This window comes from Trifolium pratense, linkage group LG5, assembly GCF_020283565.1.
Source record: "Trifolium pratense cultivar HEN17-A07 linkage group LG5, ARS_RC_1.1, whole genome shotgun sequence".
In the NCBI taxonomy this organism is placed as follows: Eukaryota; Viridiplantae; Streptophyta; class Magnoliopsida; order Fabales; family Fabaceae; genus Trifolium; species Trifolium pratense.
Window position 1 is genome coordinate 18500569 of NC_060063.1, and position 70306 is coordinate 18570874.

At 34.3% G+C, this 70306-nt stretch overlaps 2 protein-coding genes and 1 pseudogene across 2 annotated transcripts; all 3 read left to right on the forward strand.

Annotated features, from left to right (window-relative positions):
- The first annotated feature begins 1621 nt into the window (after window positions 1–1621).
- Window positions 1622–32257, forward strand: LOC123883683 (annotated as a pseudogene).
- An 809-nt stretch (window positions 32258–33066) lies between these two features.
- Window positions 33067–38848, forward strand: LOC123883684 (ankyrin repeat domain-containing protein EMB506, chloroplastic). Its single transcript, XM_045932590.1, has 8 exons — window positions 33067–33172; window positions 34162–34580; window positions 36838–36917; window positions 36998–37096; window positions 37196–37294; window positions 37385–37483; window positions 37578–37676; window positions 38203–38848. Exons 2-8 carry the CDS (start codon window positions 34172–34174, stop codon window positions 38305–38307), a joined length of 990 nt encoding a protein of 329 aa, XP_045788546.1. The 5' UTR covers window positions 33067–33172; window positions 34162–34171; the 3' UTR covers window positions 38308–38848.
- Window positions 38849–40275: 1427 nt separating this feature from the next.
- On the forward strand, window positions 40276–42551 carry LOC123883685 (protein IQ-DOMAIN 11-like). Its single transcript, XM_045932591.1, has 5 exons — window positions 40276–40455; window positions 40623–40931; window positions 41356–41574; window positions 41823–41936; window positions 42016–42551. The coding sequence occupies exons 1-5, from the start codon at window positions 40384–40386 to the stop codon at window positions 42385–42387; spliced, it is 1086 nt and encodes a 361-aa protein (XP_045788547.1). The 5' UTR covers window positions 40276–40383; the 3' UTR covers window positions 42388–42551.
- The last annotated feature ends 27755 nt before the right edge of the window (window positions 42552–70306 follow it).

The window sequence follows — 70306 nt, forward strand, 5'->3', positions numbered from 1 at the left end:
ATTATTTAAAAATTAAATTAAATAAAGAAATGAATAGAGATTAGAGGCATTACGGTTATTATATTGTTGAAGCTTTTGTTTTTGTTTTTCTGGAAAGGAAAATTAAATTGATACAGGCATACACATGTCTGAAGATACAAATTATAACCAGACAAAAACACAGATAGCTGCATTTCCAGCGACCGAATCTCTAGTACCATATGTTCCAACCATACATGCAAACGGATTGAAAATCCACTCGTTAATGGAAAAAATAAAACTTGTTTTAAATATGAATTTTAAATACTTTTTGGTAAATGAACTAGAAGTATATAATAACCATAATGCTTTTGGTTTAAAGAAAAAAAAAATTATATTTGTGAATTCACGAGAAAATTGCATCGCAACATATAATATCGCTGTATTAAAAATTGAAGAGAGAGGTAAAAATTTATTCGTGTAAATTTTGGAAGGAGTTGCAATAAATTAGGAGTATATGTAGGAAGATTTTTTCAATCTTCAGAAATATAATTACATGAGATTTTAAGTGAATAAAAAGATTTTAATCCGATGATTATTATGAATAGTTCTCATTTCTCACATAATTATCAGTTCTTACTTGATACACTCCCATATGAGAATCATTTCTCACATTCTCACTGATCTAGGGTCTTGGATCCGCCACTGAGTATCGAAATCGTGCACACTATTTATATAACATACTTTGAACATATTTGTTTATTGATATATAAAACAAATGTTAGCATATAAAATATTGTTCAATTTGTCTCGATAAATATTTTCAAAATATAAAATTTTCATAATTTTTTGTAATATATAATTGAACATATTAATGATCAAAATTGTGCATTGATATGCATACCAATGGTCAACTAAAGAAACGGATGTTGTAATATTAACAAGATCTCTAAGACCATGAGCAATGGTTGTGTTGAACCATTCTCAACATGAAATAAGTAGGGCAATGGTTGTTTAAATTGGTGTTGAAGATGAGATGGAGGAGAGAGATGTTGAGAAAACTCAACACAGTTAAAGCACTGAGCAAGGGGACACGCGACCTGCGTTTTGTGGCTCAAATGAGGCGCATGTAACACACGCGCGCAGGAGGCGAGTGAGGAAGCTTTCACGCGGAGAGAGAATGTGGTGGTGATAAGATTCAGCCACGTGGCTGGCCGGATTTTTATCTATTTAATACTTTGAACTCAATTATTTCGTTGCAAATTAATTTTTTATTTTTTCACCAAAATTCATGATTTTTTTTTTGTCTATAAATAGAGACTTGGTTCATTTGATTTGGATACAGAAAAAAAATCGATTTTTTCACTATATTAATCTTATTGTTATCTTTCTATTAGTGTTAACCTTGAAGTATTAGTCTTTTTTTTTTTTTTGTGAAATGGATTCCAATAATCATTTCAACCGCCAAAATTCTTCTAATTATCCCAACAATTATCAAAATCCCAACAATTTTCAAAATCTCAACAATTATCAAAATCCCAACAATTTTCAAAATCCAAATCAATTTTCCAACCAACATCCTCAAAACATACCTAATTTTGGTTTTGCACCAAATTTCAACCAGTCATCCTCTGTTCCAAACTTTAATCCATATTATGGATCTATGATGAGAAATCCATCTCAAGCACTCCCATTTAATGGTTATATCCCAATGGTGAATGAAAATGTTCCGAGTGGTGATGCACCTGAATTCCCGAATTTTCAACACAAATAACTATTGCTAATGAGGATTCAACTCCTAAGAGCAAGAAAAACCAGCAACCAGCATGGAACACTGAACAAAATTTGGTGCTAATTAGTGGGTGGATCAAATTTGGAACAACCAGTGTTGTCGGGAGAAACCAGAAAGGTGAAACATATTGGGGTCAAATTGCTGACTATTGTAATGAGCATTGCTCATTCGATCCTCCGCGTGATGGAGTTGCATGCCGAAACCGTTTTAATTATATGAACAAAATACTGGGTAAATGGATTGGCGCTAAGCGTTTCTAAGGAAGCGGTTGGTCCGAGAATGATGTTTTGGCAAAAGCGCAGGAAATATATGCATGTGGGAAGAATGTTCGATTCACTTTAATGGAAGAATGGAATGCTCTCCGTGATCAACCACGTTATAGTAGTCAAGTAGGATCTGGAAGTAGTGGATCTAATAGATCTCACGAGAGTGATGCATGTGGCTCAAACTCTGTAGGATCTAGTGCTCGTCCTATGGGTAGGGAGACAGCTAAAAAAAAGGGTAAAAAAAAAAGCAAGGAAACCTCGGAGTTGGTGGAAAAAGAATGGTCTGAATTCAAACAATTAAGGGAGAAAAAACTTGAACAAATGGAGAAAATGACATTGATGCAACAAGAGGCTAACCAAGTGGATAAAATGAAATTGTATCTACAGTTAAGTTCCGACGACCATCCCGATGACCGGAAGAAAAAAATGTTGGAAAAGTTGGCCCAAGAACTGTTTGATGATTAATTTCAAGCAAGTATATGTCAGTTTTATTGTGTTTGAATATGTCAGTGTAGTGTTTGCTTTAATTTTATTGCGTTGATTTATGTCAGTGTAGTGTTTGTGACATTTAAATTATTGTATGTTATCATTATTGTATGCTATCATTTTGGCAGTGTAGTACCAATCCCACATTATTGTCTGCTATCTTTATCCGATAATTAACTCTATACAATATTTATTTCAAATCCGTCGGTGGTCTACCACCCAAATCGAATCTAATCTTTATCCGATAATTAACTCTATACAATATTTATTTCAAATCCGTCGGTGGTCTACCACCCAAATCGAATCTAATCTTTATCCGATAATTAACTCTATACAATATTTATTTCAAATCCGTCAGTAGTCTACCACCCAAATCGAATCTAATCTTTATCCGATAATTAACTCTATACAATATTTATTTCAAATCCGTCAGTAGTCTATCATTTATATATAAGGACCCATACAACCATTTATGTACCAATCTACCTCCAATATCCCAAATCTCATCCAACTACTTCCAATATCCCAAATCTCATCTAATCTACTTCCAATATCACAAAAAATGGATCCATCAAAATTTCATTTTGATATCGCAGCCTACAAACAAAGACGTGAAATTGATGACGCTTATATACTCAATCGATTTAGAGAGCGTCGACAGCAAATATTGGAAGATAATGCACCTCGTTCTAGAAAACATCTCAATAGAGATCATGCAGCGGCAAACCAAAGACTAATTTACGACTACTTTGCCGATGAACCTACATATGACGATGCAATGTTTCGTCGTCGCTACCAGATGCAAAAACATGTTTTCCTTCAAATTGTTGGGGACCTTTCAAGTAGTGATAACTACTTCACCCAGCGAGTTGATGCAACCAATAAAGAAGGTATATCACCTTTAGCAAAATGTACCACAGCTATGCGTATGTTAGCATTGAAGGGATTTTAATCCTCTTAGCGGAACAATCCCGATGAACGGATCTTGATTAAACCATTAATCACAAATCAAAGAACACAAAACCACAAGTTTATGTGTTTACCTCTTGAAGTGCAGAACCTTTGAAGTAGAAATTGTTTCTGATCACGAGCAAAGCAAAGTAGCGATGCATCTACTCAGTCCACACGAACAGACCTTTTCCTATGTTGGTACCTGATACATCTTCCAATTTACTTTTTTGATCTTCTATCAAAAAGAAATAAAGTGTCAAAACTTGTATTTGAATCGTTGGTGAGATCTGGTTTTCCGTTGCTTGCAAGATTAAACCATTACCATCTTTAATGAGGTCAAGGGAATCTGCAACGTAAGGAAAACAATTTTCTGCCTCATCTTATGAGACAAACGATTCAAATCATATATTTTGACCTTTGTAATAGATATTTCAATCTTCTGAAGCTTGTAAGCTTACAGAGTTGACATCCGAGCATAAAGTTTATTCCAGACTACAATCTGGGTATACTGTTCTTCGATTTGGAAAATCAGTATCATTGTAACTCATTTACAATGATCCTTTCCAGATCCAATCAAGAAGCCATCCTTAGTCCTTTTAAGATATCCATGGATATTCTTGATGGTGATCTAATGACAATCACTAGAAATAATTTGGTACATGTTGTTTATGCTAATAACATATAGTACATCTGGTCTAGTACATATCTGTTGAGGCAAAATCCATTTTAGTGTTTTAATGACAACAAACCTTATGGAATAAATGTTAAGTTTTATGAATGGTGATCTACTGATGTTTGCACTTGAGTTTTTGTTGAAAGATAGATATTAGCAAATGGATGAGCTAGAGGCCACTCACATCAACAAGTGCATTTATATACTCAAACAATGAAAGAATTGGAGTATCATCAGATAATTACAACAGTAGATCACACGCATCAAGAAGATTTTTAAAGACTGTTGTTTTGAATCATAAAAAGATTCATCGAAGGATCAAGCAAGGAAGTGAGCTTCATGTTTAATTGTCTTCCTCATCACTACAAGGTTCACAACAAGTATTGAATAATCAAGGAAGAATTTGAGGATCATAGTTGAAGAATCAGGATGGAAAAACCTGCATCACAAGCTACTCAAGAATATATTGATATTATGTGACAAGGCTTACAATGAGTTTTTGAGTTATAAGCCTTAAGGATTTACTACTACAATTAACATCAATGGAAATGATGCATTCATTGAGGATCTTCAAAACCTACTCAAAGTATCATTTTACTAAAGCTTCTCAAGATGACAACGTTTGAGAATGATGGTCCATGAGTTTTTCAAAGAAGCTTATGCACAAGGAATAAAAGTTTTAATCATTCTCAATGATGAGTACTCTCATGCCTCCACTAAAGAATCTTAAAGATCATCAATGAGCAAGCAACCATGTGTGCAAGATCGCGTGTCTCACTCCTTGAAGAAAATCTTGAATGCTGGTTCAAGAATGCTCTGAGAACATTCTACAGTTCATGCTTCATTTTCTCCAAGAACGAGCTTCATAGCAAAAGTACCTATTTCTTTAAGTCAACTCTGTTCAAGACAAAGAAGCACTTTTATCTTGGTTTTAACTCACAAGATCACAACAGTTTATGATCAATTAAGGCAAGGGATATTTGGGAGAAAAGTGACTTTCCCCTTTGGCCATAGTTAAGGATCAAGCATGTGCAACATGATAAATTCTCAAGGCAAGATCTCATCAGGTGTCTCAAGTGTGTTTAGACAAAGTTTACATAGACCAATGAGAATGGGACAACACATCTTCAACTCATAGTTGTCATGTACTTTCAATTTCATTATTAAATGAACATTCTCCAAAGAGATTAATTTTTAATCAAGAAAGAAAGTACTTGGAAAGGACATCATGAACAGTTCCAAGAAGGACAATACAACTGCTTCCTCTATATATTAGAGCTGGTTTCTGTCATGCATCAAATCTGCTCCAAAAGAACAAAGTCATATGTTACCCAGTCTGAAGAACACTCTGAGAACGATGCTGAGAATGACTGTCCTTTACATTTGAAGATGCAAACTCATCTACAGCTGGCCAAAACGTGTTTAAATGATTTGCAACGGCTATACTTGGTGGAAAAGCAATGGACAACTATCTACAACTCACTGCAAGCTGTCAATACTGGCTCTTTTATTTGAAAAGTTGAAGAACTGCCTGGAGAACATTCTGAGAAAGAATAGTCAGCACTTATCTCTTCAACAAATCATCATGAGCTGTCTTATTTGAAGAAACTAGCCGTTAGAGACTTCCTTTGGGACCAAGGAACTGAAGACACAACCTCAACTATAAATAGAAGACATTGGTGCCTTTGAAGAGCAAGAGTTGAAGCTACAAATCATCAATCACTTGTTTTTGTCTACAAGTCATAAAACTCTTCTTTTATCACTCACACTCAAGATCTACATTCTCATCATACTTCTGAGTTTAGAGTGTTTTTATTTGCTTCTCAAACTAACCTTTGAGTTTCTAAAAGCAAATAACTCAAGAGACCATTTTTCAACATAACCCATTTTTAAGTGGTTACATCTTGGTCTCTTTATTTAAATCTCTCTCACTCCAAACATTGTAATCTCAATACTTGGATCAGTATATCATTTGAGTGAACTGAGAGTTTTTTCCATTGTAACAAACTTCTCAATTGTTTGAGTTTTTGTAAAAGCTTGAAGATCCAAACTATCATCATTTGTAAAAGATTGGCTCAAGTCAATACGTAACTATTGATTGAGTGACACCTTATAAAGTCTGGAGGACTTAGGTAGATCAAGCGAGTGAAGCTTGGAAGATTATGATCTTGGACTAGATCAAGGAAGAAGTGTAATTTGAGATCGGTAGTATCTCATAGTGGATAATCTCACAGGAGCGTGAGGACTGGAGTAGCCCATACTATTAGGGGGTGAACCAGGATAATTGTTTGTGTGTTGTTTCTCTTCCTTATTCTCTTTTATTTACCGTAAACACACATCACACAAAGCACTTCATTATATTTAATTTGAATTCTTACGCAGTAGAGAACGTTCTCGGAACAATCTATTTTATAGTAAAGAACGTTCTCAGACCAAGCTGTTCTATAATTCACTAACATTTATCCAAGTATACACTTGAGATCAATTTTGTAGAATGCAGGATTAATTTTTTAAAAGAGTCACAATTCAAACCCCCTTTCTTGTGACTATTTCTTCCACTTCCATTGGCATCAGAGCTCTGCCTCTAAGGTTTGAGCACTTAACAGTGTAAGAGGAAAAGATTCAGGAAGGAAGTGATGTCGAAACCTGCAAATCAAAGTTCGAGCCATAAATGCAAAAAGAAGGGACATTCCAAAACTAAATGTCATAAGAACAAGAAAGTGCAAAGAAAGCTTGCTTCAAAGATGAAATCTACGATGGCAGCTAAAGATGACTCTGATGGCTCAAAAATAGAAGAAAAAGTCAACTCATGTTCAATGGTAGATAAAGAGGTAACAACTTTTGAATCTTGTCCTGCATGTAAAGTAATGGAAGTTGGATTTGATAATCTTCTAAAAAGCTCAAACATTATATCTCAAAAGTATACAATTATGGAAAATCGACTATTTGAGATTGAGAAAGAAAATGAGAAATTGCAAATCTTAAATGATAAATATTTTAAAATGATTCAAGAATTGCAATACTCTCATTTGGAAATGTTTGAACAAACAAAGATTCTCAACGAGGAAAAAATCAATAATCATCTTCCAGAATGCTCTATGAATCATGAAGAGAATGATGTTTTGAAAGGAAATGTTTTAGAATTGAAAAACGACATTACAAGTTCTGCAAAATCTAGAGAAACTTTTCAAAACATAAAGGAATCACAAGTAGTAATTTTTGACAAAACTTATTTAGGTTGTGGAAATTTTCAAAAACAAAAGTCTTATGAGAATTTTTTTGTTCCTCATAAAGATAAAAAATTACAGAGATACAAATGTTCATATTGTTACAAATATGGACATATTGAATCCTTTTGTTTTAAGAAAAAATTCAAAAGAAAAGAACATTCTCATCAGAAACAAGAACATTCTCAGAAGGTTCTCAAAATGCATTCTTATTCCAAAACTTCCTATAAGAGATCAACTTATCATCATAAGAACCCACTTGGGTTGGTGCTTTGGTATTGGCTTGGGACCTGGGAGTGTGCTCCTCTTGAGGTCTGAGGTTCGATTCTCTCTGACGCCAATTTGGGTGGGCTAATTTAGTTTCTTCAAAAAAAAACTTATCATCATAAGAAGAAATCTTATAAGAGGAATGACACTAACCTTCAAGGACCCAGATCACTATGGGTACCAAAATCATTACTAACTTGTGTTGCAGGAACATCTTTAAGCAGTCAAGTAAAAGCCTTAAGACTTGGAAAATTGATACTCAAGGAATATGACTTGAGAAAGACAATATTTCCTCATATTTAAAAAAGGATGAATGTGATCTGCAACCTTTGGAATCATTGACAAAAATCAAACCAAAGGTATTTGTATCATTAGTAAAATGATTTTGCATAAATTAAGGATGATGATATGTTAAAGGTGTAACACATAACTTCTCTAATTTGGTAACATTGGAACTGAAGTTATTTCATATTCATCCTCATGATCATGATTTTTCATTTAAAAATCTTTATGTTAATACATAGATGAATTTTAGACCATATCATACTTTAAATGTTTTTGGCATAAAAGAGTTTTGTCAAATATGACAACTATTGCAAATTTATCCAAATTTGGTCTGATAAGATATTTTTCAAAATTGGTTGTGAAAATGATATAATTTGTAAACTTATATTTATTGTATCAAGAAGTTGTCTTCTTTTCAAAAATACAATTTCAACCAAAAAACTCTTGAACCACTTCATATTGGTTTATTTGTTCTTGTCAAAACTACAAGTCTTATGACTTCTTTATTCTTAATGATTTATTCAATGATCCACTTGGACATTATTTTTAAGAGCATAAGAGTGGTGCCTTTTAACCCTTTTTAAGTTCTTTGAAAAAGGGTTCATTTGTTAGAAGCTCAAAAATAATTTTCTATAAGTAGTGATCATGTGGAGATTATGAAAAACTTTCTTTCACAACTTTCTTTAAAGAAAATGGTATTTAAGTTGATTTTTCTTGATTTAGAATTTCAACAAAAATAGAGTTGTTTTAATGGCTAGAATATTTTTAAATGTTGAAAAATACTCTTGAAAGAAACCATAGATATTACATATTATGTTTTTGAATCATGTTTGTATCTTGAGTAAAACTTCATGCCATTTTGAAAGTATAAAAATTCAATCATATCATGATTTTATATTTTTGATGTTATTACTATTTTTGGCATAGTAAAGAAAACAATTTTTGGGATACTCTCTTTATGCATTTTACTTTTAATGAGTTTGATATGAAGAGAAGATATAATAGTGGTGTTGATGTTAATGAACAACAACGACAAAAAATCATGGATCAATAGATTGAAATTATTCGAACATCATCTTTACAAATACATCCAAAGAGTTGAGAGTAGACTTTCCATCATCCTCAAGATGGAACCTTTAAAAGCTCCATTGATATAACAATAACATTCTCCATTAGAATGAACAATGGTATTGGTACACCGTTTTGAAATTGCGAAGAAATAATTTAGTCATAGAAATGTTCAATTTGCAATTGGTGTTAAGATGAATGAATCTCCATCATCAACTCTCGAGAAGGAATTCAAGTTGTTTCACAATATATGTCAACATTGTGTATTTCCTAGAAAAGGAAGCAAAGAAAAGGTTTTGGAGAATGACATGTTTGTCATGTATCACCTTACTAAGTGGTTGAAGCTGAATCTCTAACACATCATCTTGCAACATACGATCAATGCAGAAGAGTCTGTAACAAGGAAAGTTACTCTCCCTTATGGGATGATCTTCACCAAGATTATTCATATCTACAAGATTGAATTCAAGAAGAAGAAAACAGTCAACTTTTGCACTACCTTTGACTTCAAATGTTCATCAAATGAAAAAGGAGTTTGTTAATCTTGAGGACTCTACTACTGAGGTTGGGAACAAAAAGGGAGATAGGAATTTGGAAAAGAAAATAACTTGGACGAGTTACTTAAATTATGCGTTTCATCCAGCAGATCAATCTGAGAAGGTTCTCTCTGCAAAGGCAACAAGTGCCAAAGGCAAATAAGTTCTACTTGAAGATAACCAATCTCAGTCCTACTTTTATTATCTTGACACCTCATTGAATTTTAGTTCAAGCATTGACATTGGTCTTGGATTAACCTCTTCTCAAATTGCTGCAATGATATTTGAAGGTTTTACTCTCACAACCAAACCGGTTAATCAATCACTCTTTTCACCATTGATGAATTCTACCCAAGGATCTCTAGAATCCTTTTTCAGTTCTGAATTCTCAAGTAATTTGTTAAAATCACCATTGATGGAATGACAACTAAATTTTCTTTTGAAGAAAATGAAAAATGAATTAGCATGTGGATCTCATTCTTGAATGATCATAAAGTTCTAAGAACGATCTCAAGGAAAATCAAATGATGAAATCCCAATGTTTCTGATTACAACATTGAGTTATGAGTAATTTGTTCTAAACATGATTTCCTCTTCATCGCTATTACCTAAAGTTACTCTACAAGGATGATATTTCTTAGAGAATATCTAAGAGGGTGAATTTACTCAACATTGGAGAATGCATCAAAGGATAAATCTTTTCTCCTCAACCATCAATCAAGTGTCCTCTATTTACAATGATGAACATATGGTGGAATTATGAAACAATTCAAGATGTTATCATCATTAAAATCTCATGAGAGGGAAGTCATTAAATGAGGTACACAAAATTTTAAATTTGATCACATTTGCATTATAATAAGTTTGAATATCTTTATGAAATGTTATTATGTGATTGATTGAATGATCTTGAAATCAAGAATGCTTTATGAAATGCAAGTATATGAATTTAAAGCTTAACTTGTACATCATTTTTTTTATGAATTGTATATGTTTATGCTTTCAAATAGCTTTAAAGCAATAAGGTTTGCAATCCTTGTTCCTATACTTTTCATGATTTTGGCTCACACATTGCAAAATAATCTCTTTCATATTATCATGTTAAGTGTGAAGTGAATGAACTTCATTTTTGTGCAATATCATCTTTTTACACCCTTGTAAGCATTTCTTTTTCAAATATGCTACTCATATTGCTATTAAAATTTTGTTAAGGGTTGTTTAATTTGATCAAGTCATATTTTCTCTATTTTCACAATGATCGAGTTTTAATTTAACATGCCAAAAATCGATTGAATTAACATTTGTCTTAATTCAATTTTTTTATGGTCTTGTGGCATATGTTTTAAAAAGTATATTGATTACAGTGTTAATCAATTTTTTTTTTTATATGCAAGCTATGTTATGTGCTTAATGAAAAATTATCCTTGATGATCAATGAATAATTTTTGGACTTAGTCTCTTAATTATTCTTCATGATAGACCAAAACATTTAGAACAAAAATGACAAAAACTCATAATTTTGATAATCAATATATGTCATATTTTGGTCTTCCATAAGCTTGACTTATAGTACTTTTTCATGAAAAACAATTTTTTCAATAAGTCTTTTATATGTGCACCTTTCTCAATATAAAACTTTGGATGAATCCAATTTGTTGCACATCTTGATTAACCTATAGTTTGCTTAATTGATGATTAAGTAGAACTTTTTGAACATGGCTTCTCAAAAAATTGAGATTTTGTTATGGCTTATGTAAAAGATCATCCTTCAAAGGTTTTAAATGAATATCCATTTTTTGTTGGATTTATTATTTGAAGGCTTATGTAAAAGATCCTCCTTCAAAGGTTTTAAATGAATATCCATTTTTTGTTGGATTTATTATTTGAAGGATTTTAACAAGATAACATATGATTGGTCTTCATGAGAATAATTTGTGTGTCATAAAATTAGAATTTGGTCTAAGAATAATAGTTCTTGCACATTATATTCTTAAACTCATATTTGACTTTTTATTAACATAAAAGTGTTGTTTCTACACTTGCGTGTTATGTTGTCAAAATAGAATTGTGATCAAATATTTTTTTTGCAATGGAGTATTCTTTGAATATTTTGCTTTGAAACATAATCATCTTCTTTATGAGAATATTCAAAAAAAAAAGAGAATTTGTTTTTGACAAGATGTCAATTAACTCTGATTTCGCAGCTTCCTCATATGCGCAATTTTCTCTCTAGTTTTAAAAATCATTGGAAGATTTTTAAAAGATATTTTAGTCTTGCCTATCATTTCCTTATTTTAAGAATGATCATGTTTTAAAAGAATGTCCATCTCATAAGACTTAGGGGGAGTTCTCTAAATTTGAGAATGTTTGACTTGCATTGTCATTCATTGAGGTCAAAATCACCTTTTCTAAAAATTGAGTGTTTAGCATCAATTTTTAAAACCAAATGATTACAAGTGTTTACGTGTGATTTAATCATTATTCATGTTATGATTGCAATATTAATGGAATGATTATTGATCGTCATACATGATTTGTGCTTTAATGTTTGATATATGAATGAACTTCTTAATTGCATGATTTCTATACGCAATACATTTCTTCTCTTGATTCCTATCATTGCACTTCATATTTCATATTTTCTCAATACTTTTTGATAGATGACAAAAGGGGGAGAGATATATATGATGGGAGAGAATTGTTATAAGTAATGAAGAATGTTATGAATAAACTCTTGAATGTATTTAGGGAGAGTTTAATTAGAATGATATAAATTAAACTCTTGCATGTGTTTAGGGGGAGCTTAATTGTATATCTATGAACATTCTTGCATTTATTATAATTTCCATCAATAAAACATAAAATTTATTCAAAAGGTTTGTCATCATCAAAAAGGGGGAGATTGTTGAGGCAAAATCCATTTTAGTGTTTTAATGACAACAAACCTTATGGAATAAATGTTAAGTTTTATGAATGGTGATCTACTGATGTTTGCACTTGAGTTTTTGTTGAAAGATAGATATTAGCAAATGGATGAGCTAGAGGCCACTCACATCAACAAGTGCATTTATATACTCAAACAATGAAAGAATTGGAGTATCATCAGATAATTACAACAGTAGATCACACGCATCAAGAAGATTTTTAAAGACTGTTGTTTTGAATCATAAAAAGATTCATCGAAGGATCAAGCAAGGAAGTGAGCTTCATGTTTAATTGTCTTCCTCATCACTACAAGGTTCACAACAAGTATTGAATAATCAAGGAAGAATTTGAGGATCATAGTTGAAGAATCAGGATGGAAAAACCTGCATCACAAGCTACTCAAGAATATATTGATATTATGTGACAAGGCTTACAATGAGTTTTTGAGTTATAAGCCTTAAGGATTTACTACTACAATTAACATCAATGGAAATGATGCATTCATTGAGGATCTTCAAAACCTACTCAAAGTATCATTTTACTAAAGCTTCTCAAGATGACAACGTTTGAGAATGATGGTCCATGAGTTTTTCAAAGAAGCTTATGCACAAGGAATAAAAGTTTTAATCATTCTCAATGATGAGTACTCTCATGCCTCCACTAAAGAATCTTAAAGATCATCAATGAGCAAGCAACCATGTGTGCAAGATCGCGTGTCTCACTCCTTGAAGAAAATCTTGAATGCTGGTTCAAGAATGCTCTGAGAACATTCTACAGTTCATGCTTCATTTTCTCCAAGAACGAGCTTCATAGCAAAAGTACCTATTTCTTTAAGTCAACTCTGTTCAAGACAAAGAAGCACTTTTATCTTGGTTTTAACTCACAAGATCACAACAGTTTATGATCAATTAAGGCAAGGAATATTTGGGAGAAAAGTGACTTTCCCCTTTGGCCATAGTTAAGGATCAAGCATGTGCAACATGATAAATTCTCAAGGCAAGATCTCATTGAAGTGGAAGAAATAGTCACAAGAAAGGGGGAGTTTGAATTATGACCCTTTTAAAATTTTATACTGCAAAATAAATTAAGATAATAACAGCCTACAATACCACGTTTGTTAGATCAACTGGAGAACGTTCTCCTCAGAAATATAAGTGCAAATAATTAAGTGATTAGTGTGTATAGTGTTTGCACAAAATAAAAGAGTAAGGGAGAAGAAAAACACACAAAGAATATATCCTGGTTCACCCCTTAATAGTATGGGCTACTCCAGTCCCCACTTGCGTGAGATTATCCACTATAATCTAGACCAAGATTACAGACACTTCCCTTTGATCTAAGCCCAGATCAAAGACCCTTTGTGACCTAAAACCAAGATCACAAAGTATCCAGCTATAACCAGCTGATCTACCTTTACAAGGTAACCTCAATCAATTATACCCAATTGACTTGAGAGAATCCTAAGGATTTTTCAATGATTTCTTTTGGATCTAAGCTTATAAACCTAACCGGTTGTGAAGCTTACAAATTGATACACTCAAAGTACTTTACAAAATATGATCCTAGATTTCTAGAGAGCTTTAGAGTATGAGTGGAAAAGAAGAGACAAAGATACAACCACTTAAAAGTGAGTTGTGTAGCAAAGTGGTCTCTTGAGATATTTGCTTTGTTGAAACTCAAAGGTTAGTTTGAGAAGCAAATAAAAACACTCAATATACTAGAAGTATAGATAAGAATGAAGATCTTTGAGTGTGAGTGATAAAAGAAGAGTTTTATGACTTGTTGACATAAACAAGTATGATGATTTGTAGCTTGAACTCTTGCTCTTCTTGTACAACCAACCATGCTATTTATAGATGGAGATGTCCCTTTGTAGTTTGAACATCAATTATAACCGTTGAGAGTATAGAAATAACTGTTGTGAGAGAAACAAAATAGTCCATGTGAATCTGTCCTTTAGATGCTTCAGGAGATCATTCTTCCGATGGTCTTTGACTGTCACATTGTACTTGATGGCAGAAATATTCTTTAGCCAACTGTCAATGAGTTGTTTCTGAGCATATATCCGTTGTAAACATATTCCCCATGTGTGGAAATCAGATTGGGATGCCTTTGGATAAGATTGCCACATAAGTGCAAAAATCTGGGAGACCATTCTTCCGATGGTCTCTGACTGTGACATAGTACTAGATGGCAGAGATATTCGTTTTGCCAACTGTAAATGAGTTGTTTCTGACATATATCCGTTGTAAATATACTCCCCATGTGTGTGGAAATAAGATTGGGATGCTTTGGATAAGATTGCCACATAAGTGCAAAAACCTGGGAGATCATTCTCCAGGATGTTGGAGACCTTTCTCTGAAATGGTGTGGATAAGGTCCAACGAATTTATGAGTTGTTGCAAGTTGTCAAACAGTTGTAAACACTCAAGAAAGGCATAGAGTAGTCACTGTTCACTTGTCCTTCAAAGGACACATGAATAGTAAAGGAATTATTCTTTTATGGAAGAATGTAGCCACCCTTGTCATACTCTTGTACTTGGATCAGATGTGAAGCTTCCTTGCAAGCTGTCACCACTTGTTGTTGAGTTCTCATTAGTCTAGATTATCTTCTTTAATGATGTTCTTGGAGAACATAGAGCCTTTGGCAAAAGATGTGTTCATGTAACTCCTTGAATATGACAACAAGAGAATGTTCTCTAGTCATAATTCATTTGTTGCCTTAAATGATTTATTCCACTGTTATGATCCTTGAAATAACTTTCATATAAATGTTCATTCTTGTCTTGTACCAAGTTGACTTATGAAAAGTGATTATCCTTGAACACGCAAACTTGGGAGACCGTTCTGAGAACGTTCTACTGACTTATAATTCAACCTTTGAAATGATTTCTTCTTCAAAGTTGATTCTTGTAATTGTGCTGAACTGATATGAATGCTCTTGAGGAAAATAAACATGTTCATAATGAGAACATTGTTTCATAAGAGTTGATAATATTTCTTTTCTTTATGAGAGGATAATATCTTCTTTGGTTAATCAACTTTGAATTCTTTTGTTGTTGCAAACTTCCCACAATTCCTCTTTGATGTTTTGCACACATTGTTGCTTGTTCAATGAGTATCTTTAAGATTTTTTAGTGGAGGCGTGAGTGTACTCATCATTGAGAATGATTAAACTTTTATGCATTGTGCATAAGCTCTTTTGAAAACCTCGTGGAAGATCATTCTCAAAACATTGTCATCTTGACAAGCTTTGGTAGGATGATACTTTGAGTAGCTTTTGACGATCTTTCGTACATGCATCATTCCTTTTGACATTAATTGCAATTGTAATTCTTCAAAGCATGTAGTACAAAACTCAATGTAAGTTTTATCACACAACATCAAATATATTCTTTTGTAGCTTGTGATGCAGGTTTTTCTATCTTGATTCTTCAACTACGATCCTCTTAATCTTCCTTGAATATTTAATTCCCATTGTAAACCCTGTGGTGAAGATGAAGACTATTAATCATGAAGTTCACTTTCTTGCTTGAACGTTCAATGAATCCTTGTATGATTCAAACAACAGTCTTTAAAAATCTTCATGAAGCTTGTGATACTACTACTGTTGTAATTATCTGATGATACTCCAATTCTTTCATTGTTTGAGTATATATAATGCATTTGTTGATGTGAGCGGCCTCTAGCTCGTCCACTTTTGTCATTATCTGTCTTTGAACAAAAACTCAAGTGCAACCATCAGTAGATCACCATTCATAAAACTTAACATTTATTCCATAAGGTTTGTTGTCATTAAAACACATATCAAAAAGGATTTTGCTTCAACACTCATCAGGTGTCTCAAGTGTGTTTAGACAAAGTTTACATAGACCAATGAGAATGGGACAACACATCTTCAACTCATAGTTGTCATGTACTTTCAATTTCATTATTAAATGAACATTCTCCAAAGAGATTAATTTTTAATCAAGAAAGAAAGTACGTGGAAAGGACATCATGAACAGTTCCAAGAAGGACAATACAGCTGCTTCCTCTACATATTACAGCTGGTTTCTGTCATGCATCAAATCTGCTCCAAAAGAACAAAGTCGTATGTTACCCAGTCTGAAGAATACTCTGAGAACGATGCTGAGAATGACTGTCCTTTACATTTGAAGATGCAAACTCATCTACAGCTGGCCAAAACGTGTTTAAATGATTTGCAACGGCTATACTTGGTGGAAAAGCAATGGACAACTATCTACAACTCACTGCAAGCTGTCAATACTGGCTCTTTTATTTGAAAAGTTGAAGAACTGCCTGGAGAACATTCTGAGAAAGAACAGTCAACACTTATCTCTTCAAGAAATCATCATGAGCTGTCTTATTTGAAGAAACTAGCCGTTAGAGACTTCCTTTGGGACCAACGAACTGAAGACACAACCTCAACTATAAATAGAAGACATTGGTGCCTTTGAAGAGCAAGAGTTAAAGCTACAAATCATCAATCACTTGTTTTTGTCTACAAGTCATAAAACTCTTCTTTTATCACTCACACTCAAGATCTACATTCTCATCATACTTCTTAGTTTAGAGTGTTTTTATTTGCTTCTCAAACTAACCTTTGAGTTTCTAAAAGCAAATAACTCAAGAGACCATTTTTCAACATAACCCATTTTTAAGTGGTTACATCTTTGTCTCTTTATTTAAATCTCTCTCACTCCAAACATTGTAATCTGAATACTAGGATCAGTATATCATTTGAGTGAACTGAGAGTTTTTTCCATTGTAACAAGCTTCTCAATTGTTTGAGTTTTTGTAAAAGCTTGAAGATCCAAACCATCATCATTTGTAAAAGATTGGCTCAAGTCAATACGTAACTATTGATTGAGTGACACCTTATAAAGTCTGGAGGACTTAGGTAGATCAAGCGAGTGAAGCTTGGAAGATTATGATCTTGGACTAGATCAAGGAAGAAGTGTAATTTGAGATCGGTAGTATCTCATAGTGGATAATCTCACAGGAGCGTGAGGACTGGAGTAGCCCATACTATTAGGGGGTGAACCAGGATAATTGTTTGTGTGTTGTTTCTCTTCCTTATTCTCTTTTATTTACCGTAAACACACATCACACAAAGACTTCATTATATTTAATTTGAATTCTTACGCAGTAGAGAACGTTCTCGGAACAATCTATTTTATAGTAAAGAACGTTCTCAGACCAAGCTGTTCTATAATTCACTAACATTTATCCAAGTATACACTTGAGATCAATTTTGTAGAATGCAGGATTAATTTTTAAAAAGAGTCACAATTCAAACCCCCCCTTTCTTGTGACTATTTCTTCCACTTCAATATCATGATACACATGATCAATCCAATTGCCAAAACATTTGGATACTTCTCATGTATCCCTTTCTCATCCAATGAGGTTGGATATTGTCTTCGAGACAAAAAAATACATCATGTGACGTATGCAATAATTTCAATAAAATTAAGCACATGAGGTGTCTGTACACTTCATCAAATTTGTACATAGGCTAAGGTTGAGATATGTCAACAATTTATATCTATAGATCTTGATTCCTATCTTTTAGGAAGTCTCACCTAAGTATTTCATCAAGAAATAATTACCTAATCATGTCTTACATGTGTAGTGTATGAAAAATGTCTTGATGATCAGTATGTCATCCACATATAATACCAGTTTAATTTAAATACTCCCACTGACTTTCTTGTGTGCACAAGAGTTCCTTTATTAATCTTAGTTTTCATAAAACTTGATCAATAAAACTGATAATTCAACTTTGAGAAATTTGAACAAATTCATAAATGAATTTTGTAATTTATATACTTTTCTAGCATCCTTTAGATTAACGAAACCCTATCCATATGTCAAATACATATGTAAGGTCATTCCAATTAAGGAATGCAACCTCGTTATCCATCTGCCAGAACTCGTAGTAAAACATACAATAATTGCAAGTGGAATCAAATGAGTTTAAGCACTATGATTGAAATAAAGGTTTCATCATAATTACATCATGATTTGTGTGAAACCTTTCACATTCAATCACACCTTAAATGTATTCACAATACCATCAATGTGAGTCTTTAAAACAAGACTCATATTTATCCTATGAGTCTTACTCAATTGGATGACAAAACAATATCCATATATGTTTTGTCTACATGTACTCTTTATAAGTCACATTCGCATCTTCCATGAGCATCATATACCACCTTGTCGAGTCATGGTAAAACCGTGACTCTCAACTGTGTGATATGACATATTCGACTTATATAGGTCTTGAGCTACTCGAACTGTTGATCCAACAACTCCTGTTGAACCAATTCATGTTCCATTCTCAAAAACATGTGTTTTGTGGTACTCGAATTTACTCAAGTTCTACATCACTCTCACTATCTCTTCTAGAGACACATTCCTTCTAAAGGAATATTTTAATTCTAGTAACAAATCAACTTTTGTCTTAGAGAGTGTTGTAGAATTAGTATTTCTAAGTTTCTTTAGGATCCCTCCACAAATACACATTAATCCAAATTGGAATTATGTTTATGTTATAAACCTTACAATCCCAAACTACCATAAAGTCAAACTAGGTACTTTTACCTCCATATCAAATATGGTGTCTTTATGATTTCTTTTATTGGAACTTTTGTGGGTAAAGAATAACTCTAATTAAAATAATTTTTCGAAAGAGTCGTCAGAGATAAACGAACTATCTTATTTGTAATCATGTCAAACATGATGTAATATAAATAGTTATTACTATACTCCTTATCCAAGTATTTACCATTACGACTTGTTTGTATGGTCTTAATACTTTTTCAAAATTATTCATTTACTTCATAAATTCTTTGAACAAATTCAAAGAATCATACTTTGTGTCAACCACACATATTCACATCTACTAAGCTAATTAGTAACGTAAATGAAGTAAAAGAAATAAAATTATATCTAGCAAATAATTAGTTTAGTAGTTCATATACATCTCATATGTATATATTTCAAATAGATCAAATGTCACTTTACCTTAGTTGGTAATTGACATACTGAACTATTTTCAAAAGTGGAACTCACATCCTTCAAATGATATAAATCAAATGAGTCCTAAATTCCTATCTATATGGAATCTAGAAATGTGTGACTCACTTATTAATACTAAACAATATTGCTACTAATATGCATAAGGTTCAAATCTTATTTGATTCCTTTTCATGATTGTTATATATAAGGTTATCAAGTTGATGGAACTCAATTCCATTACTTGATTAGAACACTAGAATAGAAAACATTGTTGGAATAATGTAACAACACTTGTCTGTTATTCATGCAAGCAGTCCTTTTCTTGTCAATACAAGGTTTAGGTTCAACGTTTCTATTATTAAAGGAAACTTAATAACAATTATTTGGTTCCGTGTCAAACTCAACTTCTACGATCAATGAAACTATTTCATTCTAATCGTAGGTTGATTTTATCTATAGTCAAATTTTCACTTCTTTAAAACAACTTCATATTTCAACAAATATGAAATTAACAACCGGTATCATATACCTAAGATAAAAAGTGGATAATTTAACTTTCTATAACAAGGTCAATGAAGAAGTCTTACTTCTTTCTTCAACTTTAACTCTTCCAAATCATTAGTAGTTTTTCTCGTATTTGAGAGAACAATTCTCAATACATGTACCAATTCAGAAATTCCTTTCTGAACTATTTATCCTTCGTAAGGACATTTTACAATAAAATATAAAATATATGCCAAATATATCTAACTACGAAAATAAGAATATTTGTATCATGATTAAAACATATTTAACTAGGTCTTTAATTAAATATGCTCCCACTATTTTACTCAAACCAAATGACCCTCGACATTTGATTCGAAAAATCCCGTTGGAAGATTTTCTAGTGGGAATGAGATCCATATTTTACTATGTTCTAAGTCAGCGTTGGACTGATTACACAAAACATAGTTATTTTAGGTAGGAAACTCCTTTCCAATTGTATCTCATACAACTCTCATATCCTTTCCGTTGGGTGAATAACACTTATTCTAATCCATCATATGGAGTAACCCAACACTTGCTTTTAAAATCATATAATCATATTATATTTCTTTTAGTTAAGTTAGACCCAATGAATAGCAATCGGGTAAACTGGTTACCTCACTGCAACTTATCAATATAGACAATGCACTTTACGTTGGCAAAACCTACATTGATCGATATTGATCTTGAAGGGTGCTAAATGTTGGAAAGCTTTCAATTTAATATTTCTTTTAAGGGATTTTAATTAAATTTAATCTCACCGTATTTTGTATCTCATACAAAACGTGTTTCAATTTACATGACACTCATGTAAATATTTGTTTAACAATTATATAAAATATTCAAAACATATATAATTAAAACATTCATCTCATGCATCACATACATAAAATAAACTAAGGTAGTATAGTTATGGCCTCCTAAAACGAAAGAATTAAATAAACTAATTTATTACAATTCTTTGACCCTCGAGCAAACTTCTCAAGTTTCTCCAACGTCATCCTTTGTTTGGTTTTGTCTCCCGTCATCACGAGCAATTACAATTATTTAAAATAAATAAATAAAGTAAATAAATTGTCACGACACGCAGGTCGTATTTAAAAAATAATAACCACGACACGCAGGTCGTATTTAAACCAAACAAAATAAAATCAAACACGCTATGACCATAACTATACACCTCTAATAACTAATTAAAATTAAATAATTAATTAGCGCATCAAAAAATTATTTAACAATAATTATTAAATAACACTTTAATTATTTTCATTAAGTATTAATTCAAAGAAATTACTATAATTGATCATAATTGATTTCCAAGACCAAAATAGGATTCCGGTCATTAAAAACAATGAAACCAATTAATTTTGAATTTGATTTGCTGTTTCAAAACATGGCTAATATAATTTATTGATATATATGGCAGTTCCAAATTTTTCAAAAAGGAAAGAAAAATGGCAGTTCCAAATTTGAACTATTCTTTCTTGGAAAGTTAATATATTATCAATCAATTATATTTAATAAAAAATCACATCTCATGTGATAATGATCCGCATAATGTTTCTTTTAAATAACAATTCTCCAATTATTAAATATATAGATTTATTTGATCAAAACTCTTTTGAATCAAATTATTTCCCAAAATTGGTAATATTATTTTTAAAACAATTTCAAAATATATTTCTTGAATTTTAAAACGATTTCAAAATTAAATTATATTTGTCAAGATCTCTTTCAATTACTAACTAATTGCTGCATCAACACTTGATGCGTTTATACAATAATTATCGTTCCATTCATAGGTAAGCAATTACTTGTTCAATCTGACTGACCGTAGTGACTTACACTTCACCAGAAAAGACGGTTCCGAAGCATAAACACTAATCATTCGAATGAACAATAATTACTTATTCTAGGCTGAATGAGCGAATTAATAAGTATATCATATATACTCGATTAGTGTACCAAATTAAAAGAAATCAATTATGTATCATATACATACTTATATCAATTATATATGACGGACAAAACAAACATATAAACTATATAAACATGCTTGAATCATGTAAACACATTCCGACAATAATTATATCACCATATAATTATTGATATGCATTAGCGGTAATTGGATTAAATGATTTAATCACAATCGATGCTCTGATACCACTGAAGGGATTTAAGAGGAGTTTTTTAAAAAAAAATTAATCCTCTTAGCGGAACAATGCCGATGAACGAATCTTGATTAAACCATTAATCACAAATCAAAGAACACAAAACCACAAGTTTATGTGTTTACCTCTTGAAGTGCAGAACCTTTGAAGTAGAAATTGTTTCTGATCACGAGCAAAGCAAAGTAGCGATGCATCTACTTAGTCCACACGAACAGAACTTCTCCGATGACCGGTGCTAGCCAATTCCACCAGAGATTCAGAGAGAATAGGGTTTAGAGAGCGGCGGCTAGGTTTCACTTTGTGAATTAGGTTAAGCTTACAAAACTTCATCACAAGGGTTCTATTTATAGAACCACTTGTGTGGTCATCAAGCCAAACACTGCACCTTACCTTACGGTGGACCGCATTTCTCTATTTTTCATAAATTAAATAATAAGTCATACTTAATTATTTAATTACTAATAAGTCCTGCTTATTATTTTATAAATAAGTCTTACTTATTTATTTCTCTCATCTATCTGTCCTTTGTGTGTGACCCTATAGGTTCTCGTAACGTTGACAATAATATTAAATCACATATTTAATATTATAAATAGTGAGCAGTATCTAGCAACACATCACTGCTACCCAAGTGACGAGAATGTCATGTGATTTGACGAAACCTTTCCGTGATAACGACCGGGTGTATAATTACCCCTTTGCCCTTATATCTATATTGAACACAAGGCATAGATCGTGTCACCCTTGTATGGTTCAATATCTTATTTCTTGATCCCAGAATATACTGAACAACGAATAAGCTCAATATCTCATATTGACTTAGTTCGGCGTGGCCACGCATTTTATCAGTCATATTCCAAGAGGCCTACAGATATTGCTCCTGTTATGTAGGAGGGGCAAATTCCATCTAGGTCACTCATGTCCCTCAGCATGATTTATGGAGCACCCATCAACCGACTTTATAGTCATCCTGTTACGGACAATGTTTGAACGGCAACTAAGTACTCTACTCCACATCTAGGGTCCATATAGTGGTTTCAGGTCGAAGGGTGGTATACACCATTATCACTATGAGAATAACTTATGACACTTTTCATAACATACTATGTAGCATTCTCATGGCGGGTCAATCCAATATAAATATTACTCCTAATATTTATATCTATGTGAAGACTTGATATCTCATATCCATGACTCGTGAGATGAAGTCATCAGTCTACTCACATAATAGTCTCTATGTTTTACTGTTATCCCACATCACAGTAAAACTTGACTATGGATACTTTAAGAATAGTGTCATTATGTTTAATGGAGTCTCACTATTAAGTCACACTTAATGTTCCATTAATTAGACTAGCTATTCTAGGGACTTTATTAGTTTGAAACAAACATAATAAAGAAATGCCTTATTATATATATTAAAATATATAAATCAAAGTCATCATACAAAAGACGATTCTATCAAAATAGATTGGCTTTTAGGGCTTACTCCAACAAGCATATGGTATGACAGCAGATGCGGTCGATGAGTACATCAAAATAAGAGGTACTACAACATTGGAGTGCTTACGTAGATTCTGTAAAGGAATCATACGATTGTATGAGCAAGTGTATCTGAGAGCACCAACCCAAGATGACCTGCAAAAAATACTACATGTTAGTGAAATGCGGGGGTTCCCAGGGATGATTGGGAGTATTGACTGCATGCATTGGGAGTGGAAAAATTGTCCTAAAGCATTGGAAGGTCAATTTACTAGGGGGGATAAGGGAACCACCACAGTTATTCTTGAAGCAGTTGCATCTCATGATCTATGGATCTGACATGCATTTTTTGGATGTCCGGGAACGTTGAACGATATAAACGTTTTAGATCGGTCACCGGTGTTTGATGACGTGGAACAGGGAAATGCTCCTACTGTTAATTTCTTTGTGAATCAGCGTCCCTATAATATGACATACTATCTAGCTGATGGTATCTACCCTTCTTATCCAACTTTCGTCAAATCGATTAGACTTCCTCAAAGTGAACCCGATAAGTTATTTGCAAAATATCAGGAGGGATATCGGAAGGACATCGAACGTGCATTTTGTAACACCCAAACCCATTATTTATATATTTCTACCTTTAGTAAAATCTTTTTCAAAATACGCAACGGAAAGTAATGTTTGATATTATAAAAGTTGTGGTTCGAGTATTACATTCTTCAATCAAAATAATACTAATGTGGTTAATTAGTAAAAATACTTGTTTATACAAATCTTAAATCAACTAATGTAATTATTAGCTATACAAAACAACCTAGATAAGGGACTCTATATACATATAAAACCCCTTTTTCCCGTGTCACAATCAGAGCGGAGCTTCACCGACGACTCGACATCGAATACCACAAAAACCTGTCAATCTGGACCCCCAACGGTCCATCACATAACACATAAAAGAGAGTTAGATAACATACTCAAAAATACAAGTGCAAGTAAAAGGGTACTTAAACACTTCTTCAATAATCATGCATATATCATACATTCATACATATTCATCAACAATCTACCATTCAATTTTAAGTACATAAACACATATAATCGAATACCCACACAATCAATTATCACTTATCACAATTAGTCAAGTATGTGTCACATATCACTTACCACATAAATGTACACATAACCTAATGCATTCTAATGCGTCAACTTCATGCAATGTCACCCTAGACATATCTAATGCATGTGGTACCGTTTCGTCTTTATTAGAGTATCTCACCTCTAATATTCGTCTTTATCGGATAAATATAATCCGATATCCGTCTTTATTGGAATATCCAATATACAACAACAAAATTCATGAATGCATGTATATGTTTTTCATGAATTCACCAACAATTATTTAGCATAAAGCTCGTCATTTACTATGTGGAACACTATCCAACATACATCATTATTAAGATTAGCAAAACCTTAATATTCGTCATTTACAACTTCATACATAATTAACAATCATTATAAGCATCAACAAGCATCAACAATTGATGACGTTAGTCATTACATGGAAATAAAGACCATTTTCAAGTGTTTTTAGAGGTTTTTGACCTAAATCATGAAGAATAAGACACTGATTTGAAACTACATGCAAAGGAAGATAGCAGATGAAAATTTGTGAAATTTGAAGTATTTTTCGCCTGGGGCGGAAAAACTGCTGAAGAAATTGGTTTGCTCTCTGTTCTGCCGTTTCAGGCGAAATTCTGGCGCCTGGGGCGAGACTGCTTGCGTTTTCTACACCAAATCACCCAAAAATCCCATTTTTCATGTTATAAATCCCAAAAGAGTTTGTATTCAAGCATAACAAACATGGATAAACACAAAAGGACAGTTCATTTCTCAGATCCACATCATAAACATCAAAAAAGTAAAGATTGAACACTTTTTCATCAAAACTCTCAAGAACACAAAGTTCTTGAGTTTAATCTTTCATAAACTCGTTTTTTAACCATTAAATCTGTCCATTAATCATGTTAAAAGCATGTTAAGCATAATGAGAACCTTAGGAACGATTTCCATCAAGAAAATCCATTCCAAGCTAAAACGAAAATGGGGTGGAGGAAGTTCGGGTGAGGAGAAATCGACATTCTCCCCTTCCTCGAGTCACCCACGAATATGAAAATCTACTCTCTTACCTTAATCCGACGAAAGCTCAACGATTGCTCCTCGAATCTCTCCTCCAAGCTCTTGCCCTAGCTCCTTGCTCTCCCTTCTCTCTTCATTTCCCCAAAAACAAGAAAATGAACTCTTTCTCTCTCTAATGGGCTTCATATAGCGCCCCCCTCTCCTTGTGCCAAGGCCCATTGGGCCTCAAGCCTACTAACTTGGCCTAACTCGCGCGTTAACTAAAACTCTCGATAAATAACTTAAAGTTACTATCTTACTTAAAAACCACGTCACCAAATAATTAAACACTTAAATAGTGAATAATAAATTTGGGTCGTTACAACTCTCCCCTACTTAAAAGATTTTCGCCCTCGAAAATTACGCTACTAAAACAACTCCGGATAACTCCTGTATCCGACCCTCCAACGAAACGCTCCAAAACACTACACATTACTAAGTTTGACAAAACTAGTTTATCCCATCCAACACAATTTTTGTCTATTTATCAACAAGAGATCAAGGACGGCCAGTTCCTCAATTTGTCGATAGATAGTCAACAATCATGATATCGACATAAACCATTCTTATTAAACCGCTAAAACGTCAACTTCGCACGAAACATCCACAGACTCACATTCTACGGTATTCACAACTTTGCCCCAAAACAGGTACAACTAATCGAACACTCTCCGAAAGATACTTCCGTGGAATACTTCCACAACTCCATAATTCTCATACATCTTTGATTCCCTCATGAATCACTTAACCGAGCTACATCACCCATTTATATTTGAACCTTATTCCAACTTATCATTCTATAATGCCATCTCAACATTCAATTGATGACCAACATTCTCAAACTTCATTGACACATGCTAAAAACTACCGTCTCTAACCGTCAAATTCTTTTTCTCATATATCTCCAATCATTGAGTCGAATCTTGATACGACTATTCTATTCCCAAGTAATCTCTTAACCAATATTTACATTCTTTAACGCAAACATTTTCCAATACCACTTCTCCTTAATCCCTTGCAATTCACTACTTCAAAATTAGGCTACCGCCTAAAATTAGTTCACCAAACCATCATAACTTCTATCTCATTAGTTTCAAACGACATCTTCAATTCGCCCACAATCCATCTATCCATGTTCCCCATCATCTTGCATTACAACAAGCATACTCTTCTCCTCTGTTTATTCACCCATCGGCTTCTTATTCAATTCTAACCTCTACTAATCATCATCTCTCTATGGATAGCTATCTTTAAACTTCTCCTTAGTACATTCGATACCAAAATCAAACTCTTGAATTTAATCCACAAGCTCCAAATGTTCGCCATACGATCTGACTCTATCCATTAAATTCTAATATAAGGTACAAGGTCTTCCAATATCAACTCTTTGTCTTAGTATTCATACTAATGACTCCTTGTATACTCCCAATATGACATCTCTAGAAAATTCCCAAAATTCTCGTCCAAAAATACATTTTAAGTTATACACCAAATCACTACCGTTCCATCATCCATGATGAAACAATTTAAAATCCTTTACTTCATTGTCACCGATTACGACCATACTACATCAACATCCACGATGCATCTAACAAAACTAGTCTCTACCGACTCTTCCATTCCATGAATTCAAATTTCCTAGTAAATACTTACTCACTCTTATCTTGTGGGCACTACAAAATGCTCTCCGACACTTACCTTAGGCATCGCCTTCAACTTCTTACTATATGTGTTCAAACACAACATCTACTCATGTGTGCGGTAATCCTTTTCGCAACTCTCACCTAACACAAGTCACTTCCAATATGACCTCTTATTACTCATTCTCTGCACGTTCTTCAACGGCTAACTTTCTTATTTCACATCATTCTAAGACGTTACTACTCACTTAGCTTCATCTCAACCTCCAAGAATTTACGATCTCGCTCGACATGCGACACTAATTGTCTGGTCATTATCCAAATCCAATTTCTCTTTCTTCGATAAGCCTCTAACAAAATCTTTCGAATCGTTATCCTACTTCCATCTTCGAATAAACTCGACTACTTATACAATCCTTACTTCCAATGATTCAACAAACATACCAATCCTATTATGATATTTCTCAATTCCATTCTCATCTACTTTAAAACCTACTTCCCTTCCTTGATTAATTAACACCAACGGTTCACTAATCTTCACATCTCTTTCTCTAAGCTTCTTAAACCTCTTCTAGAAATCACCTCGCACACTAGGCTTAGAACTCCGAATTGTTCAACCAATTCAACCTACTACCATATGCACGACTCACGTAAAACTTCTTACTGAAGCATCCGGTACAACATCTGATCCACTTGGATGACAACTTACTTCAAATCATCATCCTCTCAAGAATCCTAATCACTTCTTCTTCCTCATATTCGACTCCTTTCGATCAAACATGTACTTCAACTTTGGTCCACAAAACACGCCTCCATACTTTTAGTGCAACACACGATCTCCAATCATTCTGAATACTCTTCATCTCACTTAACCAATCTCACTAACGCCCCTACTGCGAAACACTTGGTCTGACAACTTCTCTTCTAGTAGTTTCTCATAACTCGTTGCTTCCATTCATTCCACTTCGAACAATGTCACCAACTTCTGAATATTCCGCTTCAAGAACATCTCTACTCATCCAATCTTCTCACGTTCGAAACATCTCGGAGGGATACAATCTTCTCCCCCACTTATCTCAAACCCACCTACACTCTTCCACTAGAACTTCTGGTGCTCACACCTAACGGTTCTATCGTTTCTAAATATATTCTTCCTAAGAAGAAACTATCGACATCGTTTACACGCATGTCACGTACAAGGGACAAAACCCAACCCACTATACCTAAACACTTACACAAAATCATGCAAGCATCCAAGTAACCTATACTTCCCTCACTTCTCAAAGTTAGGAAATCAAAACAACACAAGAAAAATGAACATTGCAACGCAATAATTCATATTCACATTTATTCTAGTCCTAAGAAAAACAAGAAGGCAATAATTTCACATCCAATTAACTTAGGACAAGACATCAACAAAAATAAAATTCTTGTCTGGCTCCCTCGCTTAGCAAAAGCTAGCGAGCTCCCGGCGAGACAAGTCAGAACTTCCTCAAGATTTAGTGAGACTTAGCGAGATTCAGTGAGGTTCGTTCCTCGCCTAGCGAGCACATCCAAAAATCTGGGTGCTCTGCTACGATTTTGAACTTACGCTCACTAAACTCTCGTTTTCTCGACTCACTAATCCACAAAATCCAAAACATCAAGCATATAACATCATTATATACTTGAAAGTACAATTAGAATCATGCATCAACAATCAAAACATAGAATCGTGAGACCTTCACGTTTTTACTCATAAAACACATAGCAATTCAAGTTCCTAGTAATCATCTAGCACATGTTATAAACAAAACATATAACAAACACACACAAGGATTCACTAACATCCTACTCTTCTCACTCTCATGAAAAATTTTAGTTTTCACTTAAAAGAAAATAATTTTATATTTTCACCAAAATCTTCAAGAAATAATATTAGTTTTTAAAATTATTTCAAATCGTCACCACATGCAGTTTTATATCATGCCGGATCGTCACATGCAGTTTTATATCATGCCGGATCATCACATGCAGTTTTATATCATGCCGGATCGTCAACAATTAGCAAATAAGCATCAATCAACCAAGTTTAAACTACACAAAGGTTAAACTCTAAGCATATACAACTATTATAAACATAGAAATATAACACTCACACAACTACTCACTAAAAGAATGGATAATTTAATCCAATTCACATCACTCATAGTTCCTAAATGAACAACAAAAGTGATTTCACAAAACAAACACCACAAAATCGTTAGACAAACACGACTGACACACAATACTCACTTGGTCTGACTGCACAGACCTGCTCTGATCGACACTTAACCCACACAGTCCGAAGACAACGGGGCTCTGATACCAATTGTAACACCCAAACCCATTATTTATATATTTCTACCTTTAGTAAAATCTATTTCAAAATACGCAACGGAAAGTAATGTTTGATATTATAAAAGTTGTCGTTCGAGTATTACATTCTTCAATCAAAATAATACTAATGTGGTTAATTAGTAAAAGGAAAATGCTAAACAGTGCCCCCGAGGCACTAGTTAAGGATACAAATATAGAAGTTTTATCTCGTAAATTGTGCATTCAATGTTTTAATGATGTGAAAAGTTATTCTCTCTCATCATTAACTTTATCATTTGTTTCCTTTTTTAGTATGCATAACTAGTGCCCCAGCGGCACTGTTTAGCATGACCCTTAGTAAAAATACATGTTTATACAAATCTTAAATCAACTAATGTATTTATTAGCTATACAAAACAACCTAGATAAGGGACTCTATATACATATAAAACCCCTTTTTCCCGTGTCACAATCAGAGCGGAGCTTCACCGACGACTCGACATCGAATACCACAAAAACCTGTCAATCTGGACCCCCAACGGTCCAACACATAACACATAAAAGAGAGTTAGATAACATACTCAAAAATACAAGTGCAAGTAAAAGGGTACTTAAACACTTCTTCAATAATCATGCATATATCATACATTCATACATATTCATCAACAATCTACCAATCAATTATAAGTACATAAACACATATAATCGAATACCCACACAATCAATTATCACTTATCACAATTAGTCAAGTATGTGTCACATATCACTTACCACATAAATGTACACATAACCTAATGCATTCCAATGCGTCAACTTCATGCAATGTCACCCTAGACATATCTAATGCATGTGGTACCGTTTCGTCATTATTAGAGTATCTCACCTCTAATATTCGTCTTTATCGGATAAATATAATCCGATATCCGTCTTTATTGGAATATCCAAGATACAACAACAAAATTCATGAATGCATGTATATGTTTTTCATGAATTCACCAACAATTATTTAGCATAAAGCTCGTCATTTACTATGTGGAACACTATCCAACATACGTCATTATTAAGATTAGCAAAACCTTAATATTCGTCATTTACAACTTCATACATGATTAACAATCATTATAAGCATCAACAAGCATCAACAATTGATGACGTTAGTCATTACATGGAAATAAAGACCATTTTCAAGTGTTTTTAGAGGTTTTTGACCTAAATCATGAAGAATAAGACACTGATTTGAAACTACATGCAAAGGAAGATAGCAGATGAAAATTTGTGAAATTTGAAGTATTTTTCGCCTGGGGCGAAATATTTTCGCCTAGGGCGGAAAAATTGCTGAAGAAACTGGTTTGCTCTCTGTTCTGCCGTTTCAGGCGAAATTCTGGCGCCTGGGGCGAAACTGCTTGCGTTTTCTACACCAAATCACCCAAAAATCTCATTTTTCATGTTATAAATCCCAAAAGAGTTTGTATTCAAGCATAACAAACATGGATAAACACAAAAGGACAGTTCATTTCTCAGATCCACATCATAAACATCGAAAAAGTAAAGATTGAACACTTTTTCATCAAAACTCTCAAGAACACAAAGTTCTTGAGTTTAATCTTTCATAAACTAGTTTTTTAACCATTAAATCCGTCCATTAATCATGTTAAAAGCATGTTAAGCATAATGAGAACCTTAGGAACGATTTCCATCAAGAAAATCCATTCCAAGTTAAAACGAAAATGGGGTGGAGGAAGTTCGGGTGTGGAGAAATCGACATTCTCCCCTTCCTCGAGTCACCCACGAATATGAAAATCTACTCTCTTACCTTAATCCGACGAAAGCTCAACGATTGCTCCTCGAATCTCTCCTCCAAGCTCTTGCCCTAGCTCCTTGCTCTCCCTTCTCTCTTCATTCTCCCAAAAACAAGAAAATGAACTCTTTCTCTCTCTAATGGGCTTCATATAGCGCCCCCCTCTCCTTGTGCCAAGGCCCATTGGGCCTCAAGCCCACTAACTTGGCCCAACTCGCGCATTAACTAAAACTCTCGATAAATAACTTAAAGTTACTATCTTACTTAAAAACCACGTCACCAAATAATTAAACACTTATATAGTGAATAATAAATTTGGGTCGTTACACATTTGGAGTTCTTCAAGCTCGATTTAAAATCATCCGTGAATCAGCTCGCTTGTGGGACATAGCCGATTTGGGTATCATAATGAGATCATGCATCATATTACATAATATGATTGTTGAGGATGAACGAGACTCATATGCTCAACGTTGGACCGATTTTGAGCAATCCGAGGAAAGTGGATCTAGTGCACCGCAACCATACTCGACCGAGGTTTTACCTGCTTTTGTAAATCATGTGCGTGCTAGATCCGAGTACCGTGATCCAAAAGATCATCAAGAATTGCAAGCAGATTTAGTGAAGCACATATGGACAAAGTTTGGAATGGGACGTGATTGAAGATGATTTGTATCATATTAATTATTACGTTGCTTGTGTGTTGCATTGTATTTTAAATTATTGGTTTAACTACACATTTGGTCCCTTACGTTTATTTTAGGTTTCAATTTGGTCCCTTACGTTTAAAAAGTATCAATTTGGTCCCTTACGTTTATTTTAAGTTTCAAGTTAGTCCTTTCCGTTAGTTTTGTCACTAACACCGTTTGAATAGTACACGTGTCAGCGTGTCCAAGTGACACGTGTTAGTCCACGTATTCAAATTGACTGCCACATGTGACAAAATTGACGGAAAGGACCAACATGAAACCTAAAATAAACGTAAAGGACCAAATTGATACTTTTTAAACGTAAGAGACCAAATTGAAACATAAAATAAACGTAAGGGACCAAATGTATAGTTAAGCCTAAATTATTTGTATCGTACTAATTATGTTGCTTGTGTGTTGCATTTTAAATTATTTGTATCGCACTAATTACGTTATTTGTTTGTTGTATTTTAAATTAAGTTAAGATGATTTGTATCGTATAAATTATTTAAATAAATTAAGTTAAATGTTAATTATTTTAATTTAATTTTAATCGATAATTGTAATTTTATTTAATCATAAAAACAAAAATATAAATTTAAATAAGAATATGAAATAAAAAGTGGTGGGGTAGAGTGTTGAATGAAAAAACTATTGGAGAAAATAAAAGTTGAATGTGTGTTGAATGATTAGGTGGAAAATGACGTGAAGTGTTGGGAAGTGAAAAAGTGGTGTTGAGAGTGCTTAACCATTGTATATGGTCTAACAAACAGGGGCAAAATCGGGTATTCACTGAAAGAAGAAATAAGAAGAAAGCAAAGCACCTCGCAGAGTAACAGTATTGGATAGGAAAAGAGGCGCGCGAACCATTGAACTTCGATCACCATAAGTAAGTAAATTCTTCTTCTTCTTCTTCTTCTTCTTCTTCTTCTTCTTCTTCTTCTTCTTCTTGTTCATTACATTTCAAATTCAATCATTTTGTTCCGTTATCTTCAATGAAGTTTTAGCAGTAAAATCAACGAAGCTTCAAATATTGGGGACTTTGGGTTTTTTATCTTCTAAACTTAAGTTTATCAAATGCATTGTACATGATATTTTGTAGTATGTAAATTGATTCTATGAATGCTTTTCAGCTTACATGTACATGATGTCTTGTTTCCATTCACTGCTACTGATAATTGTCCGATTGCAGTTTAAGTTGACCTAGTTTTTGTATTTATTTAATTTAGGATTAAGGGCCTGTTTGGAGTCACTTATTTGAGCTTATCTACTCACATTATTTTTGTAAGACTGCTTGAGAGAACTTATGAAAACAGCTTATGACAATTTTCATAAAAAAATTTCAGCTTATTTTCAATATAGCTTATGAAAAAACTTGTACCATATATATAAAAACAATTTTTATTTATTTTATCATTTGCTATAAAAATAGCTTATGTAAGCTTATACATAAGCGCTTATCATGATAAGTGCTAGTGCTATATACTAATTAACATGGAAAATCCCTAATACATTTGTGGCCATAATATTGTGTCTATGCTTTGCCAACTGGAAACGGATCCGATGTAAAGACATGTTGTGGCTTTAGTCTATTCTATACACTTCCTTGTGTATAATTGGATTCCCAAATTATCTCTTGTTACATAAGATCGGTTCTTATCTCCAATAATTTTAGGGTTTTCCCATTTTTTCCCTCCAGAACAATTCCTACTTTTGGTTTCAAACGATTTTATTGAGAAATTTATAATCCACGTGGTTCTGGCTGTTTGTATTATTATCAGTGTGTGCAAACTATACGATAACAGTTCAGTGATAGAATTAATATATGTAACTTGTTGGCTTTTGTTTTAATCTCACTTTCTTGTGTCTCCTTTTCAGGAAATAAAAAATGGGTTGTTTGGCTACATCATCTGTTCTTTCTAATCAATTTATTCCATTTTCTACAACTGTCACTAATTCTACCACAAACTCCAAATTGGGAGCCAGTTTCCACAGAGTATACAGAAATACAACCAAAGAAAAATCATGTTTGTCTTTCGTTAGGGATAACTATGAAGTTAGGATTGGGAGGAATGTTGCAATCAAGTCAAGCAGAGGAGTATCTTCTTTGCAAACCCTACAAGAAAATGGAACTTGGGAAGAACCAGATATTGGTAGTGACAGTGACAACGAGGACGGCGATGAAGAAGGTGAGAGCCTTGGATTTGAAAGTAATAGGGAAGACGAAGAGACAAAGACTTCGGCTATGTCTGGTGTTAATATTACTTCACAGGACGAGTATGAGCGTATTAAGAAAGGTACTTTTGTTTTCCATGTTTCTTTTTCTCTATTGGAGTCGGAATTTCATGGTTTTGAAAACTGGATCCGACGTTGCTGTGTTGACTAACCTAGCATCTGTATCAGATTGGAAAAGAATAATCAGACTTGAGTTGGGTTGGCTATAATCATGACCAATAATCAGTTTATTGAAACATGCTCAGTCTAAATTTTGAACATTGGTCTGAAGTTTAGGATCATAAAAAGCCATTGATGTGACCCTTTTGCTAACTAAAAGCTTTAGTAGGTCCTATACTTAAATTAAAAGGTTTACAGTTTATCATATAGGTTGATACAGTTTTTCTCTTAAAAAGACAACTATATAGTTTTCAATCGCTGTTAGACACTCATTTCTTATCTGAGAGTAATAAGATATGGCAGATAAAACAGGCAACAACTATGGTGCACAAGTGAGTTAGGTTTTGCACCATGCACAAGCTTTTTTGTACCATTAGATGAACTATTTCACCATATTTCATGATACACCCTACACACGAAATCCCCTCTTTTTCCTCTTCCTCACGTTCACTCCACCCTACTACCATTAGGAACATCTCCAGCACTATTTACTTTTCCTAATATCCTCCTTTAACTATATCAAGCCATTAGATTAATGTGATGATTGAAAATTATGGTTCAGAACAGAGAGAGGAAAGCCAATGGGTACAGTTTGACAGTTTAAGGGTGATGGAGCCAGCCTCCCAGTGGCCACCCACAATTTTGGCGGCGGCTTCATGAACGACAGTGATGTGATTGAAGGCAAGCATGTGGATACTATACTTGAGACTGTTGCAAAAGATTAGAAACAAAACTGAAATTTACAGTTTTTAAACAAAAACATCTAAAATTTACCAGGCAAAGAAAATGACAAAAGTAAGGGAAGTGATTTTGAAGCAAAACTCAGATGAGGGAATTAAGAAACACTTGTTTGATCTGTTTGTTTTCCATTTGCCAACAACAAGTCATGTTGCTCGTATATTGATTGTTCGATTTATTATGATTTATTAATGTTGTTTTATGTTGAATCAATGGTGGTGTTTGATGATAAATATCAAATTAGATTATTACAATGTCATGAAGAATAGGGAATGGATTCTCTCAAGTGTAATTTACACTTGAGAGAATAAAGTGTGGTTTATTACCATTGATCAAGAGAGAGAAACATATAAAAATTTAGAGAAAATGAATTTAGATGGTGTTAGATTACACTTTATTCTCTCAAGTGTAAATCACACTTGAGAGAATCCATTCCCTGAAGAATATGTATACAATAGTTTTTTTTTTTTTGTGTGAATGGGAAACAATAGCTTTAGTGAAAAAACCTTGAAGCAATACTTGAATCTCAATCATTAATTGAACAAAAGAGACCCCATTGAATTAGGTTATGCTAACTCTGAAGCTCAATAACTTGCCCTTAAAACCAAATAGAAAATATAAACGGAGAAAGCTTAGCATTAGATGGTTGAGAGGGCGACATACAAACAATGAGATGGTGGTCGTGCGAACAAAACAAATTTGGTCTGGGTGGTGAGTGGAAAGATTTGGTGTGTGTGTGTGTGTGTGTGTGTGTGTGATAGAAACCAACTGATATAGAAGAAAGAAATAGGGAAAATCCCTTTGATTACAAGAATGGTATCGCAGAACTTTGAGGGTCTGCACCTCCCAATGCCAAAGTGGCCCCTTTCCGGTCAAATCCCAAGATACCCTCTTTCTCAACCACCCCTTCTATTTATAGGCCCTCTATATGGCAGTTATTTTTCTATATAAACTACCTATTCTAATCCAACTGCAGTTCCATATGACAGTTATTTTCTATAAAAACTGTCAACTAGTAATAAAAACTGTCTAATAATAATAACTAACACGGCCCCTCCCATATCTAACAGTGTGGTCTATCATGTAATATATGTCTAGTTGATCAAATGGTACATAATGATTGTGCATGGTGCAAGACTGGCACTTTTGCATGTCAGAAAGAGCCAAAAAAACAATCTAAGGTTTACCAATTTGATGGTCAATCCGATTTACAAAATATTGCTTTATGTATTTCTCCTTTTTTGGTTTTGTAATTTCTACTTTCAAATGGTGTTTTAAGCTTTAATTAAGTTCATAATTGCTGTTCTATGTCCAATAAATTAAAAAGAAAGCATCGAAAGATGGTAGGTAAATAAATTGTTGAATGTCTTCTGACATTTTACAATAGTCTGGAACTATAAGTCGATACTTTTATTAATGCAGAGGTTGAACAGCTTTTGGAGCCAGAAGAAAGAGAAATATTGCAACAGAATGTGACTCCTAACTTGGAAAAAATATCATCTGTAAGCCTCTAACTCTGCATTGTCTATCCTACTACCCTGCTTTCTTATCTACACTTAAGCTCTTATTTTCATGTATTCAGGAAAAATGGGGCCTGCTGCACTCCCGTGCCTTATCATTGCAGATTTATAGTATGGACAAGCTTGTTGAAAATGGTTATGATATTGATTTCCTTAATAAGGTAAGGTGCGTTTGTTTATATTATATTTTATTATATTATATGTATGCCAATTTTTACATAGTCTTTGCCTGGTCATAAATAAGATAATTTGATCAACAGGAAGGCCTCACTGCACTTCATAAGGCAATTATAGGTAAAAAAGAAGCTGTTATAAGCCATCTTTTACGAAAAGGTGCAAGTCCTCATGTCAAGGATAAGGTGTGTAGAAATTCCTTATGCAACTGTCATAAACTGTTGGCTGCATCCTTTAAGTGTGGTTAAGTGTTTATATATTTATTGATATGGTAGGATGGAGCTACTCCACTCCATTATGCAGTTCAAGTTGGTGCAAAACAAACTGTGAAATTATTGATCAAATACAATGTTGATGTCAATGTTGCAGATAATGTGAGCATTTTATAAGCACAAGCTTTTTCTACTTGGAAAGAAGTTCTTCAATTTTAGTTATTGTATGGGTTATTTACTGTTAATAATCTTTCAGGAAGGTTGGACCCCATTGCATGTTGCCATTCAAAGCAGAAACAGAGATATTGCGAAAATTTTGATAGCTAATGGCGCAGATAGGTTGATAAAAAATAAGGTAATATTTTGTACATTCTAGTATTCCACCACAGAACTCACTATGGCAATAATTTAAATGCTACATCGTGTACATGTATGATTAATATATTATCATTCTGCTTATTCTTAGCTTTGTTGAAATTGGTAAACTGGCTGCAGGGTGCATTTGGAAGAGCTTATTTACACCTTATTTTATGACATAAACACTTATGTGTTCAAGAGAACTTATCAGTATATTGTATGATATGTTCCTAGGTTGTTTTGAGCTTGTTCCGATATGCCCTGTATGATTGCTAGTTTAAAACTTTTATGGAAATAGTTTAACTGTATTTCCTCTTTGATTCTACAAAGAGCTTATATATAATAAGCTCTTATATAAGAAACACTTGTTCAGAAAGAACTTAGTTAAAAAATGTTTACCCAAACACACCCTAAGTGCTGCTGTTTGTACTAATCAATTCTAAACTAGAGTTGGTTTGCATACTAGTCAATAGGGGAATTTTTCTTTTTTACTTGTACAATTTCATTGATTGATTATGTTTCAGGATGGAAAAACAGCACTGGATCTAAGCTTATGTTATGGGAAAGACTTCATGTCTTATGATCTTGCTAAATTAGTGAAGGTAGCTCGAACCAGCAGAGCTCTATAATGTACAAGGTGTACGTAGTCAAGCTGAACCAGATTTGAAGTTTCAGTTAAATGTTATGTGCTGCTAATTGGTGGTGCTTCAAACGTCTTCCAGACTGATCTTTTTCAAAATGATGAAAGCTTTGATGGAATCTAGAACGTCAATGATTCCTTGGAACGTTACAGGCATAGCTGTTATTGACATCATAGTCTTGTGAAAATCGAAATACACAGTGCAGATCATAGTCTTAATACCGGTTAACTGCAGACAACTAGACAAGTGCTTAGCAAATTAATCAATTATCCTTGACGAAACAGTTCTAGCTGCTGTAATCTCTACATGGGGAATCACTTCAAATATGTACGGATTATCTAACTTGCGTATGTTTTTCTATAAAGAATTGTAAAACTGTAACAAGTAGGCATGGTTCATAAACTTCTGTTTCATGTAAGTGTTCTTGTTGAAAATTTGTTTATAATATTTAAAGGATAGGTATTTTTTGATTAATTTCCTTTTATGTAAATGAAGAACTTCTTTCTACGTTTGGAAGCACAAATAAACATTCCGTATGTTTTTGTTCAAAATTATTCTTTGCTTTATAGCCATTTAAGTGCTTCTTATAATTTATGATATAACCTTGAAAGAATTGTGTTAAAGAAGTCTCACATCGCTTGCAATCGTCACCTTACAAGCTGATTTTATAGGGATGAATTAGGCCCAATACTCAATTCTAAGATGGTATCAGAGCCTATCCACGATTTGCTGGGACACTTCGTCGGGCTGCCTGCAACCAGGTTTTTGATCGAGCCTATCCGCACAACAAGCCCAACAGTGCTGAGCGCGAGGGGCGGAGGGGGTGTGTTAAAGAAGTCCCACATCTCCTCACCTTTACAAGCCGGTTTTGTAGGGATGAGTTAGATCCAATATTCAATTCTAAGAAGAATATTAAATCTTTTTGACTATGCCAAAATGTTTGGTGTATGTATATTTTCGATCTATTGAGATTCACAAAGAATCTTAAATCTACTTAGAATTATGTTACACTTATATAAACTTTGTCAGATAAATTATTTGTCATGATCGATGTTAGAATTTGTCAGGTAGATTATGTTAAATTTCTCTGGATCTATTTGTTACCTAAAAAACTTAAAATCTAATTGTTACAAACATAAAATTTGAAGAGTAAAACATTGACACTTATTTTAAAACGGAAAGGGTCTAAACATCTAGACAAAAAGTAGTAGTAGGATCCATGAAATTATAATTACTTATTCATGTCTTTTAAAATGAAAACAAAGTGGGTCTGTTTCTTTCATTCTTGTGATATGCAGTCTACAACATGCTCCCTAAAGAAAAAAGAGAAAGCTCATGATGCAGTATATGTTGATATATGTGCACATTGTGAAATCTGTCTAGAGTGTTCCACATTCTTGGACATCAGATTCTAAAGAATGTTTGCAAATTTCAATGCTACCCCATCTGATTATTTTATTGATATCATCACTATCACTACTCCTTCTGGTCACTATAATAAGCAAAAAGTTGATATATCTGACCTATATATTATAGACTAGATACATACGTTTTTCAATAAATCTAAAAAGTGGTTTTTTGCTTATAATAATGACTAGAGGGAGTATGTTTTTTTCAAAGTGCACATAGTATTTCTCTTAAAAGTGTTTATGCAAATTTCAATGGATAATAAGTAATCAACTTGGATGATGTTGGATCTCATTCAATCTACATCACATGCATACTTTTTCTTTTTTCTCTTCAACTATCTTGATTTGTGTGTACTAATATCAAAATTAGTGTTAAAAATAAAATTATTACAACGTGCATGTTTTTGGTGTTTGCAATGACTATTTGTGCCTATAAGAAGCTATTTGTATGACAAGTTCTGTAAAATTGTTCCTCCTTTTTCAGACAAGTCTAATGTTTAAGTTTGCATCAAACCAATACTTAAAAGAGTAAGTTAAATGTCTATTTGCAAACCAAATGAGAATGTTTGATATTTATGCTGCAAAAAGAAGATTCTTAATATTTTTTCATATTACAGAAACTGAAGTTGGTCCTTGAGAATTGAGATATTGCTAAATGGGAAAGAAGGGTTGGTTTAGCATTGTAAAGAAGCTCTTTACAAGGGACACACATTCCACACAAGAGAAGGTAAGTGTTCTTCTGCTTCTTTCATTACGTGCATGTTTGATTTGACAGTGAATTTGGCTAAATCATGGTGTCGCTGTGATTTCGTGGAACTCACTGTGTTCCTAAGCATGCACTAAGTTTATAAGTAAGATTGTGGTGTTGATGAGACAATTAAACACTGTTTTCAGAAGGAGAAAAGAAGAAAGTGGGTATTTGGGAGGCTAAAAAACAAGAGATTTCCTTCAATTGAAGCACCACCAGCATTCAAAGGAACAAGTTTATGTGAATCTGAAGAAGAACACAGTAATCATGCTTTAACAGTTGCTACTGCTGCAGCTGAAGCTGCTCTTACTGCTGCTCAGGTTGCAGTTGAGGTTGTTAGGCTCCAATCTGCGCATCAATTTAAGCGAAAACCAGAAGAAGTTAAAACTAACTGCAAGTGGAAGATTGAAGAATCTTCAGCCATCAAAATTCAAACAACATTTAGAGGTTACCTTGTGAGTTTTGTACAAGCAGCTTTCACCCTTCATTTGTATGATATACTCCCTCTGGTGTGATATATAAGCAAGCAAAGATTCATTTTTCAGGTTAATTGAATAACTGATGTATCTGGTTCATATTATGGGTTTAATGAACCTGAAAAAGGAATTTTTTGCTTATATATGCAACCAGAGGGAGTACACAAAAAAACTAATAGTACACAAACTAGTGTGCAATGACTAACTTGAATATTATTCAACCAATTAGTGGTCTTCAAAAAAAGGAAACTAGATTTTTATAGGCAAATTTCACAAATTTAAACCAAATGAGAGGAAAAGAAATATGGAAAATTCAGAGATAAAAAGAAAAAGGAGAAAGTTAAGTGGATTAGTTTAAGAAACTGAAGTCACCTCTTATTCACTAATTCGTGAGATATTGCAGGCAAGGAAAGCTTTGAGGGCATTGAAGGGAATAGTGATGCTTCAATCTATCATTCGTGGCAGAGCTGTAAGACGGCAAGCTATGAGTACTCTTAAATGCTTGCAGTCCATTGTGAGTATCCACTCTCAGGTCATTGCAAGGAAACTCCAAATGGTTGAAGGAAGGTTTGATTGTGGTGAATATGAAGAGATGCAAGGTTCAAGCGACAAGATCATAAGGGTGAGTGAGCTTAACAATTTACAGTTAATCATAATCCACATTTTATTATTGAATTTTAAATCGAGGTTGCAGCCAAAACACAATCCTTGATATTGGATACAATTGCAGAGTATGCGACCTTACTAGTTACCTCGTTTGCGATCACAAAGACAAAAAAATATTTGATTTTGTGGCTTAGACCGCGGTCATTGATATTTTTTGAAAAACCTGATCCCTAGTGCAGTTAAAAATTAAAACATATTTTTCAGATGGACTCAAACAGTGAAAGAAAGTGGGATACAGAAGTGAATTCCTCTAGCATGAGCAAGAAAGAAGCTTCTCTTAGGAACGAAAGAGTAAAAGAATACTCATATCACCATAGAGTAAGCTCTTAAGCCTAGTTTTACCCTCTGTAATTTACACTCATTAAGGTTCTAATACTAACCGAAAAAATTATTTTAGAAATCAACTGAATCGGAAAGAAACAAAATAAATGGAAGAGAGAGGTATTGGATGGAGACACAACATTGTAAGAGTAAAGAACTCGAAGATCTAGACTCGGTTTTCAGCTCACATTGTAGAGTTGTGGAAGATTGTGAAAGTAGACAACAAAAGCTTAGACATATTCAGAGACAAAATGAAGTTGAAGGGTTAGATTCTCGGCCGATACTATTTTCAAGAAACTCTTTGCCCCAAAGATGCCATAATTTAGATGGACAATATCACTCATTTCCGAACTCTCCTGCAATTCCGACATACATGGTTGCAACGAAATCAACACAAGCAAAAGTAAGATCAACAAGTACACCAAAAACAAGGATAGTAAGGAATTAGGACATAAACTCTGATTGCTATATATTCACCATGCCAAAGAAAGCTCAATAATAATCATCAAGGATCTTCTAGCTTAAAAGAATGAAGTATCTCTCAGTATCTTTCATGTTAGAACTCACCTATATTTATAGTCTTTAATTTCTAAAGCACGAGTTACAATACAACATTGGTAAATAATGTTGAAATATTCTAGTAGTTACTACTTAATTCCGCCTTTATTTCGTTTTATTTTAATTTAGTATATCACTCACTCCTTTATCTAAGTAGTAAACATTGTGAACTTTATAAAAAGGAGCACACTTTCATTAGAATAAACATACTCTGAATGGGAGCTTCTAGGGTGAAGTCACAAAAATGACTTCTTAAAAGAAGTCAGGTCAACTGTCCAATAGGAAGATAGTTGATTCCACATCAGCTTTAGTGTGTTATGAAGGTTCATGGTGAGTCTTTTTATTAAAAGTTTTGGTTATTGCAAATCAGTCCCCATTAAAGTTAATAATAATTTTCTAGTTTACAACTAAAAACAAGTTTTATTTATGAATTAAATTGAATAATAATTTACAAAAATAACAAAGTTTGAATATTTGACAAATTTATTTCTCCAATTGAAAACCCTAAATTCCCAAATTCATCGTGTTCTTCATTCTGAACCGTATTCTCCCTACTCCTCCTTCTCCTCAATCGAACTCTTCGTTGTCCTCCATCTACCCCATCGTATTCATCTCCTCCATCTACCCCATCGTATTCATCTCCTCCATCGTACTGTTCTTTATCCCTCATCTCCTCTGTCGTATTAATATTTGTCGTCCATCTCATCCTTCGTGTTCTTTTTTGTTATGAATCGCTTATCTTCTACCTTATTGTTCCTCTTCCCCTCGATTTGTAGCAAATTATAGGTTGTTCGTGTTTCTCTCAACTTCCCAAGAGTTCAACATCGTCGTTTTCTATCACAGGTAAATGAAATTGATTTTAATTTTAGTTCGACAATAATTACTGAATTGAGGTATTTATACTTAGCCAAAAAACGATAGATTTGGAAATAGGTTTTGGTTTTAAAATTGAAGTTGATTTGAATTGTTTGCCACAAAGATGATTTGGTATTAGGGTTGTATTTTTATTTAAATATGATTGTAGTTCTTACACAGTAACTTATGAAATTGGGGATTAGGGATTGTATGTTCAAATTATCATCACTGAAGCTGATTTCAATTGTTACTCAGGAATATCAATTTTGGGTTAAGGGTTTTGCTGTTAAATTGAATATGATTGGAGTTCTTACCCAGTAAAATATGGAAATTGTGGCTGATTTTAATTGTCAGCCACAAAGATCAACTTTTGGATTAGGGTTGGGTTTTAAATTGAATTTGACTGACCTGAAAATTATGTCATTGGTGATTAGGGTTTGTATGTTTCAAATTCTCTGCTTAGATTCAACAGATTAATAAATTGAATGTGTAGTGTCTGATTTGAATTGGGAATTTCACTGTTTGACACTCTGTTAATATGCCTATCAATTTAAAACTTAAATTATAGTGTGATATTATTCAAGTTTAATTTGTGTGGCATTGTTAAATTTGCTGCAGTTAAGTTATGGATAGCAAGGATAGCAATGAGTCAACTGTGAGATTCTCAATAGACAAAGGAAACAGAGGAGCTAACAATTGACAATTTGAATTACATGAATGACGTGACTTAGCATAGGAAATTGTTGACTGTAAATTCTTGGTTGTAAATTCTAAGATAAGATCATCTAATTAAACTTACATTGCATGATATATTATGTTATTCTCCACATTTGAGTTGAACAATGTAAAGTAGTTTTTACAATTCTAGGTTGTTCAATGTACCTTAAGTGATTACAAAAACAAGTCAAAAATTATTATAATCTGAGTTATACAACGATTTCTTATATAATGCTTTGTACTTAAGTTGAATTTGACATCGATTATGTTAATAAATGAATACATACAAAGTTTTGTTATATGGAAATACCTAATTTGATCACAATGGTAAATTTGTAATGAATTGCTTAATGTTTAATTGTGTTGTTTGACGTTGAGTTAAACTTGCTTATATTAACCAAAGTTTTGTTTTTTTATTTTTTTGAAGCAGTTTAGAGGGATTCGTAGCATGTTGATTTGAATTCAAAATGTGAAGGAGAGCATGTGAATGCTAAAGTTCGTTTTCAAAATAGTAGCAAAAGAGGTATGTAATAATAAAAGTTAAATAACGCATGTGTGCGTGTGTAACACAAATTTTTTAGTTTTAAATTACGTTGGAAACAAGTACATTATGTTTCCATATAATTTTGTATTAAATATGTTGGAAACTAGTAATGTACAAGTAAAGCACAACCAAAGTAAGTCAAACATATAAAGCACTACCAAAGTAACTCAAACATATAAAACAACCAAAATAATATCCAAAACACTTAAAGAAACTGAAACATCCAAGTGCCAAAACACATTACAATCCAAAATTAAAGCAACTGAATGAAGTTTGTAAAAGCTTCACGTTACAACCCAAAATTAAATTATAAATCAAAACAAGCATAATGCCCCAAAGTCTCACACGTTACCCAACATAGAACACAAATTCAAACTTTAACCAACGCCCTTCTTTTCTTGTGCTGATCTTCCCAATACTTGGTAGCATTTGACACGAGTTCATTCTTCAACACATTATTAGATGAGAGACAAATAAAAAGAGCTAGCTTCATCCTTGTGGCCGTAACAACCTGAATACAATTATTAAACAGTTAAATAAAAACATAAATATAAGTAATGGGGAAAGGTATAAGAAAAAACCAAAGTGTGTTTGCTAGACTTACAGCTACGTTTTCATAATCATTCATGTACCCACACTCAATCATCCATTTTGCAACCCACACTCCGCAGTCGTTGCTACAGTCAGTCATTTAAAAGCATTACATTAGTGTGAGAGTCATTGGTAAAGTTGAATAAATTTAAAATATAGTAAGGGTTGATGAGACGTACGATCCTTGTCGCTGGAATGGGAGTCCCTTAGTGTTAACAAGGGGGTAGTTTGTGATTAAACTGTCATGGTAAGTAGGATTGACCAGGCCAATAGTAGGATGTAGCAGAATTTTCTTGACAAATATGGTCTAGAGTGAAATCCAAATATTGAAATTAAGTTAATACTAAAAAAAAACATTTTATTTCAAAGTAAAACGAAGTAGGTAGCACTACAGTGAATGCATACCACTTGCATTATGGCATGACGTCTCTCATGAAATCTATCAGCATCAGGCAGAGAGTCCAACCAAACAAGTTGTCTATCCAACAGATCAACAACCAGCAGGTACCAGTGTGCTCCCCCGTCGTTCATAGGAATAAAAATCTATAAAAAAAAATCTAACATTTAGTGGTATGAAAAGAATTATCAAACCACAATTAACAAATTAAAAAATAGTGCAGTAACATTGTAACCTTGGTAACACCACCAGTTGGTTTCATGAAGGTAGTCTTATACATTTCCCTAATACGATCAGCTGTGTAGTTGGTATTCAGAGCATATTGCTTAAAAACAAATGCAGCTTAAGTCAACAATTAATAATTAATACTTAATGGATGTAACATAATTAGACGGGTTAGTGTTAATCACCGCAAAATGAGTAGGCAAATACCAAACCTTCCTAACTTTGCCTACTGTAGTGTTTAGCCAATTTGTTCTGTCAACTATGAGATTAATAATCTGCAGGGAAAGAAGTAAATGAAATTAGTTATAAATTTTATTTAAAAATAGATGAAATTAAGTATTTTTTAAAAAATACTTAATTTACCTCTTCGTCCACCGGGCATCTAGGCATGAGAGACTTAAGTGCCTTCCTATCTCCATATAAACCCGAATCAGTTCTAACCAAAACTTCATCACTGTAAACAATAGATGGTATGCAGTGTTAGTATAAAATATGAAATTTCATACAAAATATTAACAATTTAAATACCAGCAGGTTTAAAATACGCACCCCAGCAGCTTCTCATCATCTCTCATAAAGACGTATGCAGCAGTGTAAGTACATATGTCATTCAAGCACATCTTTCGAGCAGGTCGAAATGTCATCGGCATCCACTGTTATTAAATAGGAGTGAAACAAAAACTCATGTAAGTAACAAAAATTCACATGATGGTATAATTGGTTGTATTTAAAAATAGGGTAAATATAGTTAGGGTTCCAACTAGTTAAAGCTTACTTCCGGAATATATAAAGGAACGTCAGCACCCTCATAACCAAAAGAACTTATTGGATGATAGTTTAAGTAAAAATCATTGTCATCATCTTGTTCTGGCTGGCAGAATAGTTTCCTGGTTATCCTATCATACTGAAAGTCATCAAGTGTACTAGGACCATCAAATCTGAGCTTAATTTTGGCTGGGGCTGATGCGTTGCCCTTGGTCAAATCAATATCTGGCTTTGTTGGCCTTGTTGCGGTTGCTGCCTTTTTTTTAGCCGCACGTTTACGGTCCAACTTAGGGGTTGAAGCAGTGGACTCGTAATCTTTGTCGTCATCACTTTCATCCAATTTTCGGCTAGAATTGTATCTACTGCACACACATATTAATTTACCATTTATTAGTATTACATACAGAAAACAAATTATTGTGAACTAAATCTACTAACCACATGAACCCCTTCTAAACCCCAAAAACAGAGCACTTTAAAAAACCATTAAAAACCCTACCAATTTTAAAAAGTCAGTAAAACTGTTTTTACAATGTGTTCCTCTTAGTGTGTGGTCTATATTTGGTCTAACCTTCAATATGAAGAAATATGCAGAAATATGAAGAAGTAGGGTTCTATATTTTATACAATTTCATTGTAAAGTTACAATAGTATGTGCTTAACAAAAATTAGTTTGATTGGCAAAATACACACTCATTTTGATGACAACAAAACATTTTGAGTATTAGTATCAATCTTGCTTATCAATTAAAGGACAACAAACATATTAAACAGATCTACATCTTGAATAAAAATAACTTAAAAGGTATAAATCAAATTTGTATGATTTGTTACCTGGAGGACAAGTCAATGTAGTTTTGTTTTACCGTCTCTTATCGCTTCTCAGAGTAATGCTTGCCTGTTTGTACTGAGGTAGTGGTAGTTTTAGATGTCATTTTAACTTTCTTAGTAGTTGCATGCTTTCCAGATGTGATTTCTCTCAGCTGTTTTTAGAGCTGTAAAAAGGGCCTTAAGGGGCCGGCCCTTTAAGGGGCGGACCCACTTATTCCTGATTATTAATTTTATTTAAATTTTAAACACAGTTTTTTTAGGGTACCGATCGTGGACAGTGCTGATTGAAGAAAATGAGAATAAGTTCACGACACTAGAAAAATTGTTTAAAATTTAAATAAAATTAATAATCAGGAATAAGTGGGTCCGCCCCTTAAAGGGCCGGCCCCTTAAGGCCCTTTTTACAGCTCTAGCTGTTTTCGTGTTCTGGGAGGAGAAGGTCTTCTCATTTTGGTGGTTGATGAATGCAGATTAGGAATGCAAAAGGATGGCTTGTTGGTTTTGTTGCAAAAGACCAGCAATTGAAAGGTTGTATGCTTAGACTTAATAGATGCTAGGTTTTGCAAATGAAAAGTAACATGGGATGTATAATGATTAAGACTCTATGTACACGTTTTTAGGAGGCTTAGAAGTGGATTAGAAGTGGAAAAGTCATGTCAGAATTTTTGTGTGCTCAATGATACTTTTTTGTTTAAACCAACATCCATTAATGTGGTGTAGGCTGTGTTAATAATGTTTAATTTCGAGTATTATTAGTGAATTGGTTGTTTTTTTTTCCTAATCAATTAGTTTTTTTGCAATTACGTATTTAATATAAAAATATATATTACTTTCGATTCTAAATTTTTACGGTCTATAACTTACGGCGGATCGTCCGTAATCTAAATTTTAAAATTTTTTTTCAAAAAATTCAATTTTAAATTGATTAGCTCTACTCTCGAATAAACTTGAATTTCAAATTTCTTAAAGATTATCTGAGAGTGACTTTCGGCGTATCCGTCGTATTGTTACGGGTACGGTCTATAACTTACGGTGGATTGTCCGTAATCTAAATTTTTAATTTTTTTTTCAAAAAATTCAATTTTAAATTGATTAGCTCTACTCTCGAATAAACTTGAATTTCAAATTTCTTAAAGATTATCGGAGAGTGACTTTTGGCGTATCCGTCGTATTGTTACGGGTACGGTCTATAACTTACGGCGGATTGTCCGTAATCTAAATTTTTAATTTTTTTTCAAAAAATTCAATTTTAAATTGATTAGCTCTACTCTCGAATAAACTTGAATTTCAAATTTCTTAAAGATTATCGGAGAGTGACTTTCGGCGTATCCGTCGTATTGTTACGGGTACGGTCTATAACTTACGGCGGATTGTGCGTAATCTAAATTTTTAATTTTTTTTTCAAAAAATTCAATTTTAAATTGATTAGCTCTACTCTCGAATAAACTTGAATTTCAAATTTCTTAAAGATTATCGGAGAGTGACTTTCGGCGTATCCGTCGTATTGTTACGGGTACGGTCTATAACTTACGGCGGATTGTCCGTAATCTAAATTTTTAATTTTTTTTTCAAAAAATTCAATTTTAAATTGATTAGCTCTACTCTCGAATAAACTTGAATTTCAAATTTCTTAAAGATTATCGGAGAGTGACTTTCGGCGTATCCGTCGTATTGTTACGGGTACGGTCTATAACTTACGGCGGATCGTCCGTAATCTAAATTTTTAAATTTTTTTTCAAAAAATTCAATTTTAAATTGATTAGCTCTACTCTCGAATAAACTTGAATTTCAAATTTCTTAAAGATTATCGGAGAGTGACTTTCGGCGTATCCGTCGTATTGTTACGGGTACGGTCTAAACTTCGAAAGTGGTTTATAACATGATTTTCACAAAATAAGTACTTCGAAATATCAATTGTCATCAAAATACATTGTCAATTAACACATAGATTCTTATCAAAATAAAAAACACTAAACTGTTTCAAAACATAGATGTGGTTATCATTTCAAAACACCAAATATCATTTCAAACTCCTAACATAAAAGGTGTGGTTATCATAGATGTTGCTTGTATTGAAGAGCAGCCGATCCCCAACCTTAAATCCATTGATTCCAACAACTTCCCTCCAACCGCTTGAGATCTTTACCACAAACGGATGCCTTTGATACTCTAGCTCGCACCTGTGCTTTTCTCTAGTGTCTCCAATAATGATGATTTGATCCAGCATTGTCTCGCACAAATACTCCCCCATCTCTTCAGGCAATGTCTGCAACAAAGAACATAAACATAATAACCATCAATTTTTTCATTTTATGTTCATATAATTAAATAAAAAAATTAACCATAACATTTTGATCGAGATACCAACCAAAGATTCCACAATTTCAGGATCCTCCGTCATAGTAATTTCGAAGGTAACCGCCTTTCGGAGAGCTCGCGACTTTGTATGCCAAGTCGGAAATTTGTCGGGAGTAATTGGGTGATCTTTAGGAATGATCTGAAACTGGTCATTACCAAAATATTTGAAGAAAATTGGATGATGACCTTCAAACTTGTAGTGTGTTCTTAAAGCCGTCCAACCAGCTGTAATTCTAGGGACATCACCATCGTTGTTGAACAATACTCGGAGTCGAAGACCTTTTGAATCAAACAGCTGCCAAACTTGTCCCAACTCAGCTTTGTGATCTTCATAAAAAGTTCTTTCAACCTCTCCCTTGACCTAAAAAGGAAACAAATAAAAAAGTTATAAAAAAATTGACAATTTTTCATAAACAAATTGACAATTATACTCACGGCGTATTGACAATTTTGCTTAAGCAAATTGACAATTTTCCTTAAACAATTTTACAATTTTCCTTAAAATAATCGTGATGTCTAATAAATTTAGATTCATATTTTTTACTCAGATAGAAAAAAAACTATGCTTTGTTTTTAAGCAAATTGACAATTTTCCTTAAGCAATTTGACAAATTTCCTTAAGCAAATTGACAATTTTCCTTAAGCAAATTGACAATTTTCCTTAAAATAATCGACAGGTCTAATAAAGTTAGATTCTTATTTTTTACTCAAATAGAAAAAAAAAACTACGATGCTCTGTTTTTTAACTCAAACTCAAACTGTACAAAAACTAAAGAAATCAAACCAACAAACATACCTCTCCTCTAACATGAACGGTCAAAAAGTAACCCCTTGCTGGTTTTTGAAGAATATCGCCAACAGTTTCCACCATTTTTTGATATCTGAGATGGACGGAGATGAACTTTGCGATGGATAAAAATGGCGTCTGGGAGATGAAGTGTGAGACTCAACAATGGCGTGTGGGAGATGAAGTTTGTTTTGGAAAAAAAGCGAGTGGGAGTAGATGAGAGAACTTTATTGTTCTGTCTTGGTAGAAGAAATGAAAAGATTTGGGTAAACACAAAACGTTTACCAAGGTTTGCAATGATGATAATGGGGAGGGAAATTAATTTCGGTGTTATTGAAGCGAAAAGACACAAACCTGTCTAGTTGAGATTAACGAGTGAATCGTTTAGTTGGTTTTGAGTTGTCAAAAGTCACGCGTAATTTGGTAAACGTTTTGGATGGTTGGATCTACATAGTGTGTCATCCGATGGTTGATGTTAAACGGATGACTTTCTGACTTACATACTGACCACCGTCCGATTAAAACGAGTTTTAAATGGCACGTTGGTTGATGTAAACGCGTGTGCGAAGGCTGCACCGGATAAATGACACGATTTTACTTATTTATTTTTGTTAGTCAGTTTATTTTTGTCGGAGAAGGAACTTAGTGTCTCCGTCGTAGTGTTAGGGTTACGGTCTATATCTCACGGCGTATTCGTCCACAAACTCAACTTTCATTTTTTTAGTTTTCTCATAAAATTTAATTTCTCATTTTATTTGCTATGCTCTCGGATAAATTTGAATTTATTTTTGTCGGAGAAGGAACTTAGTGTCTCCGTCGTAGTGTTAGGGTTACGGTCTATATCTCACGGCGTATTCGTCCACAAACTCAACTTTCATTTTTTTAGTTTTCTCATAAAATTTAACTTCTCATTTTATTAGCTACGCTCTCGGATAAATTTGAATTTATTTTTGTCGGAGAAGGAACTTAGTGTCTCCGTCGTAGTGTTAGGGTTACGGTCTATATCTCACGGCGTATTCGTCCACAAACTCAACTTTCATTTTTTTAGTTTTCTCATAAAATTTAACTTCTCATTTTATTAGCTACGCTCTCGGATAAATTTGAATTTATTTTTGTCGGAGAAGGAACTTAGTGTCTCCGTCGTAGTGTTAGGGTTACGGTCTATATCTCACGCCGTATCCGTCCACAAACTCAACTTTCATTTTTTTTATACTTTTTATCAAACAAATTTAACTTCTCATTTTATTAGCTACGCTCTCGGATAAATTTGAATTTATTTTTGTCGGAGAAGGAACTTAGTGTCTCCGTCGTAGTGTTAGGGTTAAGGTCTATATCTCACGCCGTATCCGTCCACAAACTCAACTTTCATTTTTTTTTACTTTTTATCAAACAAATTTAACTTCTCATTTTATTAGCTACGCTCTCGGATAAATTTGAATTTATTTTTGTCGGAGAAGGAACTTAGTGTCTCCGTCGTAGTGTTAGGGTTACGGTCTATATCTCACGGCGTATTCGTCCACAAACTCAACTTTCATTTTTTTAGTTTTCTCATAAAATTTAACTTCTCATTTTATTAGCTAAGCTCTCGGATAAATTTGAATTTATTTTTGTCGGAGAAGGAACTTAGTGTATCTGTCGTATTGTTAGGGTTAAGGTCTATATCTCACGCCGTATCCGTCCACAAACTCAACTTTCATTTTTTTTTACTTTTTATCAAACAAATTTAACTTCTCATTTTATTAGCTACGCTCTCGGATAAATTTGAATTTATTTTTGTCGGAGAAGGAACTTAGTGTCTCCGTCGTAGTGTTAGGGTTACGGTCTATATCTCACGGCGTATTCGTCCACAAACTCAACTTTCATTTTTTTAGTTTTCTCATAAAATTTTGAAGGTGTGAAAACACAAGAAGGGGGGGTTGAATTGTGTTTTAGCTAAGTTAAAACTTTTTCAAGTTCTTAACTCAACTAAGTTAGCAGCGGATAAATAACACAAATAATAACAAGAGAGAGAGAGAGATCACACAAGCAATTTATACTGGTTCCTCTCACAAAACGAGAGTAGTCCAGTCCCCTTGCACTTCCAAGGGATTTCACTATAATCACACAAGATTACACCTGCTCAAGCACACAAGCAAGAGACTTCTCAACAATGCTCAAGCACACAAGCTTAAGACTTCACACTTAAGCACACAAGCTTAAGTTTCCTCAAGTAATAGTAAAGTATATGAAGATATACAAATGCTCTTAGATGAACCTAAAGAGAGCAAATACAAATAGTATAGAGTATTTGACTAAAGTGCAAAAACACTTGATAAGAGGTTCAGAGCTTGTATACACAGAATTCCGAGTTTTTTCAGCACACGTTCAATCCTTAATCATGTATATATGTTGTAGCTGATTCTTCTAGTATATATACCACCAGAAAAGAGTCGTTGCAAAAAGAACCGTTGGAGTTGATAAACTTTTGTCTTCAAGCAGTCTGTCTTGATGCAGTTTGGTTGTATCCAGAACTAAGAAAGAGTTTCAGGTACTTTGACTACTGCAGAGTGGACTTTCCTTATTCAGCTAACAAAACTGAAGACCCACGTTCTCAAAAGAGGACAGACAAAACAAGAGTAGCTGAACTGATCAGCCTTGAAAGGTCCTTTTCTTCATTGGTAGAAGAGTTGACTAGCAACGAGAATCTTCACAGATTTCAAGAAGCTCTTCAGAGTTTGATGAAGCTTGTAGTCACTTAAGAAGTTCTGAAGTCTTCATCCTCTGAATGTTGTAACTTCTGAAGTCCAACATCTTCTGAGCGCTTATGAACTTCTGAATTCACCTCCTCTGAGCTTCATTCAGAGCTTATCTGATGCTTATATCTGCGCACTTAAAATAAATTTTTAGTCCTTCCAATTGTTTATTAATACTTTGTTATCATCAAAACCTTTATAGATTTAGGGGCAAACATTTTTAAATCAATTTTGTTCCAACAATCTCCCCCTTTTTGATGATGACAAACATAAGTATTAATTGACAATTGTTGTTAAATTAACATATCGTGTTTTCTCTTAGGTTTATGAGGTTTGCAAGCTCCCCCTAAGATTGATACTCCTTAAAGCCAAAACTTCAGGTTATATCCATGATATTTTAATTTAGTATAAGATTAAGATAATCTGAAATAAAACAAGTTTCATATCTTTCTTCAGAGTGAGAGGTTTGCAAGCTCTCCCCCTAAGTCTCATAAGGCTAAGTTAAAATTGCACTCTTAACTTATCCTTACTTATGAAATTTATTTTAGTTTCAACTAACTTAGTCTCCGCATTGAAATACGTAAAACAACTTAAAAGTAACAACTTTTAATTTAACGGATAAAAGCGAGATAAAAGGCGTGGTTTCAGTTTTGAAACATATCACTTATCAATTAATGCGTAACTACTCCCCCTTTTGTCATTATCAAAAAGTAAAAAAAATTTATATAACCAAGACAGTCAAAGAAGAAGAGTGGTTGTTACAAAGGTGAATTTATTTCAAAGACAGAAAACAACGCGCTTAAAAGGTTATAAAAAGGTGAACGAGTTAACATGCCTTCTTCAAGTAAAAATAAGAATAAACGAGTTAATCAAGAAAGATTAGGAAGAATGAGAAGGTTCAGTACACGCATTGCAGAATTTCGGAGAAAGAAAGATGAAGAAAAACGCGAAAACGATGAGAAAAATAAAGAAGACAACAAGAAACCACAAGAAGCTGAGATAATAATCATCTCATCAGATTCTGAAGCTGAAGAGAATGAAGATGATGCTGACTATGTTGAGTTCTTGGCTAGCTATGTTCCAGAAGAGGAACAAGAAGAAGAAGAAGAAGAACAAAATCCATATCCCATAGAAATTTCATCAGAGGATGCTGAGGAGAAATCTGAGATTTCTTCTGAGTATTATCCATCTGATTAGGATTAGGTTGTCTTTTTCCTTTTCTTTTTACCAATGTACTCAACATGGTTAGAGCATTAATAAAAATTTTCGTTTTAAAAGCATCTTGTGTTCTTATGGTCTTATTTAACAGAGAAAGTTTGCACAAAAATTAATAACAAATCACATAACTGACAAAAGAAGTTGTTTAGACAAAAATAACAAGTTCAGAAAACAAAAGAAAACAATCAAGCAAAACAGAAGCAAAAACATAAAGAAAATGTGCATAGAATCCTAGGGTTTCTTAAGGAAAGCTAAGAGTTGGTCAAATTTGTCATTCAGCGATCCCACATTGGAAACGAAACCATCCACCTTGGTTTCCAATGTTTGGTGAGCAGCTCTTTGCCTTTCCAAACCTTTCTGCTGTTCCCTCAGGGCTTCTTGAAAGATCTGCAACTGATTTACCACCTCAGGAGCTTGATCTTGAACTAAAGGCGCTTGTTCTTCAATCAAAGGTGCCTTGCCTTTATCAGAGGGTTCACCTTCCTCTGGATAGTCAATCATCAGCACATCCTCTTGGTTCTGAGAAGCAAGCACATCATCCTTTGAAATGTCCTCTGGTTGCAACTCATTTGCCAACTGGGCAACTCTTGCAGCAGCTTCTTCTAACCTTTCAGACTCAGACCTCTGAGCTTCAAGACTCTGAACCAGCTTGGAGTCTATCCAGATGACTTTGAAAGCGTTCAGACGTTGTTCAGCAGCAGCAAGTGCTTCCAGCTTAGCACGTTCAGACTCAGCATGATTGAAAGTAGTAATCCTCTTCAACTCAGCCCTAGCCAGACTTTCCCTCATGAAGCTTATCACATCCAAGTCTCTTCTTCCAACCACAGCCTTAATTTCCTCAGCAGCACCATCCAAAGCATTGCAAATCCTTGCCTTAATGCTTGAAACTTCCAAATCCACATCAGAAGGACAAACTAGAAACCTGTCCTTTAGCAAAGATAATCTAACCAAGTCTTGATGCAATTGAGTGGATAGATTATTGAATGGGTTAGATGATGAGGGTGAAGGATTGGGAATGGTAGAGAGGTTGGTTGATTCATTAGCAGGATTGTCAATAATGACAACTTCTGCCTCTGAAGGCTTGGGGGCACAAGTATGGATACGCTCAGGAGAAGCATATTCAGCACTTGGATTAGGATTTGGTTCAGGGGTTGATTCAGATGATGAGATGTCAGAGGTTGATTCAGGATAAATATGTTCAGCTGTTGGTTCAGGAGATTTATGTGGAGAAGGTTGTTTAGTGGGAGAAGCTTTGTCAGGATTTGGAGTGTGTGATATTAGTTTAGATGGTGATATGATAGGTGTTTCTTTTTGTGGTTGAGGTTGAGGTGATTTAGGTTTTGGAGGTGATGAAGATTTCTGGGTGAAAGTTTGGTTATTCAGAGGGTCTGGACTAAGATGTTTTTCTAATTCTGATAAGGGGTTATCAGAGGTTGGAGTTTCAGTGGTTGGTAAAACAGTTCTGAGAGGTTTGGTGTAACCTATTCCAATCTCTTTTGCATTAAAGACATACTTGGTAGACTTACCTTTACCTTTAGGAGTAGGAGCAGGTCTTTTCCTCAATCTTGCAGCCAAAGTCTCTTCATCAGATTCAGTCTCATCTTCTGACTCAGACTCTTCAGATGAGCTGGATACTTCAACAACAACAGGCTCTTTTGAAGCTTCTTCAGTAGCCTTGGTAGTAGATTCTTCATGTTTCTTCTTTGTTCTTTGCTCAGCCATAGATTGTTCAACTTTAACTTTCTTTTGAGCCAAAAGATCTGGCTTAGGTAGATCATCTTGAGCTTCAGCCTTTCTCTTTTGCTTCCTAGAAGGGTTATACTGGTTTGCAGGAGCCTTTGGAACCATACTCCTATCAACAACAAAACCTTCTTTTCTGAGCACTTCTAAGTAGTCCTGAATCACATGCTCAGCATCAGCTTCAGATATAACTGGGTAGCCTTCTATGTACAGACGATCTTCAAGCCTAACAGAGAACTCTTGTGGAGGAGCAACAGGCTTAGATGCAATCAAACGCATCTTGGACAGAAAACTAGCATTCAGAATCTCTGGATAAAACTTCTTCTGAACCAGTTCTGGGTGGAACTTCTGCAAGTTCTGAACTACGTGACCTTGATATAGAAGATCTGACAACAACCTGGGATAAACTATAGTAGTTTTCCTCTGAGACTTACTTGCAAAAATTGCTTCACAAATTCGTTCAAAAAAGTAATCTCCAAGATTAACTCTCTTCCTTGTCAGAAGGAAATATAACAAATGACGATGCGTCCAGGAGATTGTATCAGTCCCTCCAACTCTTGGACTGATAGAAGCAAGGATTATCTTGAACATAACTCTGCACTTGTCAGTCAATCCTTTGACTTTCCCTTTCAGCTTGAAGTCAGTGCAGATGAGATGCAGAAGATCATCTCTATATCTGGTATCCTTTTCAAAAGCATCTAACTCTATCCCAGAGTTAGGTAGACCAAGAAGAGCATTGAAATGAATTGGTGAGAAAGCCATATTCATCCCACAGATGTTAGACCTAATCTGAACACCTGTAAAATCCAGCAAGCCCATTTCCTTCCTAGTTTTACCCTTCAGACTAGGATTCCTCTCAATAGCAGCAATCTCTTCCTTCTTCGCTTCATGTTTATCAAACACTCTTGCTTTCATCCAGAATTTCTTCAACAAATCTGGGTAGATAGGACCGTTAAGCATGTCGAAGTACTTATCCCATCCTTGTGATGTAAAGTACTGCTTAACTTCAAAACCGTTGGCAGACAAACTATCAAAGTCCACAATCTTCTCAGACAGAAAGCAGAGTTCAGATTCAGGAAACTCCATCTCGTTCCCAACAATCTGAAGATTCTTGAACATAAACGGTGGAATCTTTGTTGAAGAAGATGACGACGATCCGGCCATTGTTGGAGATTAGGGTAGGGTTTGGAAACTAACGAGAGAGAAAGAAAGTGTGTTGGAGGTTTAGAGAGAATATGAAAGTGTAGGTTGTGAAAGTGAATAGTGTGCAAGTGTATTGTGTAAGTTTATTTAAATGAGTACAGTTAACATGAAAATAGCAAATTTGGGAAGTTACGCTAATTGACAGAAAGTTGAATACCAAAAATCATCATTAACCACCCACTACCTGACACACGTAGACCACGTGCAGAAATTTACTCGGTAACTGCTATTTTAATGGACAACTGTTCAGCAGTGAATACTAATCGTTTCCCACTTAAATAGTTCAGAGCCTCTGAGATATTTAAAATTCTCTATCAGAGTTAAGTACTTCAGAGCTTGTGTTTCAGATGTTCTGAGTCATAAGTTCTGATATACTTAACCTCTTACACTTTAATTGCCAAAAAAAATTTTCATTCAGAGATTGAAAACATGTTCAGATGTTTCTTAATAAAATCAAATCTTTCAACAGGTAAGGCTTTAGTAAATATGTCAGCCCATTGATTTTCAGTATCAACAAACTTAATATCTATAATGCCTCTCTGAACATAATCTCTGATAAAATGGTGTTTAATTTCAATATGTTTGGCTCTAGAGTGTAGGATAGGATTTTTAGATAAATGAATGGCTGCAGTATTGTCACAATATAAAGGAATATTGTTACTGCTTACCTGATAATCTTCTAACTGATATTTTAACCAGAGTAGTTGTGTACAACACTTAGCTGCTGAAATGTATTCTGCTTCTGCTGTAGACAAAGCTATAGTAGTTTGTCTCTTACTAGCCCAGGAGATAAGGTTTTCACCAACAAATTGACAATTGCCACTTGTGGATTTTCTTTCAATTTTATCTCCAGCATAGTCAGCATCACATAATCCATTTAGCACATAATCATTGGATTTCTTATAGAGAAGTCCAAGATTAGTTGTTCCTTTCAGATACCTAAAGATTCTCTTTACAGCAGTAAGATGAGATTCTCTGGGATCTGACTGGAATCTTGCACATAAGCATACACTGAATAAAATATCTGGTCTAGAGGCTGTCAGATAGAGTAAGGAACCAATCATACCTCTGTAGACCTTTTGATCTACTTTTCCTTCATCATCTGACTTGCTCATGTTGGTAGTTGAATGCATAGGAGTGTTCATTATCTTGCAGTCATCTAGATTGAATTTCTTCAGAAGTTCCTTGGTGTATTTTGATTGATGAACATAAGTTCCTTCCTTCTTCTGATTAATTTGAATTCCAAGAAAGAACTTCAACTCTCCCATCATGCTCATTTCAAATTCATCCTGCATTATCTTAGAAAAATTCTTGCACAAAGCAGCATTAGTTGAACCAAAAATAATATCATCAACATAAATTTGAATGATTAAGATGTCTTCTTTGGTTGTTTTTCTAAAGAGTGTGCAGTCAACCTTTCCTTTCTCAAAACCTTTTTCAAGAAGGAAATTACTGAGTCTATCATACCAAGCTCTTGGAGCTTGTTTCAGACCATACAGTGATTTCTTCAGTTTAAAAACATGTTCTGGGTTTGAGACATCTTCAAAACCAGGAGGTTGCTTAACATACACTTCTTCAGAAATGAAACCATTTAAGAAGGCACTTTTAACATCCATCTGATACAAGGTTATTCCATGATTAACAGCATAAGATAGAAGTAACCTGATTGCTTCAAGTCTAGCAACTGGTGCAAAGGTTTCAGTATAGTCAATCCCCTCTTGTTGACTATAACCTTGTGCAACCAATCTAGCCTTGTTTCTCACCACTTCACCTTGTTCATTCAGCTTGTTTCTGAATACCCATTTTGTTCCAATAATGTTCTTGTGTGACGGTTTAGGCACTAGAGTCCACACATCATTCCTTTGAAATTGATTCAGCTCTTCTTGCATTGCTACAATCCAAGCATCATCTTTCAGAGCTTCATCAATCTTTGAGGGTTCCATCATTGAGATAAGACCAACTAAAGATTCCTCATTTCTCAGTTGAGATCTTGTCTTTCTTGGACTGTCCTTGTTGCCTAATATCAGTTCCTCTGGATGTGATGATTTGTATTTGAAAGTATTTCTTGGGGGCTCATCATCTTCAGACTCATCAACATCAGGTTCAGCAGTTGCTTCAGCTCTTTGTTGTTCAGAGTCTGTAGGAACTATTTCATTCAGAGGTTCTTCAGAGAATGGATGTTCTGAGTAGTTTGGAATATCTGAATATTGATCCTCTGATACCTGAAATCTAGACAAACCTTCCACAAGCTCTGACACTTGGTCAGGCTCTTTGTCATCAAATTTGACATGCATAGTTTCTTCCACAGTATGTGTTTCAGAAATATACAGTCAGTATGCTTTTGAGCGTTCAGAGTATCCTATAAAGATACCCTTGTAACCTCTAGCATCAAATTTCTTTAGATGGACTTTGTTGTTCAAGATATAACATGTACATCCAAACTGATGAAAATAAGAAATGTCAGGTTTTCTTCCTTTGAACAATTCATAAGCAGTTTTGTTCAACTTAGATCTGATATAGATTCTATTTTGAACATAACATGCTGTGTTTACAGCTTCTGCCCATAAAAACTTTGCTACATTTGTTTCATGCATCATGGTTCTGGCCATTTCTTGCAGAGTTCTATTCTTCCTTTCTACAACCCCATTTTGTTGAGGAGTTCTAGGAGAAGAGAATTCATGCAGAATGCCATATTTTTCACAAAAGTTTTCAAAAGGTTCATTTTCAAATTCTCCACCATGATCACTTCTAACTTTTAAAATAGTGTAGCCTTTTTCATTTTGAATTTGTTTGCAGAAGATGCTAAACTCATCATAAGCTTCATCCTTTGTTCTTAGGAATTTTACCCAAGTCCATCTACTGTAATCATCAACAATTACTAATCCATACTTCTTTCCATTGATAGAGGCAGTTTGAACTGGCCCAAAAAGATCAATGTGAAGAAGTTCCAATGGTCTTGAGGTAGAGACAATGTTCTTAGGTTTAAAAGAGGATTTTGTAATCTTTCCTTTTTGACATGAACCACAAAGTGTGTTTGAGTGATATTTGATTTTAGGTAAACCTCTGACAAGGTCAAGCTTGCTAAGCTTAGAGATTAACCTCCAGTTAGCATGGCCTAACCTCTTATGCAGATCCATTTTTCTTCACTCAAGGTCAAAAGACACATCACTTTTTGTTCATTCAAATCAGAAAGATTAATTTTATAAACATTGTTCTTTCTCAGACCTTTGAATATAATGGAGTTATCAGATTGTTTAGACACAGTACATGATTCCTTATTAAAGACAACTACATAACCATTGTCGCAAAATTGACTTATGCTCAATAGGTTATGTTTGAGTCCATCAACTAACCAAACATCATTAATAGATAGGGAAGAATTACCTACTGTACCTGTACCTATTATCTTTCCCTTTTGATTACCTCCAAAGCCAACAGATCCTCCTTCTTTCATAGTCAGCTTAGAAAATAGTTGTTTGTCACCAGTCATATGCCTTGAACATCCACTATCCAGATACCATGAGTGTTTCATGATATTTCTTTGAGTGGCAGGCTGTATGAGAAACAACTTTAATCATTGCGATAGAACTCTTCATCAAGGTTAATGATAAAGTCATCCCAATATTCTTCCTCTTCATTTATCAAGTTCTGATTGTTAACTTGAGAACTTATCAGCCATTGGTCTAGGACATAAGCCCTTCTTCCTTTGCATAAGACTTGTTTCCACATTCTAGGTAGGACATATCCTTTCCTAGTTGGTAAATCTGAATGATACATTATTTCAGCTTTTGGTACCCATCTTCTGGGTCCACGCTTGTTAGTCCATACATGCTTACTATGTTGTCTAGTGTTAGAGAAAGATCTTGGTTTGGAATAATAACCTTTTTGAAATCTTTTCTTTGTTTGAAATCTGTTATTGTTCCAAGGTTTATGATTCCAGGGTTTGTATTTATCATCAATCCCATGTTCTGATTGATTATATCTACTTACTCTAGAATCATAAATAATCTGAGTCTTGTACTTCATCTGAGATTTGGAGTTTGAATTTTTTCTTTTAAAAACTTCTGATCTTTTAGATTGACTAGCTTCAGGTACTGAAGTTCCTTTGGATTCAGAATTTGAAGTTTCAGATGTTGAAGCTTTCAGAACTTCTGAACTTATGTTCTCAGGTTCTGAACAACTTCTATCTTCTGAACTTTTCTTTCCAGATCCTGAGAAACTAGGTTCCTCTGAGCTGTCAGCTTCTAAATCACTCAGATCATCTTTGTTATTTTCAACATTACCAAGATTCTTTCCCTCTTCACTTTGTGGAACAACATAATAAACCCAAGATTTTCCAACCTTTTTGGCAGAGGTCTTCAGCTTTGAATATGTTCTACCATATTCATAGCCAAGTCCCTCTCCTCTATGTCTCATGACATTATAAACAAGATTAGCAGTTTTGCTCTTACCAAGGTTGAGATGCACAAACTGTTGAAGAGCTATTTCCTGCTCATCAATAGGTTTGTGACAAACAGCACAACCCTTTTCAAAGTCATTTACTCTATTCAGAGTTTCTTGATACAGACCTTGAAAGTGTTCTGCTTGTTCTGTCAGAGTGTTAAGCTTTTCTTGTAAAACTTTTTGTTTACTTAACACTCTGAGATGTTTCTCAATGACCTTGTTAAGTGCAGTTATAAGTTGAGATTTAGAGCAGTCAGAAAATACCTCATCAGTTACTTCAGAATCTGATTCTGATTCTGATTCATCGTCTGAGTCTGCATCTGAGTCAGTTGAAGCCATCAGGGCTAGATTTGCCTCTTCTTCTTCCTCAACTTCTTCCTCAGATGATAGCTCTTCAAAGGTAGCCATCAGACTCTTTTTCAGTTTACTCTTGAATTGTTGCTTCTTTGAGCTGTATCTTTTGCTTTTGTCTTTAGCAGACATTTCTGGACAATCAGCAATAAAGTGTCCTGGCTTCTTACAGTTGAAGCAATTCTTCTGATCATCCTTCTTGCTGATAAAATTTCTGGAGCTGTTACCTCTGAAATTTCTTTTGTTAAATCTGTTCCATTGCTGAAACTTGGTAAATAAAGCAAACTCATCCTCATTCATCTCATCCTCTTGACCATCAGCAGAAGATTCTTCTTCAATATCAAGAAGCTGAGTCTTAAGAGCCTTAGAAGTAGTCCTTGTTGACTGTAAAGCCACTGACTTGGACTTCTTCTTAGTTTCTGAGTCAGCATCCAGAACCATCTCATGGCTTCTGAGATTGCTTATCAGAGCTTCAAGACTCAGAGTCTTGAGATTTTGAGCTTCCTCTATTGCAGTGACCTTGGGTCTCCAAGCAATAGGAAGACTTCTCAGAATCTTCTGAACATGGTCATAGGTGGAATAACTTCTCTTAAGAGCTTTAAGACCAGATACAAGGATTTGAAACCTTGTAAACATAGTCTCAATGTTTTCATCTTGTTGCATAGTGAATAGTTCATATTGCCTTATCAAAAGACTAGCTTTAGCCTCTTGAACCTTTTCATTACCATCATAGGTAGCACACATAGAGTCAAAGATAGATTTAGCAGTAGACTTGTTCTCTATTCTGACATAATCCTCATGTCTAATAGCACCAACAACAATGTCCTTTACTCTGTGATGCTTAGTGTAGGTTTTTAAGTTAGCTGGTATGAGTAACTTTCTATGCTCAATGGACAATCTTCCATGTTCATTTAAGTTTTCAAAAGTTACTCCCAGCTCAACCAAATCCCACAACTCATGATCAATAGCAGTAATATTGCTATACAGTCTTTCCTTCCACCACTCAAATAATGATGCATCACCATTGAATATAGGGGCTTTTCTATTGCCACTATGTTCATGTGATTCATTACTCAAGTAGTCATAACCAAAAGCATTTCTAGGACCACCACCAGCTCCACTGGCCTCTTCACCGGTTGTTCTAGTGCTACTATCATCTCCTCCAGACATAGTGTTCTCACAAGATCTTTACTGTCTCACTGTTAAGTGAAAGTAACAGACCAGAGCTCTAGATACCAATTGAAGGTGTGAAAACACAAGAAGGGGGGGTTGAATTGTGTTTTAGCTAAGTTAAAACTTTTTCAAGTTCTTAACTCAACTAAGTTAGCAGCGGATAAATAACACAAATAATAACAAGAGAGAGAGAGAGATCACACAAGCAATTTATACTGGTTCCTCTCACAAAACGAGAGTAGTCCAGTCCCCTTGCACTTCCAAGGGATTTCACTATAATCACACAAGATTACACCTGCTCAAGCACACAAGCAAGAGACTTCTCAACAATGCTCAAGCACACAAGCTTAAGACTTCACACTTAAGCACACAAGCTTAAGTTTCCTCAAGTAATAGTAAAGTATATGAAGATATACAAATGCTCTTAGATGAACCTAAAGAGAGCAAATACAAATAGTATAGAGTATTTGACTAAAGTGCAAAAACACTTGATAAGAGGTTCAGAGCTTGTATACACAGAATTCAGAGTTTTTTCAGCACACGTTCAATCCTTAATCATGTATATATGTTGTAGCTGATTCTTCTAGTATATATACCACCAGAAAAGAGTCGTTGCAAAAAGAACCGTTGGAGTTGATAAACTTTTGTCTTCAAGCAGTCTGTCTTGATGCAGTTTGGTTGTATCCAGAACTAAGAAAGAGTTTCAGGTACTTTGACTACTGCAGAGTGGACTTTCCTTATTCAGCTAACAAAACTGAAGACCCACGTTCTCAAAAGAGGACAGACAAAACAAGAGTAGCTGAACTGATCAGCCTTGAAAGGTCCTTTTCTTCATTGGTAGAAGAGTTGACTAGCAACGAGAATCTTCACAGATTTCAAGAAGCTCTTCAGAGTTTGATGAAGCTTGTAGTCACTTAAGAAGTTCTGAAGTCTTCATCCTCTGAATGTTGTAACTTCTGAAGTCCAACATCTTCTGAGCGCTTATGAACTTCTGAATTCACCTCCTCTGAGCTTCATTCAGAGCTTATCTGATGCTTATATCTGCGCACTTAAAATAAATTTTTAGTCCTTCCAATTGTTTATTAATACTTTGTTATCATCAAAACCTTTATAGATTTAGGGGCAAACATTTTTAAATCAATTTTGTTCCAACAATCTCCCCCTTTTTGATGATGACAAACATAAGTATTAATTGACAATTGTTGTTAAATTAACATATCATGTTTTCTCTTAGGTTTATGAGGTTTGCAAGCTCCCCCTAAGATTGATACTCCTTAAAGCCAAAACTTCAGGTTATATCCATGATATTTTAATTTAGTATAAGATTAAGATAATCTGAAATAAAACAAGTTTCATATCTTTCTTCAGAGTGAGAGGTTTGCAAGCTCTCCCCCTAAGTCTCATAAGGCTAAGTTAAAATTGCACTCTTAACTTATCCTTACTTATGAAATTTATTTTAGTTTCAACTAACTTAGTCTCCGCATTGAAATACGTAAAACAACTTAAAAGTAACAACTTTTAATTTAACGGATAAAAGCGAGATAAAAGGCGTGGTTTCAGTTTTGAAACATATCACTTATCAATTAATGCGTAACTACTCCCCCTTTTGTCATTATCAAAAAGTAAAAAAAATTTATATAACCAAGACAGTCAAAGAAGAAGAGTGGTTGTTACAAAGGTGAATTTATTTCAAAGACAGAAAACAACGCGCTTAAAAGGTTATAAAAAGGTGAACGAGTTAACATGCCTTCTTCAAGTAAAAATAAGAATAAACGAGTTAATCAAGAAAGATTAGGAAGAATGAGAAGGTTCAGTACACGCATTGCAGAATTTCGGAGAAAGAAAGATGAAGAAAAACGCGAAAACGATGAGAAAAATAAAGAAGACAACAAGAAACCACAAGAAGCTGAGATAATAATCATCTCATCAGATTCTGAAGCTGAAGAGAATGAAGATGATGCTGACTATGTTGAGTTCTTGGCTAGCTATGTTCCAGAAGAGGAACAAGAAGAAGAAGAAGAAGAACAAAATCCAGATCCCATAGAAATTTCATCAGAGGATGCTGAGGAGAAATCTGAGATTTCTTCTGAGTATTATCCATCTGATTAGGATTAGGTTGTCTTTTTCCTTTTCTTTTTACCAATGTACTCAACATGGTTAGAGCATTAATAAAAATTTTCGTTTTAAAAGCATCTTGTGTTCTTATGGTCTTATTTAACAGAGAAAGTTTGCACAAAAATTAATAACAAATCACATAACTGACAAAAGAAGTTGTTTAGACAAAAATAACAAGTTCAGAAAACAAAAGAAAACAATCAAGCAAAACAGAAGCAAAAACATAAAGAAAATGTGCATAGAATCCTAGGGTTTCTTAAGGAAAGCTAAGAGTTGGTCAAATTTGTCATTCAGCGATCCCACATTGGAAACTAAACCATCCACCTTGGTTTCCAATGTTTGGTGAGCAGCTCTTTGCCTTTCCAAACCTTCCTGCTGTTCCCTCAGGGCTTCTTGAAAGATCTGCAACTGATTTACCACCTCAGGAGCTTGATCTTGAACTAAAGGCGCTTGTTCTTCAATCAAAGGTGCCTTGCCTTTATCAGAGGGTTCACCTTCCTCTGGATAGTCAATCATCAGCACATCCTCTTGGTTCTGAGAAGCAAGCACATCATCCTCTGAAATGTCCTCTGGTTGCAACTCATTTGCCAACTGGGCAACTCTTGCAGCAGCTTCTTCTAACCTTTCAGACTCAGACCTCTGAGCTTCAAGACTCTGAACCAGCTTGGAGTCTATCCAGATGACTTTGAAAGCGTTCAGACGTTGTTCAGCAGCAGCAAGTGCTTCCAGCTTAGCACGTTCAGACTCAGCATGATTGAAAGTAGTAATCCTCTTCAACTCAGCCCTAGCCAGACTTTCCCTCATGAAGCTTATCACATCCAAGTCTCTTCTTCCAACCACAGCCTTAATTTCCTCAGCAGCACCATCCAAAGCATTGCAAATCCTTGCCTTAATGCTTGAAACTTCCAAATCCACATCAGAAGGACAAACTAGAAACCTGTCCTTTAGCAAAGATAATCTAACCAAGTCTTGATGCAATTGAGTGGATAGATTATTGAATGGGTTAGATGATGAGGGTGAAGGATTGGGAATGGTAGAGAGGTTGGTTGATTCATTAGCAGGATTGTCAATAATGACAACTTCTGCCTCTGAAGGCTTGGGGGCACAAGTATGGATACGCTCAGGAGAAGCATATTCAGCACTTGGATTAGGATTTGGTTCAGGGGTTGATTCAGATGATGAGATGTCAGAGGTTAATTCAGGATAAATATGTTCAGCTGTTGGTTCAGGAGATTTATGTGGAGAAGGTTGTTTAGTGGGAGAAGCTTTGTCAGGATTTGGAGTGTGTGATATTAGTTCAGATGGTGATATGATAGGTGTTTCTTTTTGTGGTTGAGGTTGAGGTGATTTAGGTTTTGGAGGTGATGAAGGTTTCTGGGTGAAAGTTTGGTTATTCAGAGGGTCTGGACTAAGATGTTTTTCTAATTCTGATAAGGGGTTATCAGAGGTTGGAGTTTCAGTGGTTGGTAAAACAGTTCTGAGAGGTTTGGTGTAACCTATTCCAATCTCTTTTGCATTAAAGACATACTTGGTAGACTTACCTTTACCTTTAGGAGTAGGAGCAGGTCTTTTCCTCAATCTTGCAGCCAAAGTCTCTTCATCAGATTCAGTCTCATCTTCTGACTCAGACTCTTCAGATGAGCTGGATACTTCAACAACAACAAGCTCTTTTGAAGCTTCTTCAGTAGCCTTGGTAGTAGATTCTTCATGTTTCTTCTTTGTTCTTTGCTCAGCCATAGATTGTTCAACTTTAACTTTCTTTTGAGCCAAAAGATCTGGCTTAGGTAGATCATCTTGAGCTTCAGCCTTTCTCTTTTGCTTCCTAGAAGGGTTATACTGGTTTGCAGGAGCCTTTGGAACCATACTCCTATCAACAACAAAACCTTCTTTTCTGAGCACTTCTAAGTAGTCCTGAATCACATGCTCAGCATCAGCTTCAGATATAACTGGGTAGCCTTCTATGTACAGACGATCTTCAAGCCTAACAGAGAACTCTTGTGGAGGAGCAACAGGCTTAGATGCAATCAAACGCATCTTGGACAGAAAACTAGCATTCAGAATCTCTGGATAAAACTTCTTCTGAACCAGTTCTGGGTGGAACTTCTGCAAGTTCTGAACTACGTGACCTTGATATAGAAGATCTGACAACAACCTGGGATAAACTATAGTAGTTTTCCTCTGAGACTTACTTGCAAAAATTGCTTCACAAATTCGTTCAAAAAAGTAATCTCCAAGATTAACTCTCTTCCTTGTCAGAAGGAAATATAACAAATGACGATGCGTCCAGGAGATTGTATCAGTCCCTCCAACTCTTGGACTGATAGAAGCAAGGATTATCTTGAACATAACTCTGCACTTGTCAGTCAATCCTTTGACTTTCCCTTTCAGCTTGAAGTCAGTGCAGATGAGATGCAGAAGATCATCTCTATATCTGGTATCCTTTTCAAAAGCATCTAACTCTATCCCAGAGTTAGGTAGACCAAGAAGAGCATTGAAATGAATTGGTGAGAAAGCCATATTCATCCCACAGATGTTAGACCTAATCTGAACACCTGTAAAATCCAGCAAGCCCATTTCCTTCCTAGTTTTACCCTTCAGACTAGGATTCCTCTCAATAGCAGCAATCTCTTCCTTCTTCGCTTCATGTTTATCAAACACTCTTGCTTTCATCCAGAATTTCTTCAACAAATCTGGGTAGATAGGACCGTTAAGCATGTCGAAGTACTTATCCCATCCTTGTGATGTAAAGTACTGCTTAACTTCAAAACCGTTGGCAGACAAACTATCAAAGTCCACAATCTTCTCAGACAGAAAGCAGAGTTCAGATTCAGGAAACTCCATCTCGTTCCCAACAATCTGAAGATTCTTGAACATAAACGGTGGAATCTTTGTTGAAGAAGATGACGACGATCCGGCCATTGTTGGAGATTAGGGTAGGGTTTGGAAACTAACGAGAGAGAAAGAAAGTGTGTTGGAGGTTTAGAGAGAATATGAAAGTGTAGGTTGTGAAAGTGAATAGTGTGCAAGTGTATTGTGTAAGTTTATTTAAATGAGTACAGTTAACATGAAAATAGCAAATTTGGGAAGTTACGCTAATTGACAGAAAGTTGAATACCAAAAATCATCATTAACCACCCACTACCTGACACACGTAGACCACGTGCAGAAATTTACTCGGTAACTGCTATTTTAATGGACAACTGTTCAGCAGTGAATACTAATCGTTTCCCACTTAAATAGTTCAGAGCCTCTGAGATATTTAAAATTCTCTATCAGAGTTAAGTACTTCAGAGCTTGTGTTTCAGATGTTCTGAGTCATAAGTTCTGATATACTTAACCTCTTACACTTTAATTGCCAAAAAAAATTTTCATTCAGAGATTGAAAACATGTTCAGATGTTTCTTAATAAAATCAAATCTTTCAACAGGTAAGGCTTTAGTAAATATGTCAGCCCATTGATTTTCAGTATCAACAAACTTAATATCTATAATGCCTCTCTGAACATAATCTCTGATAAAATGGTGTTTAATTTCAATATGTTTGGCTCTAGAGTGTAGGATAGGATTTTTAGATAAATGAATGGCTGCAGTATTGTCACAATATAAAGGAATATTGTTACTGCTTACCTGATAATCTTCTAACTGATATTTTAACCAGAGTAGTTGTGTACAACACTTAGCTGCTGAAATGTATTCTGCTTCTGCTGTAGACAAAGCTATAGTAGTTTGTCTCTTACTAGCCCAGGAGATAAGGTTTTCACCAACAAATTGACAATTGCCACTTGTGGATTTTCTTTCAATTTTATCTCCAGCATAGTCAGCATCACATAATCCATTTAGCACATAATCATTGGATTTCTTATAGAGAAGTCCAAGATTAGTTGTTCCTTTCAGATACCTAAAGATTCTCTTTACAGCAGTAAGATGAGATTCTCTGGGATCTGACTGGAATCTTGCACATAAGCATACACTGAATAAAATATCTGGTCTAGAGGCTGTCAGATAGAGTAAGGAACCAATCATACCTCTGTAGACCTTTTGATCTACTTTTCCTTCATCATCTGACTTGCTCATGTTGGTAGTTGAATGCATAGGAGTGTTCATTATCTTGCAGTCATCTAGATTGAATTTCTTCAGAAGTTCCTTGGTGTATTTTGATTGATGAACATAAGTTCCTTCCTTCTTCTGATTAATTTGAATTCCAAGAAAGAACTTCAACTCTCCCATCATGCTCATTTCAAATTCATCCTGCATTATCTTAGAAAAATTCTTGCACAAAGCAGCATTAGTTGAACCAAAAATAATATCATCAACATAAATTTGAATGATTAAGATGTCTTCTTTGGTTGTTTTTCTAAAGAGTGTGCAGTCAACCTTTCCTTTCTCAAAACCTTTTTCAAGAAGGAAATTACTGAGTCTATCATACCAAGCTCTTGGAGCTTGTTTCAGACCATACAGTGATTTCTTCAGTTTAAAAACATGTTCTGGGTTTGAGACATCTTCAAAACCAGGAGGTTGCTTAACATACACTTCTTCAGAAATGAAACCATTTAAGAAGGCACTTTTAACATCCATCTGATACAAGGTTATTCCATGATTAACAGCATAAGATAGAAGTAACCTGATTGCTTCAAGTCTAGCAACTGGTGCAAAGGTTTCAGTATAGTCAATCCCCTCTTGTTGACTATAACCTTGTGCAACCAATCTAGCCTTGTTTCTCACCACTTCACCTTGTTCATTCAGCTTGTTTCTGAATACCCATTTT

Bases quoted from the DNA above. Each gene is read 5' to 3' on its own strand.
- LOC123883685 (XM_045932591.1), top strand. From the start codon at position 40,384: ATGGGAAAGAAGGGTTGGTTTAGCATTGTAAAGAAGCTCTTTACAAGG. The intron at 41,575-41,822 runs GTGAGTGAGCTT...CATATTTTTCAG, and splicing joins CAAGCGACAAGATCATAAGG to ATGGACTCAAACAGTGAAAG. The intron at 41,937-42,015 runs GTAAGCTCTTAA...AAATTATTTTAG, and splicing joins AATACTCATATCACCATAGA to AAATCAACTGAATCGGAAAG.
- LOC123883684 (XM_045932590.1), top strand. From the start codon at position 34,172: ATGGGTTGTTTGGCTACATCATCTGTTCTTTCTAATCAATTTATTCCA. The intron at 34,581-36,837 runs GTACTTTTGTTT...TTATTAATGCAG, and splicing joins GTATGAGCGTATTAAGAAAG to AGGTTGAACAGCTTTTGGAG. The intron at 37,677-38,202 runs GTAATATTTTGT...ATTATGTTTCAG, and splicing joins ATAGGTTGATAAAAAATAAG to GATGGAAAAACAGCACTGGA.